This window comes from Apium graveolens, chromosome 3 (genome assembly GCF_009905375.1).
Source record: "Apium graveolens cultivar Ventura chromosome 3, ASM990537v1, whole genome shotgun sequence".
NCBI lineage: Eukaryota > Viridiplantae > Streptophyta > Magnoliopsida > Apiales > Apiaceae > Apium > Apium graveolens.
Genome location: NC_133649.1, coordinates 275,739,793 through 275,811,881, shown reverse-complemented (window position 1 = coordinate 275,811,881; position 72,089 = coordinate 275,739,793). Strand labels below are relative to the sequence as shown.

General features: G+C 34.8%; 1 protein-coding gene, 1 long non-coding RNA gene and 1 other non-coding gene across 7 annotated transcripts; all 3 read left to right on the top strand.

Moving 5' to 3' along the window:
- Positions 1-10,672: 10,672 nt before the first annotated feature.
- Positions 10,673-13,533, top strand: LOC141711072 (uncharacterized). Its single transcript, XR_012571208.1, has 4 exons — positions 10,673-10,957; positions 11,813-12,253; positions 12,952-13,012; positions 13,263-13,533. It is a non-coding gene; the product is annotated as an uncharacterized LOC141711072 (long non-coding RNA).
- Positions 13,534-28,075: 14,542 nt separating this feature from the next.
- Positions 28,076-42,828, top strand: LOC141713375 (putative callose synthase 8). Of its 5 annotated transcripts, none has more exons than XM_074516761.1 (41): positions 28,076-28,465; positions 28,826-28,926; positions 29,468-29,589; positions 29,693-29,774; positions 29,919-30,029; positions 30,302-30,421; positions 30,561-30,653; positions 30,742-30,833; positions 30,946-31,072; positions 31,487-31,621; positions 31,699-31,775; positions 31,896-32,049; positions 32,342-32,467; positions 32,537-32,654; positions 33,651-33,979; positions 35,035-35,087; positions 35,184-35,244; positions 35,735-35,816; positions 35,897-35,946; positions 36,131-36,217; positions 36,285-36,413; positions 36,511-36,605; positions 36,687-36,771; positions 36,859-37,019; positions 37,191-37,314; positions 37,389-37,483; positions 37,566-37,704; positions 37,864-38,015; positions 38,522-38,628; positions 38,737-38,859; positions 38,945-39,013; positions 39,114-39,282; positions 39,374-39,485; positions 39,595-39,714; positions 39,787-39,902; positions 40,333-40,416; positions 40,603-40,715; positions 40,800-41,029; positions 41,225-42,073; positions 42,158-42,343; positions 42,433-42,828. In XM_074516761.1, the coding sequence occupies exons 1-41, from the start codon at positions 28,210-28,212 to the stop codon at positions 42,661-42,663; spliced, it is 5,865 nt and encodes a 1,954-aa protein (XP_074372862.1). In that variant the 5' UTR covers positions 28,076-28,209; the 3' UTR covers positions 42,664-42,828. The 5 variants fall into 5 exon arrangements, with proteins under 5 accessions (XP_074372862.1, XP_074372861.1, XP_074372864.1 ...); XM_074516760.1 differs by having other exon boundaries at positions 30,739-30,833; XM_074516763.1 differs by lacking the exons at positions 28,076-28,465; positions 28,826-28,926; positions 29,468-29,589; positions 29,693-29,774; positions 29,919-30,029 and adding an exon at positions 30,036-30,039.
- A 28,554-nt stretch (positions 42,829-71,382) lies between these two features.
- Positions 71,383-71,489, top strand: LOC141716421 (small nucleolar RNA R71). The gene has a single exon (XR_012573132.1). It is a non-coding gene; the product is annotated as a small nucleolar RNA R71 (small nucleolar RNA).
- The last annotated feature ends 600 nt before the right edge of the window (positions 71,490-72,089 follow it).

Here is a 72,089-nt window from a genome sequence, read left to right as displayed (position 1 = left end):
GGTTGCCAAATCGTATGACACATCAGATTTTGAAAATTTTTTGGTGTAAAAATTTGGAATCTCAATCATTTTCCTTTCTACTATATCTATGATATATACGATGCCGGCCCTGAATGCCCCCTTTAATTTTTTTATGCCTAATCTATACTATATTATAATAAACGAAACATTAAAAGTTTGGTGGTCGGTCGGTCGGTACCTGCTCAAATTACTTAATTGTTCTAATTCTAATTATTGGGTTGATCAATTCTAATTTTAATTGATATTGAAATCAACTTCATATATTAATTTACAAATTTCAATTCTATTTTATATCTAACTCTATATCACTATAATTTATGTTAAATTCAACTTCTTCTACCAATTTAAATTTTAATCCATATCGAATTCTATATTATTCTAATTTGTTACTTCGGGCTAAATTAAATTTGAACAAACTAAATATAATTCTTAAGATTTGGTTGATACATAATGTGACTCCGGTTAAGATAAAATCATAATACTATTAATGCTCCTAAAAATGTTATACTAATGAACTTGGATAAACAAAATAATATATTTTATTTATCAAGGATAAAAAAATACATTATATAATTGATTCAGACTAACACAAAATTAAAATAAAAATACAATTCGACCAACAAAAAAACACAAATACTAATTATTCAGTCTAAAATAAAATTATATTATTGATCCGGAATTTAAAAAAAATAAACTAAAAATAATTAGTTTGATTTGGTCGGTGTATTAAGCATCAGGCTAAGATAAAATATTGCAAATCACTGATCCGAAATAAATCAAATTAATATTAGATTAGGTGTAATTCATATCATATTCATGTGAAATAAAAAATCAAAATTGATTTAAAACATATTTTTTTAAATACGCTTAGAATTATCAATAAAACTATTTCTTTTAATCAGTAATATTACTTTTTTTAAAATATATTTTATAGAGTTATAGTGAATCGATTAAGTAATCACCATGCTAAAATAATAGTTTTTAAGGTATCAACATAATGGAGACATTATATGTTTACCCTCAATAAAATAATAATTTCATTATAATAATATTTCCTCCTTACTAATGTTATCACTTTAAACAAGTTTAAATGTTCTAAAAAGTTATGAACATAAACATTTACTTATGAATTCATATCATTTAAAGTTTTAAATGAACAAAATTAAGAATTGAATTCAAGTATTTTTTTTTTAAATTATATAATATTAAAAAAAATTGTGTCGTCCATGCATCGCACGGGTTTTAAACTAGTAATAATAAAACGGGTTTTCTAATTTATGTGTGAGACATACAATATACACTAGATCACATTAGTTTGGTACATTTTAATTGTTTCATTAATCATAAATACTAATAAATCCCTTACATTTACAACAACTTGATTAATGAAAATGAACCAAACTTATAAAATTTAATACTTGTTATGTGTAATTGGGCACATATTAGATAGACCGCAATAAAATTGCAAGAATGATAATAAATGAGATGTAGATAATAATATTATGCAGAAAATTATCTATTATTGGTAATTTTTAAAATAAAAATTAAAAATATATAAACAAAATTATTTTGTGTTTTCTTTTTAAAATTTTTTCTTTTATTTCTTCATATATATAAGAAAAATTTGCTCCTATAGATTTAATTTTTTTAATTCCTCGTTAATTAAATATAAAGAGTTTGGATTTAGAGTGAACTCTTGTAACACCCCCTTCTTAAAATAGAAGGGAAATATTACTTAAAATCCAAAACCTGCAAACAGAGCACTAATATATTTCTAACAATAATTAAACAGTCTAAAATCTCAAAAAAAAAAAAATAATATTAAATCTTCAAAATATCTAAACCAAAAATATAAATGCTGAAATCTCTAATAAGAAATTAAGTCTAAATAATGATAGAAGTCTGAAATCCTAAAAACGAAATAAAGGGTAGCTCTCCATCACACAGCCCCAAAAGTCCCCCTAAGTACCTGCCAGAAGAAGAATACGGCATGAGCCAAATGCCCAGTACGGATTGGAATAAATTTATAAAACATAAAACAAGATGAACATTTGACAGTTTAATATAAAACAGCAAGTTTAAATAAAACAGGCTGAAACAACGAGGGCTAAGATATTTCATACCGAGAGCAAAACAAATAACAAATACACACATCATAGGGTACCTAATGTGTGCAACAAACCAGTTAACGAGTACGGCATATACAACGTCACTGTCGAATCAAATCACAAATCAAACTCTGGGTGCACCCACGTATCCTGAAACAAATATCACAATGGCCAAAGCTCTCCTCCTGAGCTATCAAAAGGATACGCCATGACCAATCACACTGCCATGGAAGTGTCATGCCAATGGTGCCGCAATGACATGGCTGTAGTACCCCTACAGCTGGTTAACTCGGTATACCCTATTTCACTCTAAGGGTTCAAATAAAATAATTTTCACAATTTTAAGAATCACTTGCAGCAGATATTTCAAATATTCTAAACAGATATTTAACAAACATAATTTTAAAGCTCGCAAGATTAAATATTTAAAACTTCCAGAACAGATTTAAAATAATTTTCAGAGATCAAACGAATAAGAACGGAATGAATAAAAATATGAAGGGAAAGAATCAGATATATTTAATAATAAAAGGAGTAGCACTGAAAGAAAGGGGACGAAATCCGTACCTCATCTGATGGACCATTAAATCGGATTGTTGAAATACGATTGAAAGTGAACAACTTATACTAATTCGAATTTTAACAGCAGATAAGTTAAGGATTTGAAATAATGGTCAACTGGAGAAATAAAGTAGATTTAACAAGGATTCCAAAATGATAAGATTCATCAAAAACGCACTGATAACGAATTAGTTATGAATTTTTGAAGTTCAGGTATCACAGCAGAAATTATTCAGGAACAGATTACAAAGAAGGCAAATTTAGACAATAAAGACAATCTGATCTCACTTCGACTATAACTAGACAATGAAAGAGAATTCTCAGAGGTTTCATAATTTATAAAGATCATAATTTTATGACGAATAATGAAGAAGATATGAATTTTTGAACATGAAACAACTATGCTGATAAGTATAAACAGACCAGAATATTTGTAAGGCAATTTAGGCAATTTAAAAGATTTAAATATATAATGGGTATACCATATAATGAAAGAGAATTTCATAAGCTTTCCAGATTGATATCATGAGTAATTTTCCGACATAAGATCGATTTATAACGAATTTTAGAAGGTATGAAAAACTGTTCACGTCATAAATCTGAAGGGTCACAAAGAATGGATATTTGCACATAGTTAGAGGCTGATTCCACAAAATATGTAAACATGGAAGTTGTAGGTATCGAAACAAGCTTTCCAGAAAATCAAGAATCAATGAATTCCGTGTAAAACGAATAAGTTATGGATTTTACAACAGATACGAGATGCTGATTTTATCACATACGAATTTCAGCACAAACAAATAAGAAGATGAACATGATATGATTATGAAGAAGAAAAGATCGATTCTCGTACCTTGATCAATCGAATAACACAAGAATAAACTTCTAAGATCTTCTTGTCTTCTCAAACCCTAGCCTCTAAGAGCGGCTCCAATTAAAAAGACATAGAATAGGACATAACTTGTATATATATATATTTATAGGCCCACAAGCCCACAATTAATAGAATCCTATCCCTAATCTAATTAATAATATAATTACTAATTCTATTCCAAATCAAATTGTATTAAAAATTACTATTATTACTAATTCTAATCTATTTCTAACTAATACAAATATTAAATAGATAATAATTAAAATAAAAATACGGATATTACATATATACCCCCTTAAAAAGGATTCCGTCCCCGGAATCGAACGAAACTAAAACTCGTACCTGAATCGAACAAATGCGGATATTTCTCACGAATAGATTCTTCTAATTCCCAAGTAGCCTCTCTTTCCGAATGATTTTTCCACAAAACTTTCACAAACGGAATGGTGTTCTTCCTCAAAACTCGCTCCTCTCGAGCTAAGATAGCCTCAGCTTCCTCCTCACAAGAAAGATCCTCTTTAATCTTATGTAATGGATACTGAACTACATGTAATGGATGATATTTGTAGCCCCTCAAAACCGACACATGAAACACATTATGCACATGAGATAGTTGTGGTGGCAACGCAACTCTATAAGATACTTCCCCTACTTTCTCCATAACGTCAAAAGGGCCAACATATCTCGGACTAAGCTTTCCCTTCATACCAAAACGCTTCACACCCTTACAAGGCGACACCTTTAAGAACACATGATCACCTGGCTCAAATCCCCCAAACTTCCTATGTTGGTCCGCGTAACTCTTTTGACGAGATCGAGCTTCCTTCAGACTTTCTTTAACTTTCTCTACCTTCTCATTAGTAATTCTAACTAACTCCGGCCCTTCGATGACTCTCTCACCAACCTCATCCCAACAAGATGGTGCCCTACACCTCCTACCATACAAAGCCTCAAATGGTGGCATACCAATACTCGCGGGCCAACTATTATTGTACGCAAACTCAACAAGATACAAATATTTATCCCAATCACCTGTCCACTCTAACGCGCAAGCCCTCAACATATCCTCCAATGTCTGAATCGTCCTCTCTGACTGTCCATCGGTCTGCGGATGATAAGCTGTACTGAAATTAAGCCTCGTACCCCAAGCTTGCTGGAATCCCTTCCAAAAACGCGATGTAAATCTCGTATCCCTGTCAGAAACTATCGACACCGGCACACCATGAAGTCTAACAATATCTCGCTGCAAAATCTCTGCCAACTCATGAACAGGAGTAGTCTCTTTAATAGGCAAGAAGTGAGCGGACTTAGTGAGTCTATCAACCACCACCCATATAACATCATTCTTCTTGAAAGTCCTCGGCAATTGAGTTACAAAATCCATAGTAATGTTTTCCCACTTCCAAACTGGTATATCTAGCTGTTGCAACAATCCACTAGGCCTCTGATGGTCTATCTTCACTTGTTGACATGTAAGACATTTTCCCACAAATTCTGCTATATCTCCCTTCATTCCACTCCACCAAAAGTGCTTCTTTAAATCCCTATACATCTTGGTGGAACCTGGATGAATAAAAAATGAAGAACTATGAGCCTCCTTCAAAATTTCCTCACGAATCGTCGGGTCTGCGGGCACGCACAATTTACTACCCAACCACATCACACCCTCATCATCGAAATGAAATTGTGTTTGTTTTCCACCTGCCACCTCGGATCTAATAGCTTCCAAACCTGTATCACTCTTCTGAGCTTCCTTAACCCTTGAAACAAGATTCGGTTCCACTTTCAAATTTGCAATACTACCACTTGATCCTCTAACATACAACTCAACACCCAAGCGCTCCAAATCTGAAATAAGGTGCGGCTGAGTAATGAGAGATGCAACACTCCCCAAGTTCTTCCTACTAAGAGCGTCTGCCACTACATTCGCCTTCCCCGGATGGTACTGAATATTTGCATCATAATCCTTAAGAAGTTCAAGCCACCTCCGCTGCCTCATGTTAAGCTCCTTCTGAGTAAAGATGTATTTGAGACTCTTGTGATCAGTAAAGATGTCACAAGTCTCTCCATAAAGATAGTGTCTCCAGATCTTCAAAGCAAAGACCACTGCTGCTAACTCCAAGTCATGGGTAGGATAATTCACCTCATATGGTTTAAGCTGCCTAGAAGCGTAAGAAATCACTTTCCCATGTTGCATAAGAACACACCCCAATCCTCTCTTAGAAGCATCACTATACACCTGAAAACCTCCACTCCCTGATGGCAACACAAGTATTGGAGCTGACACCAACCTCTTCTTTAACTCTTGAAAGCTCTTCTCACGATCATCATTCCACTCGAACTTAATTCCCTTCCTCATTAGCTGAGTCAATGGTAAAGCTATGGAAGAGAAACCTTCCACAAAACGCCTATAGTAGCCTGCCAAACCCAAGAAACTCCTCACCTCCGTCACATTGCTAGGTCTGGGCCAATTAGTAATAGCCTCGACTTTCGCAGGATCCAACTCAATGCCCCTACCAGATACAACATGCCCCAAGAATGCCACTTCCTCCAACCAGAATTCACACTTGGAAAATTTCGCAAACAACTTCCTCTTCCTCAAAATTTCAAGTACAGTACGTAAATGCTCCTCATGCTCCTCTCTGCTCCTAGAGTATATCAAGATATCATCGATGAAGACCACCACGAATTTATCCAGATAATCATGAAAGACCCGATTCATCAAATCCATAAATACCGCTGGTGCATTCGTCAACCCAAAGGACATCACGAGAAACTCATAATGACCATAACGAGTGCGAAATGCAGTCTTCGAAACGTCTTCCTCCCTAACTCGTAACTGATGGTAACCAGATCTCAAATCTATCTTCGAAAAGTACTTCGCCCCTTGTAACTGATCAAACAAGTCATCAATGCGTGGCAAAGGATACCTGTTTCTAACAGTCACCTTATTCAACTCCCTATAGTCAATGCACAATCTCATAGAACCATCCTTCTTCTTCACAAACAACACAGGAGCGCCCCATGGAGACACACTTGGTCTGATAAATCCCCTATTCAACAACTCCTGCAACTGCTCCTTCAATTCTTGCAAAGCAAAATGAAACGATAAAGAGCATAATGAAACGAAATTAAATGGAACACCCATCCTATCATCTACCCAAACTCACAGGTCAACCTAAGTAGGTTTTCTACAAGAAAGAACCTAAGCTCTGATACCATCTCTGTAACACCCCCTTCTTAAAATAGAAGGGAAATATTACTTAAAATCCAAAACCTGCAAACAGAGCACTAATATATTTCTAACAATAATTAAACAGTCTAAAATCTCAAAAAAAAAAAATAATATTAAATCTTCAAAATATCTAAACCAAAAATATAAATGCTGAAATCTCTAATAAGAAATTAAGTCTAAATAATGATAGAAGTCTGAAATCCTAAAAACGAAATAAAGGGTAGCTCTCCATCACACAGCCCCAAAAGTCCCCCTAAGTACCTGCCAGAAGAAGAATACGGCATGAGCCAAATGCCCAGTACGGATTGGAATAAATTTATAAAACATAAAACAAGATGAACATTTGACAGTTTAATATAAAACAGCAAGTTTAAATAAAACAGGCTGAAACAACGAGGGCTAAGATATTTCATACCGAGAGCAAAACAAATAACAAATACACACATCATAGGGTACCTAATGTGTGCAACAAACCAGTTAACGAGTACGGCATATACAACGTCACTGTCGAATCAAATCACAAATCAAACTCTGGGTGCACCCACGTATCCTGAAACAAATATCACAATGGCCAAAGCTCTCCTCCTGAGCTATCAAAAGGATACGCCATGACCAATCACACTGCCATGGAAGTGTCATGCCAATGGTGCCGCAATGACATGGCTGTAGTACCCCTACAGCTGGTTAACTCGGTATACCCTATTTCACTCTAAGGGTTCAAATAAAATAATTTTCACAATTTTAAGAATCACTTGCAGCAGATATTTCAAATATTCTAAACAGATATTTAACAAACATAATTTTAAAGCTCGCAAGATTAAATATTTAAAACTTCCAGAACAGATTTAAAATAATTTTCAGAGATCAAACGAATAAGAACGGAATGAATAAAAATATGAAGGGAAAGAATCAGATATATTTAATAATAAAAGGAGTAGCACTGAAAGAAAGGGGACGAAATCCGTACCTCATCTGATGGACCATTAAATCGGATTGTTGAAATACGATTGAAAGTGAACAACTTATACTAATTCGAATTTTAACAGCAGATAAGTTAAGGATTTGAAATAATGGTCAACTGGAGAAATAAAGTAGATTTAACAAGGATTCCAAAATGATAAGATTCATCAAAAACGCACTGATAACGAATTAGTTATGAATTTTTGAAGTTCAGGTATCACAGCAGAAATTATTCAGGAACAGATTACAAAGAAGGCAAATTTAGACAATAAAGACAATCTGATCTCACTTCGACTATAACTAGACAATGAAAGAGAATTCTCAGAGGTTTCATAATTTATAAAGATCATAATTTTATGACGAATAATGAAGAAGATATGAATTTTTGAACATGAAACAACTATGCTGATAAGTATAAACAGACCAGAATATTTGTAAGGCAATTTAGGCAATTTAAAAGATTTAAATATATAATGGGTATACCATATAATGAAAGAGAATTTCATAAGCTTTCCAGATTGATATCATGAGTAATTTTCCGACATAAGATCGATTTATAACGAATTTTAGAAGGTATGAAAAACTGTTCACGTCATAAATCTGAAGGGTCACAAAGAATGGATATTTGCACATAGTTAGAGGCTGATTCCACAAAATATGTAAACATGGAAGTTGTAGGTATCGAAACAAGCTTTCCAGAAAATCAAGAATCAATGAATTCCGTGTACAAACGAATAAGTTATGGATTTTACAACAGATACGAGATGCTGATTTTATCACATACGAATTTCAGCACAAACAAATAAGAAGATGAACATGATATGATTATGAAGAAGAAAAGATCGATTCTCGTACCTTGATCAATCGAATAACACAAGAATAAACTTCTAAGATCTTCTTGTCTTCTCAAACCCTAGCCTCTAAGAGCGGCTCCAATTAAAAAGACATAGAATAGGACATAACTTGTATATATATATATTTATAGGCCCACAAGCCCACAATTAATAGAATCCTATCCCTAATCTAATTAATAATATAATTACTAATTCTATTCCAAATCAAATTGTATTAAAAATTACTATTATTACTAATTCTAATCTATTTCTAACTAATACAAATATTAAATAGATAATAATTAAAATAAAAATACGGATATTACAACTCTGATTATATATGATTCATAGTTGTATGTTTTGTGAAAAATAGATCCCGAAACATTTTGAAAAGGCTTTAACAAGAATAAACTGAAGTAGTTTTTTAATGAGTATTAAGATTTTAAATTTAGTTTGTATATAACACGGAATTTGAGATTTAAGAATTAAATTGAGGAACACGTTTGAATAGTTTAAATGATAAATAATTTACTCCACCTTATTCTGAAATCAATAAAAACTTTCTAAGTCATTATATTTTGACGAGAAAGAAGATAAAAGTTAATCTTCCCTTGCATGTATTTAAAAATTAATGTCATACTGTGCGGTGCGCATATGATTGTGATCCCTTCTATCTTGTAGACCTATTTGGTGTGTTTAGTAATTACACTATACAAGTATACATATACGGGATACCACACCGCATACACTAATCTTTGGATCTAGTTCTCCATATCTTGAAGATAACATATCTTGTCTATCTATGTTCATCATCCTTCCACTTATGTTGCATGAGAATTTGCTTATCCGTTAGGCTAGAATTAGCATCCGCCGCGAGTCTGTAATTTTAAAATCATTTTTTTTATTGTGTGTTCATAAATATATCCTAAGCACCAAAATTCATAATTTTAATATATTTTAATTAATGGAGTTGTGTGAATGGAGAGAGGGGTCCATCATTATTATAAAATATGACAACTAAAATTATAAGTTTTCACATTTATCACGTGCCCATTAACACACTACAGAAAAATCGAATTTAAAAATATGATCAATTTTTGTAAATGCATGTAGATCTTAGCTGGATGTGTCTAGTGTTTTTTTAAATCCAATATTCTTAATTCCTGCTAGTGAAGAATTCCATAAAATTACTTTTCTACCCAAAAAATTTAAAATCTTCTACTTAACTTTTTTATAAAATAAGGGTATATATATGTAAATGAAGCATCTAAAATGGGTTAACGGATCAGGTTATGGATTATCCATGAGTAATAATCAAATTCATGGATAAAAATTAAATCTATACATAACAGATTATAACAAATTTTTCAATTTTTAAAACTGATCCACAATTCAAGCACATGATTTTTGCAGATTGACTCTATTCTCACCTTCTTGGTTTCATTCACCATTGATGGATGCCAAAGCACCTAAAATGGGTTAACAGGTCGGGTTGTGGACTATCCATGGGTTAACCTAACAACTTGCAAATTCAAGAATCTCAAAATTTATGCCGCTTTCTTTGTTCTCTTTGCTCTGAATATATTTTGACGGATCATTCATAACCATCCCGTGAATTTTTCCAATAATTGTGTCATCTAATTTTTTAAAACGAAATATGGTAAGCTCTTACATCTTTTTTTTTTTGAAATTTGAATTACATTATTTATTGATTGTGCTCTTATTCTCTTTTCAATGATATTTGTTATTAAATTCCGGTAAGGAATGAATCTCGGTGATGCTATCAATATTGATTTGTCCATGAGAATTTTGCAGTTCTAATTTGATTTCTTTTCTCTTCTGAGTTATATGTCTTTCATAGATGGGTGAAGTTTATCAAGAAATTGAATGTACCACTTAATACTAGATGAGTTGTTTTATATTGAATCTTGCAGGCAGAAGAATTTAGAAATCCAGTTTTGTCAATGTCAAGTCATCTTCATATGAGTCAATTTATGTACCTGCTTTTTGCTAATATGTGAATTTTCTACAGGTATTTAGTTTTGTTATACGGAGACTATTGGCATTATCCTTGGGCATATTAACGGTTTCCTGAGTTCTAATTTGGTTCATTTTCTTTTTGTACGGTTCCTTTTGTTTTTGCAGGTTTGTATATATACATGTGTATCTCTATTTGTGTTATATATGTGTGTATCAATTGTTCTGAAATCTTATATGCTATTTATATCACCATAAGTGATTTGTAGATATATTTCCTAAAACTTTACTCTACTGAATTATATAATACTTAAATTTATTTTAGTTTGTGCAGGAGATGGTTATGTCGATAGATTTTAAAACACGTTTACAGAAATCGTCAATCGAGGTATATTCATTTGAATTATTAAAATGAGATAAACGTTTATGTGTAATTATATATGTCTGTACAACCTGTTTTTAGATTAATAATGCATAAATTTTAGATCAATATATTACTTTAACTTAATAATTTGTTTTAGTTTGGGCAGATGCTAATGATGTTTTTATGAATCTTCAAGCAATGATAAATTTTATTTGTTATCATAGGTCACATCGGTCGTAAAAGGCTTTTAATGAGTCTATTATCTTATTACTTTTATGTGCATATCAGTTATTTGATAAAATATTTTAACAAATTTTCAAAAACATGACAGCAATAATTGTGTCTAGTCATGACAATATTTGTGTTTATTTTATTTTATTTGCATCATATTAATTTGTTAAGTCGTGTTTTATTACTATACCTATGTGGTATTTTGAATGAGTTATTTTATCAGAATATAGAACTCTTGTTGTCTTTTAGACCATATTTTAATGATATGAAATAATATGATTCTTTTTAATTATATTTTCTTAATCTGTATTGTCATGGATTAATATGAGAAGTGGAAGAGACTGCTCGCAGGACAAGGTTAACTCAGATTTTACATTGATTCTTAGTTTCTCAAATAATATGTTTATGTTAATTCACGACATTTAAATTTATTGAATTGAAGTTTTTATACAATTTAGTGGATATATTTGAGGCAAGTTTTATGTTGCTTTGTCAACTGATTTATGATTAGGTTCAGTTGTTACTTTTGACATGTTAGTTTAGAGAATAAAATATAATACTTGTGCAGGCTAAAATCTGGGGCCTTTTGAGGCAAGTTTCATGAATTGTTTTATAATATACCTAACATCCCGATATATTTTTTTCTAGGGAGAGACAAAACTTGAAGCGATTAAGCAGAAATTATGATGGGATATCAGTGTTTCTATGTTGATTCTCCATATACAAAGGGTATTGTTGATGGGTAGAGGAACCCTTGGCTTTGCTGCAGTTCACATTGTTGTTGCTACAGTCATAGGTCAACTACATGTGGTGAAGCTATTGATCGACTAGTTGAGAAGGCTACATGTAGTTTTGCTACAACACACAAGTGACCAGTTATTCCATTAATTGAGTGCCACTCAAACACCATAGGAAATGAATGACATTGGACTTCTTTGATTTGGTCATTGAAATTTGAAAGAGATGGAAATATATGTTCGGGCAATTTGTAATTGCTATTTGTATCTGAGAAAGGAAAAAGCTACAATTTATCACGCAAGACTTGGGTCAGAAAGACTGGACTGTATGTTTGCATTTCACAGACCAATGGTAATTATGCCAAAGCAAATTTCTCAATATATTTTATTAACATTGTTGCCTTTAGGCCTAGTATTTGAATTTAAAAGGTTGTTATTATTTAAGGCCTAGGTTGTCATGAGTTTTCGCTCAATCATATGACTATTTATGAAATTGAAACCAACATGTGATTTACTTGCATACATTGTGTTTTGTTGGAGCGATAATTCGTCGCTTACTTGGATGTTCTAGCAGGCCTTAAGATTATGTCTGATATGTCTCTATGCATTTTATGTGTTATTTTCCTGTTGTTACTACTGTTCTTGCTGAGGCGGGTTAGCCGTCGAACTATTTCAATAAGTTATTGGACGTTGAGGAAATGTTGTTGGAAATGCAGTTCCTACAAGTAAAAAATGATTAGGCGGGCCTTAAGTTAATGTCTTCTATGTCTTTTGTTTATTTTTATGGTTGGGTTTTTTATCCCGTTTATCTAGGCTGGTTATCTAATTTGTGAGGTCCTTTTGCTACATATGCATAAAAAAATTGTTTATCATGTCCTTGCAGTGGTTTTATATAAAACTATTTGATGCTTATAATATATTTTACTTATCATCAAAAAAACTTTTTAAGTTTAAAAAAAGTACATGCATAGTTAAACAGATGTTATCTTTAATTGAGTTTTCAAAACTTAAGGATTATTCTCAAATTACATCATATATGTATCAATGCAGGAAATTCAGTTCTGGATGTTCAGTCAAAATGTTCTTGACCATCATAGGCCTTGGTCTACAGGTACCTGCCAAATATATTTTTATTTTTTTATTTTAAAAATTTATTAGTTGGACGTTCTTTGAATAATTCTAAATATAGATATGCTACAAGGCCTATGACATTTCAAAATATAAAGTTTAATGGCACTAAACATTTTAAAGAGTTGTATCATAATCTGATTTTATAAATTTAGTCTAGGTTTTGGTCAGTGATCTGGAAGGACTCTTGCATTGGATTCTTCTTAATAAATCATTATCTTCTTTTATTGTAGTGGATTTTTGTAATGATGGATGGACTGCAATTGAAAGTGATGGTCAGGAAGTAGGGATCCGTCGTAATTGCAGAAATTTACTCTAGGCAACAGGTATTTTGGCTAGAGATTGTATTGAGTAGTTCAAAATCCTTTTACTTGAGTTTAATGTCTAATGTCTCTTAAGATTGACTCATGATATTTTAGTTGTTTATGCTGAACCGAGCCATTAGGAGTATGTTTTTTATAGGCATCAATGTGGCAACACATATGGGAAAAGATCATATATTGGAAGGATTAAGTTGGTTTCTATCGAATAGTATGAGTTTTTCAGATGTTTATAAGCAAAAAACTCAGATGAATGTCTAAACAAAACCTTAATGTTCTTTCTCCGCATATGCCAGTTTTGTTGTCGTCTCCGCTTCCCTGACACGAGTTTGAGAATGTCTTGGTGCTTTCAACAACTAAGCCTTGCATGCATCTTTATCAGATGTATGTATTTCAGTTTTACCTAATTAATTGATGGTGTAGTATGTATGATCGAAAAATGGTTGATTCCCATGTAAAAGGGAATAAATGATTGTGAGCCAAACTACTAGCCCAACTAGAGCTTGGTGATGATTACAAACTAGCCTAACAGTGTCATATAGGTTTTTGTTTTTTTTTTTCTATTTGAGTATGTATGTGTCATGTATTTCAGGCCCTGGGTTGTTTCTGTTGTAAAACTCACTAACAAATATAGCAACATAGAAGCAAGTGTATAAAGAATTTAGCAAGTTTAGGCCAAGACCACAGTTAACAAAATAAAACATGCAGGTAAACAAAATCAGTAACTGAAATAACGAAGAGAGAAAGAAAGATGTACCCGAAACCATAGCTTTTAACAGTGACTGAAATAAAGGTTCACAGATACAAAATGCCAAGAAAAATGATCACAGCTGAGTCACCAGGCCTTGCTCGAAGTCCTGGCTGCTTTTGAAGAGAATATTGCCCCTACCTGCTGCGTTTGGGATGCGCACAATATCTCCACCAGGATAAAACAGCTCGGAGTTTATGTTAACAGCAGCAACAAAAGCTCCACTTCGACCAGCACCTCAGTCAGCCGGAAAATAACAGCACTTCAGGACTTTTGGGAGAGAAATGCAGAGAGGTTGAAGAGAAGAGAAGAGAATGTAGTGTGTATAATACATTCACTTTAACCTCTATTTATAGGAGAGGAGAAAATGAAACTGTCCACACACTTAATGTCTGAATTAAACTGCTTCATTAATAAAAAAAATCAAAACTGATCAGATTTTGAATTTAAATTACTTGTAACAGCTTTTCACATTAACACCCATTAAAACCCACATTATTATCAGAACTTAAGTTAATTTCTGATCTGATATCAGAACTTAAGTTAAGTAGGACTTAAGTTAAGTTCTGAGATATCATATCAGAACTTAAGTTCTGATTTTATTCATCAGATACAGATCAGATTATATTATTTGTCCAGGTTCAAGGTATTTAGACTAAGCCTAACAATTTATAATAATCCAATCACTGATAAATAAATTCGAATTAAAATTAATTCTTAAATAAATAAAATCCTCGCCCAGGTCGCCTCGCGTACACGAGATGCCGAGATATTCGCCCAAATCGCCCTTCGACCCGGTCCGATCCGGTCCGGTCCTGTGCGGTGCGTGGCGGGGCGGCGGCGCGTGTGTGTGTGCGCGCGTGAAGCACATAACAACACAATGGACCATCACACACCTTAGTAGTTGTATACTACTCATGTGGGTAATACCATATAAAGCACACAACCCCCTTTATTTATTTCAATGTGGGACAAACATTCTCAAATTTTTCCAAGCTTTTCCAAGATACTTTCAACTCTCATTTCATATGGATTTCATTAAGAAAATTCTTAAAACCATACATGAAAATTTAAGTTCAAATATCATTGAACAATTTCCAATCATTAGATTTTAGGATTAACATCAAGAACATAATTAAATTAAGCTCTAAAATCCTAATTTTCTAACAATCCCCCACAAATCCATACAGAAATGCGATCAATTTCCCATCATGACTTGTTTTTCAGAGTCGGTACCCTTCCTGGTTTGAACCCTCCTAATTCCTCTACTTCAATGGCTATCGGACTCAGATGGAATGTTTCACCTTGAATCTTAATCCGTTTAGTATAACCATATTCCATAGACGACGACAAGTCAAAGGTTATAGTGCCAATCTACGGCTTTGAGACATTAATGGTCATGTCTCGATCCTGTTCGTCGAATGCTTCAAGGATTAACCCTATCCTCTAATTGCGACCACACAATTACATTCGCTTAGCTGGGCATCTCCAGAGATATATTGCCTCTATCTCGTCAAATGACTTGATCCCATTCAGAGTTTTAACACTCTTGTTTTTCTGGCAGTGTCAGTACCTTCTAGGTTTACAGGGGATAGACTCAGATACTATAGTATCAACTATGTAGCAAAGGTACTTCCAATTCATCCTTACAGCTTGTTATTACCCATTGAATATACTTCGAGGGATCTCCTCTCATGTGTATCGGGTTCCCACTGTTGATGAATTATGATGGGTTGACAGTCCCATCCCCAACCTTGACTTAAGGACCACTGCAGGTTCCAGTCCTTTAGTAAGAGGATCAGCTATATTATTCTGAGTTCCTATGAACTCTATAGCTATGATCCTATCAGTCACTAAACCCCTTATAGACTTGAGTCTAACTTGGATATGTCTCTTAGTTTTAGCATTATGCTTTTTACTGCTAATCTTGTCGATAGTTGTTCGACTATCACAGTGAATAGCAATAGCAGGAAGCGGTCTGCTTACTACAGGTATTGCAGACATAAGTCCGTGTAACCATTCAGCCTCCGTCCCTGTGGCGTCAAGTGCACACAACTCAGCCTCAAAAGTAGACCGAGTAACAATAGTCTGTCTGCTTGACTTCCAGGATATTGCTCCACCAGCCAAGGTGAACACGTATCCAGTCACTCCATTGGAACCAGACTTCTTAGCTATCCAACTTGCATCACTGTACCCTTCAAGCACACCAGGAAATCTCCTGTAATGTAAACTAAGGTACATTGTGCCTTTTAGATATCTAAGTATTCTATCAAGAGCATCCCAATGAGTTCTGTTTGGACAGCTTGTATATCTAGCCAATTTAGACACAGAATATGAAATATCTGGTCTAGTACAGTTAGCAAGATACTGCAAGCTCCCAATAATCTGAGAATATCTTAACTGAGACACAGGCACTCCTGAAGTATTCTTGACAAGGGCAACTTTCGAATCATAAGGTGTACTAGCGATTCTACACTGTGAATAACCATATTTCTCAAGTATAGATTTCTCTATATAGTGAGATTGAGTCAAGGTTATTCCTTCAGTGGAATGAATCAGTTTGATTCCAAGAATCACACTTGCCTCACCCATATCCTTCATTTCAAAACGCCTCTTCAAGAATTCTTTAGTCTCGTTAATAATCTCAATATGGGTTCCAAACAATAAAATGTCATCCACATATAGGCACAAAATAACACACTCATTACCTTTAACTTTAGTGTAGACACACTTATCACTTTCATTAATCTTATAACTGAAAGGCAATATAGTTTCATCAAACTTTTTATGCCAATCTCTGGGAGCTAGTTTCAAGCCATAGATGGACTTGATCAACTTACATACTTTCCTTTCATTGCCTGATGTAATAAATCCATCAGGCTGATCCATATAAATCTCTTCTTCAAGTTCACCATGAAGAAAAACCGTCTTTACATCCATCTGATGGATGATAAGACCATGGACTGAAGCCAATGCTATAAGCATTCGGATTGTTACCATTCTTGCAATCGAAGAGTATGTATCAAAATAATCAATTCCTTCCTTTTGCTTAAAACCTTTAGCTACCAATCTAGCTTTGTACTTATCTATTGAGCCGTCAGGGTTCAACTTTCTTTTAAATACCCATTTGCACCCAATAGTAGAACACCCAGGAGGGAGATCAACCAACTCCCATGTTCCATTAAAAACAATAGAGTCAATTTCACTCTTGACAGCGCCCTTCCAGTGCCTTGACTCAGAAGAATCCATAGCTTGCCGGAAAGTTAAAGGTTCGTCCTCGATATTGTAAGTGATGAAATCACCTCCAAAATCCTTGACTACCTTTGCACGCTTACTTCTCCTTGGTTCCTCTAGTTCCTTAGGACTAGAGCTACTACTAGGTTCCGCCCCCACATTTGTCATCTTTTCCACATGATCAGGAATAGAACTTGATGTGTGAGTAGGATCTTCATCAGAAATCATTTCAGGTATTCCAGTTTTTATAGGGTAGACATCCTCAAAGAATGTCGCATCACGAAATTCAACTATCGTGTTTGCCACTATACCATCTATGTCAGATTTTAACACTAAAAATCTCATAGCTGTAGTGGTTTCAAGATAGCCCAGAAAGATACAGTCAACAGTCTTTGGACCTAGTTTCTTTCTCTTGTGTTCAGGAACAAGCACCTTAACAAGGCACCCCCACACACGAAGATACTTAAGACTAGTCATCCTGCCTTTCCATAACTCCAAGGGTGTTTTATCCATGTGTTTCAGAGGGACTCTATTCAAAATATGGCAAGCCGTATTTAGAGCCTCTCCCCACATGTATTTAGGCAACCCAGAGTTAATAAGCATACTATTAATCATATCTTTAAATGTTCTGTTCTTTCGCTCAGCAACCCCATTAGACTCAGGTGTGTATGGTGGAGTAACTTCATGAACTATACCATTGTTTGCACAAAATTCATTAAAAGCATTACTCGTATACTCACCACCTCTATCAGATCTCAACCTTTTAAGTAACTTACTAGTTTGTTTTTCTACTTCAGTTTTATATATAATGAATTTACTAAGTGCTTCATCCTTATGTCTAAGTAAATAATCATAACAGTATCTACTACTATCATCTATAAAAGTAATGAAGTATCTAAACTGGTCCTTGGTCAACACACCACCAAATTCACAAATATCAGTGTGTACTAAATCTAACAAGTCTGAATCCCTAACAACGTTATGAAAAGGTTTTCTTATCTGTTTAGCAGACACACATACTTGACATTTAGAATTCTTTTCTATGGTATATTTTGGAATCAACTCTAAGTTCATCATGTTCTTAAGAGCACCAAAGTTTAAATGACCTAGTCCAGCATGCCATATATTTGAGGATTCAATACAGTTAACAGTAGGAATAACATTATTATTCAAATTTCCCAAAACGGGATCCGCATTAATAACAAATAAACCATTTGACAAGTAACCCTTGCCAAAGAATGTACCAGTGTGAATAAGAACTACTTTATTACACTTGAACGAAATTTCAAAACCACTAGAAACTAAACAGCTTCCACTTATTATATTTCTACGCATGTTGGGAACATGATGCACTCTCGTCAGAGATAGAATACGTCCTGAAGGGAACTTCAGATCCACGTTTCCAACTCCATGTACTTGAGCAACACTAGCATTCCCCATCTTCACAGTCAGGCTATGACTCTGTTGATAAGATACAAATAAACTAATATCAGCACAAATATGTACATTAGCTCCAGTATCTATCAACCATTCATTTGACAGATAGGTAGAAAATATTACAGGGTTGTAGGATACATACCGGTCAACGTCGGTTTCAGAAGCCGTAGCCTCACCAACAACCATGTTCACTACAGGCCCACTTGCGGTTCCAAGCACAACATTTGCTTGCGCTACCTCGGTTTTCTTCGCTTTCTTCGTAGGGCAGTCCTTACTCCAGTGCCCAACCTGCCCACAAGACCGACATGGTTTGTTTGCCTTGGGTTTCTTGGCCTTGTCCTTGTCACTCTTAGGTTTATTACTATTAGCTTTCTTAGCAAAATCCTTCCTCTTCTGTCCTACAGTTGCTATGTTTACCTTCGAGGTACCGTGTTCAGTTGGCATCACATGTCCCTGTTTGGACTTGTGTTGTTCTTGCACCGAGATGTCCAGCATAAGGTTGGTCCAGGTGATCTCTCCTTTCTGTCTTTTCAGGGAGAGAGAGAACTCTTCCCAAGACTTCGGGAGTTTTTCAATCACACTCATCACCTTAAACTTCTCCGGGAGATTCATTCCAGACTCCTTCAAAGCATGCACTATCATCTCGAATTCATGCACCTGCTCAGTCATAGACTTATTGTCCACCAGCTTGAACTCGAGGAACCTTGCCACAGAATACTTTTCTAGACCTTGTGAGTCAGTATTATGCGTCTGGTCCAGCTTCTCCCATAAGAGTTTTGCAGAGTAGGCATCAGAAGAATAGACATCAAACAAAGTGTTTGTTAGTGCCTCCAGAATGGCCGCCCTAGCCACTCCATCCTTCTCAGCCCACTTCGCAAAAGCCTTAACTGTGTCAGCCTTCTCTTGATCCACTTCTGGTTTCTCATATTCCACAACCGGCCACAGACCCTTTATAGTCAACCACAACTTCATCCTTTTCTGCCAGCGAAAAAAGCCAATGCCACCGTTGAATTTCTCCGGTAAACCGGTTTGTTCAACAGCTTGTGGGAAACTATAGGTGGTCCAATCAATGGCCCCAGCAGTTGCACCCGAACTGCTACCACCACCAACGATAACCTCACTTTCGTTAACCATTATGCTAAATTCTATATAACTAATATTCTCTTCAAGAATGTTGTAAAACTCACTAACAAATATAGCAACATAGAAGTAAGTGTATAAAGAATTTAGCAAGTTTAGGCCAAGACCACAGTTAACAAAATAAAACATGCAGGTAAACAAAATCAGTAACTGAAATAACGAAGAGAGAAAGAAAGATGTACCCGAAACCATAGCTTTTAACAGTGACTGAAATAAAGGTTCACAGATACAAAATGCCAAGAAAAATGATCACAGCTGAGTCACCAGGCCTTGCTCGAAGTCCTGTCTGCTTTTGAAGAGAATATTGCCCCTACCTGCTGCGTTTGGGATGCGCACAATATCTCCACCAGGATAAAACAGCTCGGAGTTTATGTTAACAGCAGCAACAAAAGCTCCACTTCGACCAGCACCTCAGTCGCCGGAAAATAACAGCACTTCAGGACTTTTGGGAGAGAAATGCAGAGAGGTTGAAGAGAAGAGAAGAGAATGTAGTGTGTATAATACATTCACTTTAACCTCTATTTATAGGAGAGGAGAAAATGAAATTGTCCACATACTTAATGTCTGAATTAAACTGCTTCATTAATAAAAAAATCAAAACTGATCAGATTTTGAATTGAAATTACTTGTAACAGCTTTTCACATTAACACCCATTAAAACCCACATTATTATCAGAACTTAAGTTAATTTCTGATCTGATATCAGAACTTAAGTTAAGTTCTGAGATATCATATCAGAACTTAAGTTCTGATTTTATTCATCAGTTACAGATCAGATTATATTATTTGTCCAGGTTCAAGGTATTTAGACTAAGCCCAACAATTTATAATAATCCAATCACTGATAAATAAATTCGAATTAAAATTAATTCTCAAATAAATAAAATCCTCGCCCAGGTCGCCTCGCGTACGCGAGACGCCGAGACATTCGCCCAAATCGCCCTTCGACCCGGTCCGGTGCGTGGCGGGGCGGTGGCGCGTGTGTGTGCGCGCGTGAAGCACATAACAACACAATGGACCATCACACACCTTAGTAGTTGTATACTACTCATGTGGGTAATACCATATAAATCACACAACCCCCTTTATTTATTTCAATGTCGGACAAACATTCTCAAATTTTTCCAAGCTTTTTCAAGCTACTTTCAACTCTCATTTCATATGGATTTCATTAAGAAAATTCTTAAAACCATACATGAAAATTTAAGTTCAAATATCATTGAACAATTTCCAATCATTAGATTTTAGGATTAACATCAAGAACATAATTAAATTAAGCTCTAAAATCCTAATTTTCTAACAGTTTCTCTAATGTTCGGTCCAAGTAGGTAGCTTCAAGATGTATTACCGTAAGCAAGATGACATGCAACTTTTATTATATATATATAAATATAAATTATCAAAGAGGTTGTTTTGATCTTTTTTCAATAATATGAATGAAAGTGTCATGAAAATTCTACCATTATATAGTATACATTGTCTTTAAAAAATGTAAAATAATTTTTTGATTTTTGAGTAAACTGGTATGAAAAATAAGCAATTTGCTTTTTTTATTAATAAAATATTAATTTTGACATCCTAAAGTAAGAATACTAGAGTAAGGTTCTGAATATATTTTAATTATCTATAAATAAATAATTTTTACATCCTAGCCAATTTTTTTAAATGATTTCTTCTGCTATATTGCTATATTATGTATTTCCACACATGAAATGAGACCTACATAATTTTTAGGATTTTCTCTCATTTTTGTGCCACTCTTTTTTTAAAGTTTGAATTATTGACCAATTTCCTGTATTTCTGGAGTCTTTGAGTACCATATCAAATCTTTTCTCCATTTCTTCTATTTTTACTTTTTCTTTGTCTCTCGAATCTTTCTTTATTTGTTTTAGTACTCATTTTTATGATGATTGTTAATTAAAAAATATGTACACTTAGAAAATATTTAATCACCTATTAAAATTTTTGAATTAAGATAAAGTATATGTTAATGATATTTTTATCTACAATTTTGAATAGCAACCAGGATATTCCAAATTTTGAATTTCATGTATTCTTTATACTAAAATTAAGTAAGCATTAATTTGTGAATTGTTAACTTTTATTTTAAAGAAAGCAGGAGTTAGTACAAAATGTTAAATTTATTTCGTGAGAATTTATTATACTTCATGTCCGTAAAAAACCTATCATGATAATATTATATTTTATATAAAATATGACGGGGTGTCGGGAGGTGATGCCGCTAATCGAGTAATGTGATTTGTTATGAGCCAAATCGAGAGAAAAAATAAATTATAAATTTGTGAAAATTAACTTTTAGTATGACTTTTGAATATAGTTTTATTCAATTTTTTATTAGACATATTAAATGTTTACTAAATTTATTGTTAAGGTGTGAGATGGTTTCGGGTGGCGACGTCGATTAAAGATATCAAATATAATTATAACGAGCCAAAATGAAGGGAAAAAATTATAAATTCGAAAAAAATATATTTTAGTATGACTTTTAACTATCATTTTTATTTATAATTTATTAAGCATATTAAATATTTACTAAGTGAAAATTGTCAATCTTGGAAATTAGATATTACCGTGATTGTTTAAATCTCATTTCTTTCATAATGGAATTATTTACATCAAATCAACTCATATTTTACTCCCCGTGTCTCTAAATACATGTTCATTTTGATTTGACCGATCAATTTGATAAAAATTTGACCGTTGTTAACACATATACCATGTAATTGAAAAAATAAAAAAATATATATAATTGGAAAGTACAATCCATTCATTTTAAAATGTAATTTTCATATTTCAAAAGAAATTAACCGATTATTTTTAATATCAAGTCAAAAATTGATTAATTTGACTCCTAAAAAATAAAAACTGGCAGATAATTAGGGACGAGAGATCAATATATAATAAATACTTAGTGGATTGTTAATGAATATATAAAATTCTCATGCAATTAGATATCTTGACCTTATAAAGTATATTTCTAATTACATTTTTTTAAAAAATATTTTTAATAATAAATCACTTAAATGGTCATGTTTCCAAATTCTTTTATATTGCAATACTTACTAAAAATAATCATTAGAACAATATATCAAATATTAAATGTAAAACGACATCTGAATTCGACGTCGAATAAGGTTGTAAGATATAATTATATATACGAAAATTGAGAGAAGAATAAATTACAAATTTGTAAAAATTAATTTTTAGTATAAATTTTGAATATAATTTTATTTAACAAAATAAATGTTTACTAAATTTCATGTTAGGGCGTACCAATCCTCTAATAAGAACAATTATCTTATATAAAATGTAAAATGCGAGATGGCGCCGGAAGAGGGTAAAAGACCTAAATAACCATTTTTAAATAACAAATTTAAAATCGCCCAAAATACCCACCAGATACTCCATTTTCAGTGGGGTATCAGCTTGATACTCCACTAACATAGGAGTATCGACCCATATACTCCTTTGTCAGTGGAGTAACATGTGAGATACTCCTTTTACAATGGAGTATCATCTAAAATTTTAAAATTTTACTTTTATTTTTTAAAAAATATTTCCAAAAAATATTTAAAAGTGATACTCGCCTGTGAAAGGAGTATCAGGACTGATAGAGGAGTATAAGCCATGATACTCTACCGACAAAGGAGTAACATCCTGATACTTCATTGAAAGTGGCGTATCATCCTGGTACTCGAGTATCAGTCAAGTATCTGGAGGGTATTTTGGACACCTTTTTCCAGAATGGGTATTTTGGGCAAAAGAACAACTAAAAAGAGGTATTTTGGTCATTTTTTCGTCGGAAAAGGCGACATCGAGTAAAGTTGTTTGATATAATTACATCGAATCAAATTGAGGAAAAGCAAAGTACAAATTCTGAAAACCCATCTTTTAGTATAAATTTTGACTATAATTTTAATTTAACATTTTATTAAACATATAAAATATTTATTAAGTTAACATTTTCAATCTTGAAGATTAGAGTTTATAATGATTTTTTTAATATTGTTTCCTTCATGTAATTAATTACAAAAATTAATACAAATCTTAATATATAATATACAGGCCAACCTTCGAGAGAGAGCCCTCTTGCATGGAGATATGTGGAGAACTCTTTGATTTTATTATAGAATCACAGTACAAATTGTAAAATTTGTGATGTAAAATTCGATGCCAATGTAGAATGATAAATATATTTTAATATTATAAAAAGTTCAAAACTTAAATTTGAAAAAAAATGCATTTGATTTTACTGTGGACAACTATGATTCCACTAGAGAATCACTGTGAACTATTTCATTAATTTTCAGTGATTTTTTAAATAAAAAAAATTGTACACCTTTGTTTTTTGATTTGATAATTAAAATTTGTAATTATTTATGATGAAAAATAAAATAAATATGTGTATTTTATACTTTTAAATAATGGTTATTTATGGACCTCTATCTAAGTGAATCCTCAGTGGATTACCACCCATAATTATTAAATGAGATACAAGATAGATACCAGATATGTACTCGTATGATCAAATTTTGATATGGACTATAACTAGGTGGTACTAAGATTACCTCACATAAATTATAACATATAGACATTTATATTTTGGCAAGTTAACTAAAATTTTCTTTTTTATGTTAATATAATATGTTTCAAAGTTGATAGTTCCGGAGTGAAAAATTTTAAAGACCGTCGGTCCAAGATGAATCGAACTAAATATAAGGTCAGAGACATTTCTTAAATTTTAAACAAAATTTTCCTATGGATGCGAGATTTTTTTCTCAAAAAGCAAACTCTCTGTTAATAATAAACTAAGATTTGAATCGGAAAAAAGATGATAATATTTTCTTCATTGTCCGTATCTCATGCTTTATGATTATTAGGCGGTTTTTTATCACTTGACAATATTAAGTCATTATAAATGTTAAAGCCAAATTACTTATATGAATTATATGGCTAAAATTTCTTTTCTTTTTGTAATGTAATTAAAAAAGATTGTTTCGATGATACCCGACCATCGTTGAAACCGTTATTATGTTATGGATTTTACTATAATTTTTCTTATTCACGTATATAAGATAGTCTATTTTTGTTGACTATATTCAAATAAATTAGACATGTATATATATATTTTTACAATTCTTTCGGTGTTTATTACTAATTGTAGCAATGTAATATAATGAATAATAAATTATTTTACCTGTTGATGGTTAGTAGTTTTGTGAGAGGCTTCAAATTTGACAATATGAAAAGTGTGATCTATATAGATTTCTTTTAAAGAAAACTATATTAACCATGTTTTGTAAATAAGATAAATCGACTCAGAACTTTTTCGCGTTTATATAGTTACTTAGTCACTAAGTACTCGATGTTAAAAACTATCTAAAATTGAGTATGTATAAATCCGTTGATTAATCTAATTTCGTAAATATGATTAAATAAAATCTATATTCAATTTTTATAACAATGTTTTATTGTATAATTTTTTGAATATAAATTAAGAAACTCAATATGAATAACATTGATGTAAGTTTTTGTAGAAATTTCAAATTTTATTGTTATATTTACTTAAATTAAAAAGATAAAAATATAACATTTGCGTAGCACGAGCATATTGTTCGGAACCAGAAAGGAAACAGGGTCTTAAGGTTATTTCGTTCGAATTTGGGGTAATGGATCCGTGATCGTGGCGAAAACATCAATTTCTATAATTTATCTGCTAATTACTATTCAAGTTATTAGTAGTATTCTTTCCACTGAATAAAATATTTTTTTAAAAAAAATTTTTTTACTTCATTTTTTATAATTACGAAAATAACTAAACTCGTATGTGTAGCACGGGCCTATTGCTAGTATAACATAAGATCTGTTTGGAAACAACATTTAACGTCTTAAAATTTTAGAGAGAAGTCCGGACAAAAAGATACAAGTACTATATTTTGCGAGATTATACTTTGCAAGGAAAAGAGAGAAAGGTTAAAGTTAAACAAGAAATAGAGATACCAATGAATCTTGGGCTTTTAGCATCTGTAGTCTCTTGGGCTGCGTTTTTTTGGTTACTGGATTAAATTCTGGTTGATACTTGCCCACTTGCGTGTTTTATTATGGTGGGACATGATGAACTCGACATACCATGTACCTGAAACTCTGCAAGTAAGACTATAATATACACCCCATTAAATTAAACTTTGTTTATTCAGACTCTATACTTGTAAACTTTCTTATTAGTAGAACAATAAATAGCTATACTTTTTCATATTTTGGCAAATCAGAGGATATATGTATTTATTTTACACATCGGACTAACATATTTTACAAATTTGGTATTTTGAAAGTAAACAAGTAATGAGACGCAAAAGAAATATATTGAATAAAAACCGTACTAAGAATTGATGCAGACATCTCGTCCCAACAATGGATTGATATAATCATAGATCACTTGTTACTTATTTAATATGATATGAATGCGGGAAGTAATACTCTATCTGCTTCTTAATTATTATAGCAAACTCTAAGAGTTGTCCTCCTCAATTAAGCTCTACGTGTTTTTAAAATAATTATTTGTACACTAAGTTATGCCGCAAGTAACGAAAGACCATCATATTTTAGAGGGAAAGTACTATATATTAATATAAAATTGGTTGAGGATATGCTTCTCAATAAAAAAGAAACTTTTGAAGATCTTAAATATATAAGGAGGTACAAGGAGAGTGTTTGAAATGATTTTTGTGTTAGTTTTGTCAACATATGACTTAGGAGGGAGGATAGAATAGAAGTAGCTCTTGGAATTGCTCTTACTTGGATCATAAAATTTTAAGCATCGGGTAATTTGTCAATCATGGGTCTGCCGTATCCTATATACCAATTTTCTTTTGAAATTGTAGCTTAGTCAAAGCAGCTACAATCTACAGCCTTTTAGTCTACACGAGTGAGCAAAATGCAATGGAGTAGTAGATTAGTAGTTTACCACCTGTCTGTCTTTTGCATCCTTAGCCAACAAGTATCTCAACTCAACATAGCCAAGTAAAACCTCTCACTTTTGTTACTTTCCAAGTGCATCCCTTTTCGCCCTTCATACATCCCTTACATATTAACAAAAATTGTATTCATAATTATCACCCATCCCGTACATATAATTGCATGCATGTTCCTGCAAATCATATGGTAGGAGTTTGGTAAAGCTTTAACATAAAGTTGATGATGACCCCATACCGTACTATACAAAGCGCACTCAACTCATGTTTACAAATCCTTCAACACTTACTTCCTTCTTTCCTAACTAGTTGTATTGCTCTGTTCTTATAGTATTTCTTAAGTCCTGTAGCTTTTTATAAAGATAAAGTTGGTTGATTGCAATTTGCATGTACAAACCTTTTTTAATACCAAAGTTTTTGACCATTTATATCTCTGCAGCACTGTTCGTTCTTTGTTTTTTTTTTAAATATTTTATGGTTGTGGTGTTAGTCTTTTAGTTTAATTATTTGATACAATACAAGTTTGGGATGGTGTCTTTACAGTCTGCACTAAATAAAGTGAGCTTTCTTGTAATTTCCTTACATTTGTCATGTTTTATTTTTGGACCTGTTAATACTGGAATATGTACTTAAAAGTAATATTGTTTTATTAAGAGATTCAAAATGCTGAGTATATTGTATTTTGATGTAACATCAAATTTTTAGCATATAGACCTGGCAAAACCCCACCAAATTGGATGTACATTATATCGGGGCCTTTCTCTACAATTCCAAGATTTTAGAGTGATCGATTATTAATATAATATCATAGTTCGGTTTAGGAAATGGTATCAGCCTCTCGTGTTCGGCTTTGTTTGGTAATTTATGTTGTTGACTTGTTCCGGTTTGTTTAATTACACGATTCTTAAGATTTTAAAGCAGCCCCACACCGATTCTTGATTATAATGTCAAGAACTATCAACATTTATTTTATATTTCATAAAAGGCATACCAGCCAATCAGATACACACATGTTGGCATAAATAAAATCAAGAAGAAAAGCCCCGGGGGAGGAGTAAAATAAACAAGAAAACAACAAAAATCCCCACACACAACACACCCACAAACTTGATCGAAAAGCTAAAGCAAAAGATTTTCATGAAAAAGAAGCACCCAGGAATAAAGCAGATCAAATCAACATGATGCATATACATTTAAGATCCCATTTGTATTACTTCAACATGTATAAATACATGCACAAAGTCCCATGCATTATTGACGACTCCTTTGCTTTCTTATTCTTAAGTACTCCTCTGCATTGCTTTACAAAATGTCATCATCTTCGGAAATTGTTGTTGCTGAGCCATTTTATGAATGTGCTAGTAGTAGTAGTAGCAGTAGCTATAATCGAGAGTATGTTAGTCGCGATACGAGGCCTTTTACGAGATCAATTACTTATGGACGTGATTACACTGCTGAGCCATTTGATAGTGAGAAGTTACCTGTCACTTTGGTTTCTGAAATTCAGAGGTTTCTTCGGGTTGCTAATTTAATCGAATTCGATAATCCCCGCGTTGCTTATATTTGTAAGTCAGCCTTAGCTATAACTTGTCAGTTTTTTACGGATTTTATTGATATTGTTGTGTTTAATTGAGTAGGATTCAGTGGTGACTTGAAGAACAGTGAGAAACTAAGGTTTTGCACATTTTCTGTGTACCGGTTTCAAGCATATTTTATTGTGTAGAAGCTTTGGTTCTCACGGGTTCTCCTGTCCTTAATTGAACGAGTCACAAAGCTTTATTGAGTGAAATTTAGGATTATGATATTACCTACAATAACATGTCATTAGTTAAAAAATGGGAGAAGGGGAAAAAACAACTGGTTTAAGTTTTGTTAAGATTCACCCAAAATTCGGCTTGAAACGAGCTGTTTAATGTATTGAGCAGGTCGCTTTCATGCTTTTGAAGTTGCGCATAACTTGGATAGGAATTCTAGTGGGAGGGGAGTAAGGCAATTCAAAACTTCACTACTTCAGCGGCTCGAACAGGTATGTTTCCATCCGTTCCCTATGAAATCATTGTGCATTGGTTGTGGCTCTCTGTTTCTTGTAGACAAGTCCAACTTATTGAAATTCTTATCATTGCAAACTTATGTTGGTAGCGGAGCTTTAGGGAATGCCCTTTCATTAATTTCAGAAACGCACGTTATTATATTTTCAGGATGTTTCAACGGCGGAGAGTTGTCATTAGAACTCAACTTTCAAGCCTTTAAAACTTAAAATGTCTTTACTGCAAAAATATTATAGAAAATTTAATGATGAACTTAACCTATATAGAGAATCTTTCAGTTACTTCTCTAGCAATATAGAGTATTTTCCTGGAGTATGTGAGCGCGTATTGTTAATTTATAAACAGTACTTTGTTTACTATTCCAGTATCTTTTCCAGTCATAATTGCCCAGCCAGAAACAGAAGTGTGACTTGCTATTTTTTTTCTTGAAGGCCTTTTGTTATTCTGTAATATTTCACAAGCATTTCTATTGGGCATTACCTTATGGTCCTCTTTTTTTTGTATTGAGTTCAATTACAGGATGAAGAAGTTACTATCAGAAAAAGGAAGGAAAAAAGTGATATACGTGAACTTAAACGTGTTTTTCATTATTACAAAGACTACATTATTAAGCATGGCGGAGATTGTAATTTGGAACATAGGTATCTGACTGTATTCTGCCAGCCTGCTGTTAACAATTAATAATTATGAATATCTATCATTGTAGGACAATTAAATTACATGATTTTGTACAATTTCTGACAGACAGAGGCTAATTAAGTATCGTGCAATTGCTTCTGTTCTTCGGGAAGTATTGGACACAGTGACGAATGCAGCTGGTTCTCAGGTTTTTCTGTGCTTGCTTCACCAATATGAATATCCATATTCTTTTTCCTAGATTTTTAAAGTGCTAAATACTTCTTCCTTCCATTGTAAATGAAGATCAGAAAGATGAAAGAACTTATCCCACAGTTTCTTCCTTTTGATATAGGCCCTAGCTGATGGTGATACTGTTAGAGCAAAGTCTGATTTCTATGTGCCATATAACATTCTTCCCCTTGATCAAGGAGGTGTTCATCAAGCAATAATGCAACTCCCTGAGGTCTGATGTTGTAAGATAACTTAATCATGTTCCCTTTAGATAACCTCCAGTACACAATAGTGATGGTAGCAGCAAATACAAAATTATTAAGTTTTTCACTGATGCAGTTGATCAATACTGCGTGGTTCAGTGGCCCATTGCACGGCTAATGAAAAATGACTGAGTAATATCTGATTGTTTCTCTGTAGCATGTGCAAAATGTTTTAGAATGAAATTGAAAAAACTGTTTGAAATGTGATTTATTTGTCAAGAAAATAATGCAAGTTTCACAGATTAAATTTTCAGTAGCTGCTGTTCGCAACGTTCGGGGTTTACCTTTCATCGAAGATTTAAAAAGACGTGTAGCCCACATTGACTTGTTTGATTGGCTCCAATTTTGTTTTGGATTTCAGGTAACACTGAACTAAATCTTGTCAATATCCATTTCTGGTGCTTCTTACAATTACGTAAGGATTCTTTAACAAATAAATTAATCGTGCTCTATCACGGTTTATACTTTATACATTTTCTTGATTTTTTGGCTATAATTAGAAAGGAAACATTTCCAATCAGAGGGAGCATCTGATTCTACTTCTCGCGAACACCCATATTCGACAAAGTAATAAGCAAGCACATGTACCCAAGGTTCTTAATTTTTGATTCAAAGTCTGTTCTGCTACATATGTAATCTAGCTTTTGAGTTTGCAATTTAAATATTTCTTTATGACAGCAGTTGGGAGATGGAGCTCTGGATGACTTGATGAAGACATTCTTTAAAAATTATACAGAGTGGTGCAAATTTTTGGAAAGAAAAAGCAATATCAGGTAAGACTTCTACCAAAGAATTATTCTCCCTCTTAAATAAAAAACCTTTAATTTTAACCATATATTTAGTTGGAAGCATTCTATGTCCTCAGTGTATTTTTATACTATGCAGGTTGCCATATTTAAAACAAGAAGCCCAGCAGTATAAGATTTTATATATAGGACTCTATCTTCTTATTTGGGGAGAAGCTGCAAACTTAAGGTTTATGCCAGAGTGTCTGTGTTACATATTTCACCATGTAAGTTGGGTTTCATTTCCTTCCCTAGGGTTAAATTTCTGCACATATGACCTGAAGTTATCATGTTATCCAATTTATTAGGGTCCAGACCAGTTGTCATGCTATCTGATTTTTCAAGGTCCGAAGTCTTACTTTAAATGTGTCTTTGCATTTGAGTAGACATGCAGGAGCTGAATTGTTTTAGCACGGATTTTACTATCTCTCAACATATGCTTAAACGATCGCGTACACTGATTATGGAAATGAAATTTATAGATTAGTCTTAGATAACCATTAGAACAAAGACTCTAATACAAGATGTTATTTTACACATTTATCAATTTTTAGTGCAAAGCTTTCATTTTTGGTAACCTTTACAATTATCCTAGTGAAAGTCAGGCCAAAATTAAATGTATATTTACTATCCTCTTGTAGATGGCATATGAACTGCATAGCATGTTGATTGACGCAGTTAGCATGACTGGCGAGAAACTCATGCCGGCTTATGGGGGAGATTCTGAGTCTTTTCTTAAAAATATAGTCTCCCCCATATACAAGGTTATTCAAGAGGTATAAGCCTAACAAAATTTTGTGTAACTCATCCTTTTTTATAATATAATTTCTAATTTATCTGTTATTAATTACAGGAAGCAATGAAAAGCAACAATGGTACAACTGATCATTCCAAATGGAGAAATTATGATGATTTGAATGAGTATTTCTGGTAATTATCTATTCTATATATTATATACCTGCTTATGTGGTTTCCTGGGCAGACCACTAAAGGCACTATATACTGAGGTAGCTTATAGGTCTTTGACAGCCTCTTATTGTGTATGCTCAGGTCTCCTGAATGTTTCCAAATGGGTTGGCCCATGCGTCAGGACCATGATTTCTTCTGTGTCAACATAAAAGAGCCCAAGCTCAAAAAAGCTCAGGCGCCAACTGAGACTACTGAAGAAGATAACTGGGAAGGAAATGCAGACGAAGAAACGGGGGTACACCGATCATTTCTGATTACAAAAGAAATATATTGAGATTGAATTACATAGAGAATTAGTGTAACTTGATTTATGTGTGCTATTGATTCGGTTAGATGGATAAGATAATTAAGTTTTGGCCACTTGGGTACACATACAGTAAAGCAGACACTGATTCATGCACAAAATGTATACATGTACACTATAAACAAATCCATATCTATACATAATTACAGGCTCATGTTAATACTTCATTTTACAAAATTGTCGGATTTAAAAGACTGTTGATTAATCCACAAGTAACTTTCAGGCTGCTTCCGATGAAGGGAGAAAACCAAAATGGTTGGGGAAGACAAATTTTGTTGAGGTTCGCTCATTTTTGCAGATTTTCAGAAGCTTTGACAGGATGTGGAGCTTTCTTATTCTGTCTCTCCAGGTGTGTGTAAGCAACATTCTGCATTCACCTGCTTCTTGTGTATTTTAATATTTGCTTTGTCTCCAACAGGCAATGATAATGATGGCATCTAATGACATGGAATCTCCGTTACAAGTATTTGACACTCATATACTTGAAGACGTCATGAGCATCTTTATTACCTCAGCAGTCCTCAAACTCATACAAGGTGAGATCTATTTTAAAAGAATTAGTTTTATAAGAAGGAGAAAAACATAGTCCCTACACAAAGGGCATTTATCATCTAATGACTAATGTACAGAGGAACACTGCTTTCTTGTTAGTGCAGAGGTAGAACTAGTATGAACTTTTTTGTAGTCATCAAGGCACCTTTCGGGATTAAACCTTTAGCAGATATATGACTGCTTTCTTGAATATAGTATGAACACTGTTTTCTTGTTAAGTTTGATGATGAAACTGATATATGACTTTCACTTGAGTGACCACTTTGATATCTAACCCATTTTAAGGTTCTACCGAACTAATTATTGAAATGATATATGAAGGATTATATCGAGAGTCGTGTAAAAATGATATAAATTGCGTAGAAAAAAAATGATATATATTAAATATCACTCCATGTTAATGTTGAATACTGATTAGACAACTACATACATGTAGAGGAGAAGCAATGAGGCCAATGAGCTTTCTGCTTCTCCATGTGTGATTTTGACGGTAATATGCCTAAATCTAAAAGCCTGAGACTGATTATGAAGATCGGTCATGTATAATGGTGTTTAAATATTTTAAATATGTGTATATGTAATATTCGCACGCGTGAGGACGAGTTGCGTGAGGGTGAATGTCAGTATTAACTCCTTGTTTCGCCATTTTATTTATGCGGTTTACGTATCTGTTACTGCAATATAAGGTGACAGTGACTACATTATTGCCTTTTTAACAAGTCTCGAGCATAGGCCTGTTAAGAAAGTTCACTGGTCATGAGACAGGTAAGAATCATGTTAAGCTGTGAGCAATATCAGACATGCTGATATTCTGTATGAAAGAACTATAGGATCTCAGAAAATAATTGTCGTCTTCGTCAGCAACCTTTAGTGTTAACGGAGTGCTATTTCCGTGTTAATCATAACCTCTAAATGAAACATGTTTTGTGCATTATAAAAGCATTTTCTAACCTGCATTTACTATTATACCATTCATGCAGCTGTCTTGGACATTTCCTTTACATGGAATGCTAGATGCACAATGCACTCCTCCCAACTAAAAAAGAAAGTGCTGAAGATGGTAGTGGCAATGATATGGACTATCATTCTTCCTATATTATATTCTAGCTCTAGCAAAAAATTTACATGTTATTCTTCGGAATATGGGAGTTGGCTTGGAGAATGGTGCTATTCCCCGTATATGGTTGCTGTGGCAATATATTTGCTAACAAATGCACTTGACTTGATACTGTTTCTTGTACCTGCAATTGGTAGATACATTGAAACTTCAAATTTCCGAATCTGCACAATCTTGTCTTGGTGGACTCAGGTAGCATTACTGCACATCAACTTTCTCTTAAGTTTATAGCTGTTGCAAATGTGCAGTAGAATATTTCACCCACTGAGTCACTGTAGGCAATAATCTTCATAAATATATTTTTTACTTTTATGCCTTCTCCAAATGTAATTATTGACTACCTTAAAATTCAATTAGATGAGGTACCCTAAAGTAAAAGTTTTTGTAGTAACTAAGAAAAAGAATAAGAAAACTGTAGGAAAAAAAAGGAAACATACCCTAAAGGTTCATGCTAGTACTACCCAGACAAATGTGACGGATGTAAATCTCATAAGATCTTTGCCTGCTGTCTCTTTTTAGAGATGACTTATTCCATTCATTCCAAAAACAAAGCCTAATCATTGCACAGTTCTGGTCCGTCTATAATTAAGACCATATAGAAACTTTAAGGACTTAAAGTCGAAGTTCAGAGATCATATCAATATCTTTGACGGATAAATTCTTTTACGTCCACTTGCCAAATTATAAAGAATCCTGAGTTTTTCCGATTGTCTCTGAATAGGTACATCCATAATTTAATTGTCTTCTCAAATCTACAAAGTCTATACCACTCTGAAACCATCATTTTGTAACATGGCAGAGACATTCCTGAATAAAACAATTCTTAGTCTATGCTCCTAAGCACTACGCATCTACCTCACTGACTTCCAAGCATGGTATTCCGATCTTCATTTGGTATTCTGACAAGTGCAGGATAAATTAGGTAGCTTTTTCATTACCTTTATTTTACTGCAGAAAGTCATGAGAACCCCATCGGTGTCAGAAGCCTCATCTTGTTTTTGCATAATTTGACAAGTCCTGAGTACTTTAGTGACCGGGTACATATTCTCAAAGGTCGTCCTCATTGGAGATATCAGTATGCATATCCGCGCGTAACATAAATACTTTAAGTCCATTTAACCAATTTCTCTTTCCAAATTTTCGATGAAGTCCTGCATGTTTCACATTCTATATGGTGTATTGCCACCTTACTAGATCGTTCAACCATGATACTGTCAAATTTTAACAAAATGTCCTCTATCTTGTAGCCCAGGTTATATGTTGGACGAGGAATGCAAGAAAGTCAGCTTTCCATTTTGAAGTATTTTTAACTGTCCCTGCCACCAAATAATTTGGTATCTCTTTCTTTAATTAAAAACGACTGACTTCTGTATCCCTTTTCCTGATGTTACTGTAGGTACACTTTGTTCTGGGTGCTGTTGTTGCTAAGCAAATTTTCATTTAGCTACAATTTCGAAGTGAGTACTTTTTAAACGCTCTTCATATATCATGACAGCCAAATATTGTGCTAATAAGGTTTATTGGGAACTGAAGATGGCTAGGTAATTAAAACTGTTGATATTTCATGGCGAATAAACCACTTTGAAAATCCTAAATATGTTATAGTAGTTATATTTTCAGCAGTTCTTACAAGTTTATTGCCCTATATTACTAAGGATGAAACTTATGGCATATGCTATCTGCTGTTCATGTAGTTGCTTCCCGAAATAAATTATGAGGGTTTTCCTAGTGTTCCTGGATCATTCTACTTACGTCTTTGCAATTATACTCCGATTCTTGAAAAGTTAGATTAGCAAAATTTAATTGTTACATAGTGCAGAATATCATGCGCCGAATAATGGCATAAAGTAATCCCGTTCGGGGAATAAGAGCTAGCACAATCTTATAAAATGTGAAGGGCATTTTTTGACAACCTCTGTCCTTCTGGTGCTCATTAAATTTATACAGATAAAGCCGCTCATAGCTCCAACAAGACAAATCATAAAAATTGGGGTAAAAGATTATGAGTGGCATGAACTTTTTCCTAGAGGTGATTTTCCAGTAATGTAAATGTAAAATAAATAAATATTTCTGGCTTCAATTTTCTGATTTAAGTTGTTCCCAAAACAGTTAAGAGTAATGCTGGTGCAATCATCGCAATTTGGACACCGATAATCATGGTTAGTGGCTAAAAGTTCTCAGATGAAGTCTCTCAATTCACATACACATGAACTGGACAACAATCTGATTCCATACAGTACTTATGCATTGGGTGACCATCCATTTAATATGGATATATACAGAAGTTTTTCGTAGAATCCTTATTTACCACCACATTAACTGAGGCACATATATTATGTTTAGGTATATTTCATGGACATACAGATATGGTATTCTGTTTTCTGTGCAATATTTGGTGGCTTTTATGGGGTTCTGCATCATATTGGAGAGGTAATATTCTCAATATCTTCAAAGTACTACCGCAGTATGTTGCTAGTCCTAACCCAAATTTATGTAGATACGAACATTAGGCATGCTGAGAAGTAAATTCCAAGCTTTGCCAGCTGCATTTAATCATTGCTTCATCCCACCACCAGTCAAGAGTAAACGTAGCAGGAAGGGATTATTTAACAATAGATTTCAGAAGGTTTTGACATTTTGATTTAATGATATATAGCCAACCTTTTCTTTTATGATTTATTTTTTTTTATCATTGATGCAAAATTAAACCAATTTTGTTTCAGGTGTCTCATACAGAAAAGAATAGTCTTGTAAAGTTTGTCCTAGTTTGGAACCAAATTATCAGTAGAATCCGAGAAGAGGACTTAATGAGCAACAAGTTAGGTTACTTTCAGTTACTTCTTAATTTTCTACATTTATAGACTGAGACGTAATGAAAATGATATTTTACTGAAAGCAGGGAGGTTGATTTAATGAAAATTCCATTCTCACCAGAGTTGCTGTCTGGAAAGATTCGCTGGCCTGTTTTTCTTCTAGCCAATAAGGTGATTTATCATGTTTGTAATGAATTCTGAAACTAGCATGTGAGATTATTATCTATATCTCACTGGGAAACTTGTTGTTTGCCGCAGGTTTCAGTAGCATTGTGCATTGCAAAAGATTTTGTGGGGAAGGATGCTAATCTTCTTAGGAAGATTAAGAAAGATGATTACATGTACATGTCTGTCATGGAGTGTTACGAATCACTCAAAAACATCCTTGAAATTCTTGTAGTGGGGGATTTGGAGAGGAGGTAGAGTAGATTGAGTTACGAAGCTACTCTAGATTTTTTTTTTTGTCAACAAAAAAGTTAAAACATAAAATACTGCTTATCTTTTGAAATTCTTTCTCATAAAAACTAGTGAAGGCTGCCTTAATGTAGTCATCTAACATTTAATATGCTATATACTGTTTTTCTTCATAGGATCATTTCTGGCATAGTAGATGAGATTGAGGAAAGCATCGGAAGATCAAGCCTTCTTGAAGACCTAAAAATGAGTATACTTCCATTTCTACACGTCAAGTTAATTGAAATGGTTGAACTTCTGGTATGCTACACTTGAGAACTCATATGTCAATTGAATTTCAAGTCCCATCCTTTGTAACATTATAATTTTTTAAGGTTGAGGGAGATGAAGATCACCATGTTAAAGTCGTGAAAGTTCTCCAAGATATTTTGGAAATTGTAACAAATGATATGATGTTAAAAGGTTCCAGGTTGGTCATTTAAACATCGGTTTCAATACAAATTATATTTTAAGTTCCTTGTTACCTTAAGTTTCATTATACATGCTTGCAGAACACTGAATGCACTTAACACAGACAGAGAAATTGAGGCAGAGTCGACTGAACTTTTCAGTAATGTTGTACCAGAATTATTTGCCTCAAAGCACTCAATACATTTCCCTTTGCCAGATAGTAATCCTCTAAACGAACAGGTATTAAATTATAATTTGGTTATTTTTCTTCATCAATCATGAAGCCCTTTTTAGGGTTACAGATCTAGCAGTTATACTTTATAATGTACTATCATGCACAAAAACCTTTATGTTTGTGCAGATGCACGTGTGACTAAAGTGATACATTTCTGTTTACAGATCAAACGCTTCCTTATGCTACTTACCATTAAAGACACAGCACTGGATATACCTTCAAATTTGGAGGCCCGGAGGCGTATTTCATTTTTTGCCACCTCTCTGTTCATGGACATACCCACTGCTCCAAAAGTGCGTAACATGTTGTCATTCAGGTTAGTCCTTTTCTCCTTTTCAGATAAGTATCAAGGTCAGATGTTTGTTATTTGTATTATGAACTAGATGTTTCTTCATGACGGTTCTGTAATATTCATGTACATCAGTATATGCATATTTGGAAGATATATAATTCAATTTTGTTGTTCCATCTTCGATAAATAATTTAGGTGACAACTTACTGGATTTTTTTGGCTAGTTATTGTTGGGAAAAGGTCAACTACAATATATAAATACTCACACGCATACTTGTCTCCACCGTGACTCCTGGGGTGATGGGATATTCATTACTCCATTAGGTTACAATGTCAGAGATTTAAAACCCATGTTAAGTCGGGATTTATTTGAACCTTTGATATAAATTTCTAAAAAAACATATGGTATGCTCTAAATTAATATTTCTGTTAACTTCGTCATGACTCATTATTTAACTAATCTGCATACTTATGTAACACAGGCATACATACTTTTCTTTCAACTTGATAAGTTATTTTTTGACTTCTAGTGTTTTGACTCCACACTACCTGGAGGAAGTTACATTTTCGACTAAAGAGCTTCATTCCAGCCAAGAGGGAGTGTCCATCAGCTTTTATATGCAGAGGATATATCCAGGTTACGATCTACTCTTTAATTTTTGTAAATAAATGAAGATTATGTTCTATATGTCTGGATTGAATTCTTATAGTTCAGTTATTTTGTTCTGCCTTGTGCAACTTACAGATGAGTGGAAGAACTTTTTGGAACGCATCGGGGCTGAGGATTCGGACGACAGAAGTGATGATATTAAGGAGGAAGATTTGAGAAATTGGGCCTCATATAGGGGACAGACTCTAAGCAGAACTGGTGAGTGGCACTAACCAATCCTTGTGGATCTCCTAAACAAAAAGTTATTCTAATTTTCTTAAATATCATTTCTACGGGTCAACAGTCAGAGGAATGATGTACTATAGGCACGCCTTAAAGTTACAAGCCTTCCTTGACATGGCAGAAGACGACGGTATGGTGCATAATTTTTATTCTGAAATGATATCTAATTTTTATTTAAATATAATCTGTTAAGTAGTTTGATATTTTTTTCGTAAAATATTGATATGCAGATATTATTCAGGGTTATGATGCTATTGAAAGGGGAAATGATACACTATCAGTGCAGCTTGATGCACTAGCAGACTTAAAATTCACTCACGTCATTTCTTGTCAACTGTTTGGATCACAAAAATCTACCGGACACACCCAGGCACAAGATATACTTGACCTGATGATAAAGTAATGTTTTGTTACAGAATACACTAAGAAATGTAGAGTTGTTAGTCCATGAATATATTGTTCTTCTAAAGAGCAATTTATTGTGTTGAAGGTATCCTTCTCTGCGCGTTGCTTATGTTGAGGATAAAGAAGAGATTATGACAAATAAGACTCAAAAGGTTTATTCATCCATCTTAGTTAAAGCTGTCAATGGTTTTGACCAGGTAATGAAATAGTCATTAGACCAGCCTTCATAAATTTTTATGTTATATATTGTACTGCAGGACCATTCTCATCATCTTATGATATTAACACATAAATATATACCCACAGGAAATATATCGCATAAAGCTTCCAGGTCCACCAAATATTGGAGAAGGGAAACCTGAAAATCAAAATCATGCTATAATTTTTACTCGTGGTGAAGCTCTCCAAGCCATTGACATGAATCAAGTATGCTCAAACTCATATTGCAGAGACTGATAATTTTCAAATTTTCAATCGGTGTTGACTAAATTTTTACAGGATAATTATATGGAAGAGGCTTTTAAGATGAGAAATGTCCTACAAGAATTTTTAGGCCACCAAGGAGCACACCGTCCAACAATACTTGGTTTGAGGGAACACATATTCACGGGAAGGTTGGTATTAATCTTTTACTTTATGCAGTAAAAACCCAATCTTGCATTTTTCTTATAAAGTAATGGCTGACTCAAATTTCAGATATTGCATCTTTACTTGTTATGAAATACAAACAGAATCTAAATCAGTAGTTGGTCAAAGATGTTTGTACTTTGTAGACTCTAGTCGGTGCACTCTCCTTCCTTGGAACTTTGGTAGGTAGATGTTATTCCCATAGTAGGTCATGTAATTTTGATCAATGATACAAAATCAAGAAATAGTTGATTAGTTCTTTTAGGTGATAAGGTACTTGTATAAAGGTTTAATATACTTTATAAGATAATGTATATGTTATCTTATTGCATTAGTTGTTTCCTTTCATTAATCTGAAAATATATTGCAGTTACTGAAAGTTTGGATTTTATCATTCTCTTGTTTTTGTAAATGCAGTGTTTCTTCGTTAGCATGGTTCATGTCTTATCAAGAAACCAGTTTTGTCACCATTGGTCAAAGAATTCTAGCAAATCCTCTCAGGTTTGATGTTTCCCTTGCGTGGTAATAAGAGTCAATGTGAAGTGTATTGGTCTCACCATCTCAGTACTTTTTCCTCTGTAATTTACCGATATGAAATACTCATTTATATGCTACTTCTTATTCTAATGCCGAATAGCTCTTCCGTCAATATGCTTGCCGATACTCAGTTATATCTGAATTAAACAGGGTTAGGTTCCACTATGGGCATCCAGATTTGTTTGACAGGGTGTTTCACTTAACCAGAGGTGGCATAAGCAAAGCATCAAAGACAATTAACTTGAGTGAAGATGTATTTGCTGGTAAGATTTATCTAGTTTATTTTCTTTTTGTCATGAAATCAGTTTTTTTTTGTTTAAAACGACTTGTAATGTTACACAATACAGGGTACAATACCACATTAAGACGGGGATATGTTACATACCATGAATATATGCAAGTTGGAAAAGGTCGTGATGTAGGCCTTAATCAGATCTCGAAGTTTGAAGCCAAAGTAGCTAATGGAAACAGTGAACAGACTATTAGCCGTGACATTTATCGTCTTGGACGTCGATTTGATTTCTTTCGTATGCTTTCCTGTTACTTCACAACCACCGGGTTTTACTTTAGCAGCCTGGTAATATTTGATACTTCTTTCGTATGAATTGAAAACTTTATTCAAAAGGGGCCGGAAATACTCTAGACTTGCTGGCACAAAGACTAGTATAAAAAGAGAATATTTAGAACAATATATCTTTTAAAAAAGTTGTAACCTAGTATAGAAAGCGCAAACATGTGTTCTTATTTACATTTTATATTTATATTGTTGCAGATATCAGTGATTGGAATCTATGTTTTCCTATATGGACAACTATACCTTGTTCTCAGTGGTTTGGAGAAGGCAATTCTTCTTGAAGCGAAAATCCAGAATATACAGTCCCTGCAAACTGCTCTAGCATCTCAATCATTTATCCAGCTTGGACTCCTAACAGGATTACCCATGGTGATGGAGATTGGACTCCAGAAAGGGTTTCTTACTGCTCTCAAGGATTTTGTACTAATGCAATTACAGCTGGCTGCTGTTTTTTTCACTTTTAACCTTGGAACAAAATCTCACTATTATGGCCGAACAATTCTTCACGGGGGTGCTAAGTACAGACCTACAGGTCGGAAGTTTGTGGTGTTCCATTCCAGTTTCACAGAGAATTATAGGTTATATTCCCGGAGTCATTTTATGAAAGGATTTGAGCTACTTCTATTATTGGTTGTTTATGACTTGTTCCGGAAATCATATCGTAGCAGCATGGCATATGTATTGATAACTTATGCTGTCTGGTTCTTGTCATTGACTTGGTTGTTTGCTCCATTCCTGTTCAATCCTTCTGGATTCGAATGGGGAAAGATAGTGGACGACTGGAAAGATTGGAACAAGTGGATCAAACAGCAGGGTGGTATGGGAATTCAACAGGATAAAAGCTGGCAGTCATGGTGGTACGATGAGCAAGCACATCTTCGTCATTCAGGGTTGTGTTCTCGGATGATTGAGATACTTCTTTCTCTTAGATTTTTCCTTTACCAGTATGGTCTGGTCTATCACCTCGACATATCTGGGCAGAACAAAAATTTTATCGTGTATCTGCTCTCGTGGGTTGTTATTATCGTGATTTTCCTGCTAATCAAGGTAGATTCACCCTATCATTATACTACTTGTTTTACCATAAAATATTTAACTAAACTTACTTGCAAAGTTTCATTGTGCCTACAGGGAGTAAAACTGGGAAGGTATTATCTCAGTGATAACCATCAGCTTGCGTTTAGGCTTTCGAAAGTGGTACTTTTCCTGGGAGTCGTAGGCACCATAATGGCTCTCTCCTTTGTTTGTAAATTATCTTTGATGGACTTAATCGTGTGCTGTTTGGCATTTTTACCAACTGGCTGGGGATTAATTCTGGTAAGGATCGATATCCCTTGTACTCAAGAAGCCAGAATACTACATTTTGTCGTGGCTTTGTACTAAAAGAATTTATTCGGTGTTTGCAGATTGGGCAAGCTGTGAGGCCAAAGATAGAGGGCACTGCACTATGGCAGTTCACTAGACTATTTGCTCAAGCTTATGATTATGGAATGGGTATTATTCTTTTTGCACCCATTGCTTGCCTTGCATGGCTCCCAATCATCTCAGCTTTCCAAACTCGATTCCTTTTCAACGAAGCATTCAGCAGGAGACTACAAATTCAACCAATTCTCGCAGGAAAGCAGCGACGCAAATGAAACCAGAGCAGATGTTACATACTTGGACAGAGTTGTATCTTACAATAGACACATAGACATAGTTCTTACTATTTCTCGTTGTATATTATGCCAACCACATTCTATATTGTAAGTAGCACTAATAATAACATGGAAAAATATATGAAATTTGAGATCAATTTACAATTATCGCTTAAACATGCTGCTTCTTGTAGGCTAATGAGAAGATTATATGAGAGGGAAAGAAAATTACAATTATGTGCACCATACATATAACAAACTGAAATTAGAGGAATTTAGGTGTGGTTTGGGTGATAGATTTTAAGTTCTAACCGGTTAACTGACGCAACACATAAGCGTAAGCGTAGGAAAAACAAGCGTTTATCCTCGAATGAACTCTTGCACAAGAAATCTTTTAATACCTTTAATCCACAAGTCAAACCAATCCACGAGAGTTTTCTTTAATTCACAAAGATAACGAGAAAACTTTTAACGGTCTTAATTTCAATAAAAGACTTATAATATGTTACATAATAAGATTGTTTATATAAAGATATAAAATTCTAAAACGTATTAAAAACAGGTCCTAATTTAAAATAAATAATAACTAAAGGTAGCGTGACCATGCAGTTTTGAGTATGAGCATGCGATGTCTTCCATCTGACCCACCAAAAAACTACTGTTGTTTATTCCACTTTTGGCATGGTCATGCAATCTAGTGTCGTGAGCATGCCATCATATATTCTTAACAGCGTGACCATGAAGTCATCAATATGATCATACCTTTGCTCTTCTCGCACTCATCACATCCTTGATATGTTCCGAAAATCCTGCTACATCAGACTCCTCCAATTCAAAAGAACTCGAACTCGAGTTCTCATCTAGAATAACAATTGCGTCGACTTACTTTTATCTTGCCATGGTGGTACCTTTAAATGCAATGACCTTATTAAAATTTTGTACCTGAACTCCTCTCTAAGATTAACATATTGTGAAAACAATACTTGAATTAATCCAACCACATCTTTGTTAACCACTGACAACTTAGAGTTTTGTTAGGTAACGAATACAACACAGAGGGGGGTGAATGTGTTTTGGTTGTTTTTAAGGCTTTTTGAATGTTTGTTACTTGGTGAACAAAGCAGATTAGAAATTCGGTAATATTATGTTAAGTGAAGTTAAAACAGTGCACACAATATTTCAAAACTCACTTAATTTTGTATTAAAATCAATCTAGTGTTTTGCTACAAATCCTGGGTTTTTTGTAAGTGAAGAACTCAGCTTCTTCCTTAAGAGAGTTACAAGAAAAACTAGATCTGTTTGATACACACTTTTAAAAGCAAAGGAGCAATATTTACTTTATAGATTAGTAAACACAGGTTTACACAGCATGTAATAGAATGTACTAAACCCTACTTTAAGTTATCTCTAAAACTTTCTATTTCTGTCTTAGTGTATCTTTACAAATCCTATGAATTTGTGACTTTCCTTTGTCAGTTAATATTGGCCTTTGATCTTGTACTCTTCAAACTGCTTTTGTAGACTTTTCAATCTAAGTGATTAGATCATTTTTTGATTGATAATCTTGAATATTTAACTTGTTTGCATTCTGTACTTGAGCTTCATATCGAGATCTCCAGTTTAATCTACAGAGAACTGACATCTCGATAAGTATAATGGCTTAACGAGATCTCTTAGTTCTCTATAAGTGTTTTAACTTGTCGAGGTCTCCAAGTTCTCTATAAGTAAATTTGGCTTGTCGAGGTCTCTAAGTTCTCGATAGGTAACTTTGACTTGTCGAGATCTCTGAGTTCTCTATAAGTGAACTTGGCTTGTCGAGGTCTCCAAATCTCTGCATGTAGAAATAAATTGTCGATATCTCTAATCTTTACATCTTCATTTGCCTTGTCGATATCTCTTAGTTCTCGATATGCAGAAATGACTTGTCGATTTCTTCAATCTTCATATCTTCATTTCACTTGTCGATATCTATGGGACTTCTCGATAGACCAATTTGGACTTCTCGATAAGTTATTCTGGAGTTCTTGAATGACTACTCTATATAACTTGATCTGTGACTTGTAGATATATCGACTTAGAATATTTTTCCCAAAATAGATTTATTCAACTCCAAGCTTCTTCACCATTTCTCTGAGGCATGATCTTCTTGATCTTCTTCCAGAGTTTATTCTTAGGCTTGAGACTGTTTACAGAAAAATACTCCAGTCTAATCTTTGACATTTTTACATACTCAAATGATACAATACAGAATACAAATTTAGATTATCATACAACTAATTCTTAGGGCTGTCAATTTGACTTAGTCTTGTTATGATACAGGCATGTCTTGCACAACAATCTCCTCCAATTTGTGAGAAGATTGCTTATCACAAATTCATGCCTGGTAACAAGACTAACCCCAAGTTAAAATAAAACAATACATATTACATAAAAGTTGACAGAATTATAATTAAAACTCTTATACATTGAATGATTACATGAGTTTGATAGATACATTCATTACATAAAATCCTCATAGCCTGACTCTTTTCTAATGAGGTTCTTAAGATTTACTAGCACTTGAAGTTTTTCTATAATTTCAGTACCTCTTAGAGCTTCCACAAGCTTGAGCCACTCATCCAATGAATAACCATTTAGGTAACCAGCTCTAAATCTTGAATATCTGCCAACTTTTATATTCAGAAAGTGTCCATCCTTTGAAAGTCTGCCCAACCCCTTTCCCTTGAGCTCATTTGATCTTTGTTCAAACCTTGCTAGTTCTTCTACATACTTTTTATCTTTTTCTTCCTTTTCAGCCTTTGCTCTTTCATTTCTTTCATCCCTTTCTCTCACCCATACACATAATACAGCCTTCCAAGCCCTTGTAATATTGTCCTTATCTCTCATCAAGCTGTTCACTCTTTTGAATTATGTGGTTGAAAGTGTATCCATTAGATTAATGCCAAGTAGAGTGAAGGTACCATCATCATAATATATCCTGATTCCTGTGTAGGATACAACCCAAAATTTGACTATTTCTTCAGCTAGCTGTTGAAAGTACTCTTCATCTGTGATGTACCAATTTAGTGGCAGAAAATCAGATTGATCATAACAATTCCAGATATTTCTTTCAGTAACTTGCAATTTCTTTGATTTTCTTCCAACATATTTATAATGAGTTTTGACTGGTGGCTTGAATGAGGGTAGGTTTATGATTTTCTTCAAGGTGGATTGGCTAGATGTGATTGGTATTTTGAGCAGGGTGTTTGCAGTTGGTTTGTACAAGAATTTAGGCATAAGGTTTAAAGATAGTTGATTACTTGAGCTTGTAGGTTTAGTGGTTTGAGCAAGTTGGACTTGGATTGACTGGACATTTTGCTTTGGTTCAGAATCATCCTCCTTCTTCTTCCTTCTTTTTTCATCACCTCTTTTATTATCACCTCCCTTCTTTTCATCTTGCTTCTTTTCTTTGCTGCCAGTTATCTTGGAGGATTGACTTGGATTTGAGCCAGAAGGTCTTTGATTATCTTTCTTCTGCTCATCATCATCCAAGTCATCCTTATGAAATTGTGTTTTGGGAAACTTGGCTTCAGGATCTCTCAAGTATCTCCCCAAAATCTTTATCATCTCTATATCTTCATTTGTCTTGTTTTTCTTAGTCTTCAATCCAGTTTCCAGAGTTTTCTTAGGGGTTTTAATTTTAATAAAATATTTATAATATGTTACATCATAAGATTATTTATATAAACATAATAAAAATAAATCCTAATTAAAAATAAGTAATAATTAAAGGTAGCGTGATCATGCAGTTTTGAGTATGAGTATGCGATGTCTTCCATTCGGCCACCAAAAAGCTACGGTTGTTTATTCCACTTTTGGCATGGCCATGCAATCCAGCGGCGTGAGCATGCCATCATATGTCCTTAACAGCGTGACCATGCAATCATCCGTGTGATCAGACCTTTGCTCTTCTCGCACTCGTCACGTCCTTGATATATTCCGAAAGTTCTTCTACATCATTAACGAGAACAATTATGGAATTTTAATATCTTGACAAAAAAAACTACGTATAAGAGTTTGATTTTGTAAAAATATCTGAAATTTCATACTCATTCTAGTTAATCGCGTTAAAATATCTCAATTTTTTTGAAACTTTAAATCAAATAAAAAAGATCTCGGAAAAATGACACATGAATATTATTTAAAATACTTAATAGAAACTCTGAGCTATAATAATATACTATTTAAAAATATAAAAAAACACCCACAAAATCTCGTAATATTTTAGAAGATATCCTAATTGATCTTTAATTAAATTAAGTATGACCTTATACTCGATCACTTAAATTTTTTAATAAAATTACAAGTGATCTACTACTCGATCAATTAAAAGTGATTTAAAAGTCAAATATTTGATGGAGTAGTTTTAAAACCTAAGTAATATGTCTTTTTCAATTAATCACAATGAATACAATTTAAGAAATTCATAAAAATTATTTAAAATAATGGAGAGAATTCCATATTTTATATTCAAATAATTTACTTATAAATTTACTTTTTAATTCAAAAAATATCATTTCAATATTTAATATTTTTACAAAATAAATATTATTGAGAGAATTTTAAATTAGAAAATAATATGAAACACTAGAGAATCTTGTAACTATGAATACATGATATTTTAGAAAATCTCTTAAGTGACATCCAAGTAAACTTTTACTAGATCCTTTAAAAAATTATTGATAAAATTAGAAGTGATCCTTTTTGTGAAAGACATGCAAGGCTAAGTCATCTTGACAACCATAAGGATAAGTTGTATGATAATCTATTTGTATTTTGTAATTGTATTTCTTGAGTCTTTAAAAATGTTAAGTAGATTATACTGGAAGATTTTTTTTCTGTGAACAACCATCAAGCTAAGGAGTAAACTCTGGAAGAAGATCTATCATGATCATGTCTCAGAGAGAAGTATAGAAACTTGTAGTTAAATAATGATGTTCTAGGAAAAATATTTTAAGTCAGATATCGACAAGTCATAGATCAAGGAATATCGAGAAGTATGTCGAGAAGTCTAAAATGACTTGTAGAGAAGTCTCAAGAGATATCGACAAGTTAATATGCATGTAGAGAACTGAAGATATCAACAAGTCAAAAAGTGCATGCAGAGAACTAGAGATATCGATAAGTCAAAAAGTGCATGTAGAGAACTAGAGATATCGATAAGTCAAATCCTCATGTAGAAAATTGGAGATATCAACAAGTCAAAAATATTATGTAGAGAACTGGAGATATCGACAAGTCATTGTACTTGTAGAGAACTGGAGACCTCACAAGTCAAAATTCATGTAGAGAACTTGAGATATCGATAAGTTATTTTACTTATCGATATATGACATATCTACACAACAAAATAGATCTCGACAAATAACTTCATAATTCAGAATATAGACAACTTGAAGATTCAAGATTACCATTTAACAAACAATTCTATCACTGAATTGGAAAGCCTACAAATGCAGCTTGAAGAATACAAGATCATGGGCCAAGGTGAAGTGGACAAATGAGGGACACAAACCTAGTAGATTCTATACAGATATGCTAACACTAGAAGTGGAAATAGAAAAAGTAGCTTTAGAAAGTGTGTTAGCCTATTTTAGTGCAAGTTATGTAAACCGCGCATGTTGATCTATAAAGCATGTCACGGGTCTTTTGTTAAGTTATAACAAACAGATCTAAAAAATCTTGTAATTCTCTTAAGAGAAGAAGCTGAGTTCTTATTTTCAAGAATACGAATTTGTAGCGAGAGAAATTCGATTTAATATAAATTAAGTGAGTTTTTGATAATTTGCTTGTGTGTTTGCATTTAACATTTTATCACTAAAAATTCATTCAAATGTTTTTTCCATAAGCCAAAAGTAATTCAAATTCAAGAAAACACATTCACCCCCTCCTTTGTGTTGCATTTCATAACTAACAAGTGGTATCAGAGTAAAATCTAAAAAAATAGATTAAATCTTGGAAGTATGAGTGCAAAGAAGATTAGCGGTATCAAGATTCTTGTCTTTGACAAAGTAAACTACACTCTATGGAAAAAGAAGATGATGTTGTTCATCAAGATGGCCAATCCAATGTATATTGAAATTATCAAGCATGGACCCTTTATTCCTATAAGAAGGGTTCATGAATCAACCGAAGGAGACATGGTCATTCCTGCACACTTTGGTCCTAAAGATTCATCTACCTATACTGAACCAGATAAAGAAAAGGTTGCACTTGACAGTGGCTTATAACTCATACTCATTGAGTCCCTGGATAATGTGATGTACAACAACATTATCAACTATGAGTCAGCTAAGCAAATCTTGGAAAAGATTGAGATCTTATATGAAGGAACTGAAGAGGTGAGATCTAACCAGAGAAGGATTTTGGTTTTTCAATATGAGGTTTCATGGCTAAATCGAAGGAACGCATTACTGAGGTCTTTGAAAGATTCAACAAACTGATAAATGATTTGCAGCTTCATGACAAGTACTATGAAGCTGAAGAAGTTAACCTGAAACTCTTGCTCACTCTTCCTGACCACTTGGAACAAAAAATATCCGCAATAAGAGAAGGAAGAGATCTAAGGATAATAACTTTGGAGGTTTTATATGGCATTCTCAAAACCTATGAGATGTAAATGATGCAAAGAAAGTCATTGAAATTGATTCAAGGGCATATTGTAGATGTATCAAGTGCCTTGATAACAAATGACAATAAAATGACTGAAGATATAGTTGAACCCCAGACTCAAGTTGTTCAAGCTGTTGAGCAGAAAAATAAGGAACCTCAAAAACAAGTCATTTTGGATTTGGAAGAGGGTGAGTACTATACTCTTGATGATTTGGATGAAATGGACCTGTATATGGCTTATCTAGATTTTTTTTTTGAAATATCAGAGTTAAGAAGCCTACATATTTCAAAGGTAAAGGCCAAACATCCTACAACAACTGGAAATGAATGACTCAGACAAATGCAACTGGAAAAGGTGGCTACAAGTCAGGATCTGTGGACAGATCAAATATTAGATGCTGCAATTATGATGAACTTGGTCACTTTGCCACAGAATGTAGGAAGCCAAAGAAGGTGAAGAAGGTTAAGGCTTATTTGGAGCTTGAAGCAAAGTATGAAGCATTTCTGAGAAAATAACAGAGAGAAGCCTATATTGTAGAAGGTAAAAGTTAGGATGACACGGATGATGAAGATGATTATTAAGAATATGAAAACTATGCTCTCATGGCATTGGAGCAAGAAGAGTCATCTGCATCTAAGTCTGAGGTACCTATCCTAACCATCATTGATTTAAATGCTACATAATATGAGGAAACTGTTGGGAAGATAAGTGTAAAAATGTTCCACATTTATACAAGCATGGTGACAGCTACCGAGGAAGTGAGTAGGTTGTCAAAAATAAATGAAAAACTTGAGATGGAAAAACAAGAGGTAGAACTGCAGCTTGTTGGTGTAGAAGTAGTTAGACAATAAAATGAATACCTCAAGAACAAGCTGAAGTGTGCAGAGGAAATAGAAGTTATATTGAGAGATAAAGTTAAGAAGAATGAACTGAAGCTTAAATCATTCAAAAATGCATCTCAACTGGTTGGCCAGTATCATGAGAAGAACAAGCCATGTGCTAACATAACTATTGGTTTGGACTATGAGGTTATTGGTTCTCATAAGAAAAATAATGTGGACAAGGGAAAGGAAAGTGTGAACCAAGATGTTCCTATGGTGCTCAAAAAGGTGAATGCACCCTTGTGCAAAGCTTGTGAAGTAAACTTCAGTGAGGTGAAGCTTGTCATCAACCAGGAAATTGTAGATGAAGACAAGGAAAATAAGGATGCAAAATCCACTCTCAACACTGAATGTGAGAAGAAGCCTACAATTAGTCCAACTGTCAAGACACCAGCAAATGAGATCAAGAATGATAACACTGAAAAGAAAAAAAACAGAAATGGGAAGATATGTGTCAACAAAAGTAATAATTTTGCCTATATTGCGAATGATCCAAGAAAGTAGTGTCAAAGATGTAGCTCAACCAATTATCTAACTCACCTTTATAAAAAAGTCTATTAGTGAGCCAAAGTATGGAGCCTGCAAATACAATGAGGCACATACAGATGACCCCTATTCTTTCTTTGATAAGCTTGACTGCATTCCATGTAACATGAAAGTTATGAGCAGTTGCCATAAGTTGAGAAAGAATCTAAAAGAAGTTAACTTAAGATATGTGATCAAAGAAGAAAATGCTAATCAAACTAAGAATGATGTTTCTTTTGAATATTCAAACTCTACTTCTGCTCACTCTGTCAAAAAAAAGAAAGTGCCCAATACTGCTTGGGTAGCTAAATACACTTAAAACTCATTGTGTACAGGGCAAAAAGAATAAAGTCATATGAATTATTGACATCAGATGTTCTACACATATGACAGGTGATAAAGCCCTGCTATCACAGTTTGACGAGATGGATGGCCCTTTGGAGACAATAACAAGGGATTTGCAATGGGATATGGCAAGTTGATTTATGGAAATATTGTCATTGAAGATGTATCACTGGTTGCAGGTCTTGAAGTGAATCTTCTCAGTGTCATTCAATTTATAGACAAGGGTTTTAAAGTTATATTTGACAAAGAAGATTGCTCAATCACTAGCAAGAAAAATGGTGAAGTGGCTCTGAAATGAGTAAGGAAAGGAAACATATTTGATGTGCAGACATGAACTCAACAAACAAGGATAAAATATGTTGCTTCTACACCAAGGAATTTAGTGAACAAAACAAACTCTGGCATAAGAAGCTCACTCACGTGAACTACAAAACAATCAATACTCTAGTGAAAAGAGAATTGGTGAGAGATATGCCAGCTTTGGAATTTGCTCAAAAAAAAGTTTTCCAAGCTTGTCAAAAAGGCAAAATAGAGACGTTCAGTCACAAGAGCAAAGCTGTGAATTCCATTAATGCTCTATAGCTTATCCATATTGATTTATTTGGACTTGTAAATATCATGTCCATATCCGAAAAAAAGTATGCTTTAGAGATGGTGGATGACTACTCAAGGTACACTTGGATTGAATTTATGCATTCAAAAGATGAAACTCTACACATCATCATTGAACACATAAAGAAAATTAAGAAGCAAGCTGAAGATCAAAATTTTGTCAAAATATTGAGGAGTGACAATGGTACATAATTCAGAAATACCATTTTAAGTGAATTTTTCAAAGACAAAGGCATTGTTCAAGAGTTCTCAGCTGCAAGAACACCTCAACAAATTGGTGTGGTTGAAAGAAAAAATAGAACTCTAGTTGAAGCTGTAAGGACAATGTTGCAAGATGCCAAGCTGCCAACCAGATTTTGGGAAGAAGCTGTTAACACAACATGTTATACTCAGAACATATATTTACTAAACAAAAATATTGGCAAGTCACCCTACTCAATTTTGTCAAATAGAAAGCCTATTGTTAAGCATCTTCATGTGTTTGGAAACAAGTGTTTTGTGTTAAAGACAACTTTGAATATGTTGGAAAATTTGACTCCAAAATATTTGAGGCTATTTTTCTTGGATATTCATCGGAAATGACTGCCTACAAATTCTATCTGCTAAAGCAGAAGAAAATCATGGAAAGCACAGATGTGACATTTGATGATGACAAGTATTCAGTCTTGAAATGCCTTGATAAAACTGAAGTTGAAGCTTTAAAGTTTGAAAATCTCAATATTGACAGTAATTCTAAATATGAAGTTGAAGTCAGCGCAAAAAATAGAATAGAGGAAGAATCAAGTGAACCAGTAAATTCTGACGATGAGAATTCATCTCAAGAAAGAAGCACACCTGAATTTGATGGAACAAATGCAGGGGGAGAAGGATATGACAGTTCTGCAAGTCATGACAACAATGTAGAAAATAAGGACAATTCTAGCCACCAACATCATACCAAAAAATGGGATAAGAGTCACACTAGAGACACTATAATTGGTGATCTTAATGTGGGAATGAGGACTAGAAGTGCCACTGCAAATGAATGCCTGCATGCATGCATTCTGTCTCAAATTGAGCCTAAGAAAACTGAAAAAGCTCTATCAGACCCTGATTGGATAACTGCTATGCAAAAAGAGTTAAATCAGTTTGAAAGAAATAAAGTTCGAGAATTGGTTCATGCATCAAGAAACAAAAGCATTATTGGAACAAAATGGATGTACAAGAACAAAATGAATGAAAATGGAATTGTGACAAGAAATAAAACAAGAATGGTTTCCAAAGGCTACTCATAATAAGAAGAATTGATTATGATGAAACTTTTGCTCCAGTTGTAATGCTTGAAGCAATAAGATTTTTCCTTGTATTTGTTATACACTTAAATTTGATATACACTTAAATTTTAAAGTGTATCAAATGAATGTGAAAAGTGCATTGCTTAATGGTGAATTAGAAGAAAAAGTCTATGTGCAACAACCACCTGGCTTTGAAGATCTGGAATTTCCAAATTTTGTTTACAAACTTTTAAAGGCTCTTTACGGACTAAAGCAAGCACCAAGAGCATGGCATGATACTCTATCAGAATTTCTACTCAAATATGGGTTCACTAGAGACACAATTGACGAGACTCTATTCTACAACAAACAGGGTAATGACATCATCCTAGTTCAAATCTATGTGGATGATATCATCTTTGGTTCTACTAATGAAAAGTTTTGTCAAAGATATTCAAAACTCATGCAAAGTGAATATGAGATGAGCATCATGGGAGAACTAAGTTACTTTCTTGACCTTCAAGTCAGCCAAAGAAGTGATGGAATCTTTATCAATCAAACCAAGTATATCAAAGATCTTTTAAAGAAATTTGGAATGGTGGACTGCTCACATGCATCAACCCCTATGTCTACAGCTACCAAATTGGATGAAGATAAAAAAGGAAAAAATGTAGACATCTCAAGCTATAGGGGAATGACTAGATATTTGCTTTACTTAACTGCAAGTAGACCATACATCATGTTTGCCACATGTCTGTGTGCCAAATTTTAAGCAAATCCTTAAGAATCACACTTAATGGTTGTCAAGAGGATTTTCAGATATTTGAAGGGAACACCAAACCTGGGATTGTGGTATCCTAAGGGAACTGGTTTTAAAACTATTGGATACACAGATGCAGATTTTGTTGGATGCAGGGTAGACATAATAAGTACAAGTGGAAGTTGTCAATTACTTGGTCAAAGACTTGTATCATGGTATAGTAAGAAATAACAATATGTGCAACTTCCACAACTGAAGCTGAATATATAGTTGCTGAAAGTTGTTATGCTCAAGTGCTTTGGATTAGGGGATTATGGCCTAGTGTTATAAAAGATTCCAATCTTGTGTGACAGTATTAGTGCAATATCTATTGTTTCTAATCCAGTTAATCATTATAGAACTAAGCACATTGATGTAAGGTACCATTTTATTAGAGAACATAGTGCAAATGGTACTATTGAGCTTGTTTTTGTTCCAACAGAAAAACAGTTAGCAAACATTTTCACTAAACCTTTGGATGAAGCAACGTTCACTAGACTTGTAAGTGAAATTGGTATGTTAAACTCTTCATCTTAAAGGAAAGAACTCAGCTAACATGTTACAGCAAATTAATTCCTAATAATTTAAAATTAATTTTTTTTAATTAGGAATTAACTGGAATATGATCTATAAATATTTCAGAATTCTCTGTATATTTATTTTTAAAATAAAATCTCAACTTGTAATTTTTCTGATTCTAAGAAAAAATTTCCAAATGTTAGTTCACATCATTAATATATGAAATTAATATAAGACAGATTTGAAAAAGATCAAAAGTATGTAAATAATTGAATTCTTGATAAGTCTAAAATGACTCCTCGATAAGTCATTTTTTGACTTCTCGATAAAGTTCTCGACAAATCTTTTTCATGAATTCTCGATGGACTTCTCGATAAGTCTTTTTATTATTTCTCGACACGTATTGTAGAGATCTTGATATACTTATCGATATGGAGTTCTCTACAGTTCAAATTTTAGACTTCTCGATAACTCAGAACTGAAACAATTTAACTCAATAAATTATTTCAGTAAAATACTTTTAATATAAAATCAATTCTAGTTTTATGTTGATTTCTTCAATATTAATTAGAATAATTTAGTCCAAAAGGATAAACTGGGTATTTGTACAACATCTCGATAAGTCACAGTCTAGTTCTTGATAAGAGTCAGGAAAATGACATCTTGACATGAGTTCTCTATAGGTCATATGACTTCTATACAAGCAATTTTTAACCGTTCATTCTTCTCTTGTCGGTAAGTCACATCTTTATCCTATAAATACCCAGACATCTCGACATAACCCCTCTTTACACTTTTGAAATCTCAATTGACCTAGTTTCTGCGATTTTTCACCATTCTCAACTGTTTCAAGCTTTTTCTTTCTCGAAACACTTACCCACTAAAACCCAAACTCTTCAACAGATGTTAACAACATGAGAGCTATTATTTTCTAGGATGGAACCAACTACCTGGCTTTGGTTGATCCAATTCAAGCACCAGACAACTTTAAGTGCTTTGTAAAGTTTATTGTTGATTCCTACCTTTCAGGAGCCTTAACTGCAAACCCAGTGTTTTACTTGGATGTTCTAAATGATTTCTGGAACGCTATAGTCATTAACACCATTGTTTATGACAATCAAGCAGTTTCCATGATGGTTAACTACACAATAAGGGTTGTGGCTGTCGGATTCAGTGCAAATAACATCAACAAGGCTCCGGGTATTCCTACAGATAGTTTGGTTGAAGCTCCTAAAACTCAGGAATTGGCTGAATTCATGGATTTCATAAACTACAGTGAAAAGATTGACATGGCCAGGCTAAACAAGAAGAACCCGAGGAGGGAATGGTCATTTATTTTTGACTCCATCATCACGGAATTCATATGTAAAAAAATGGCTATGACAACATTTTAAGTGTAGTGCAGAAGCTAGTGTACTCTATGGCCTAAACAAGCACCTGAATGTTGGAAGCCTAATACTGGAGGAGCTAAGCACAAAGCTCACTATGTGTTTGGTAAGTAGGGGTAATGAGATTTTCTTTCATAGATTCATTATGTCAACTTTAAATCATAAAATAGTTGACATACATTTGTTAAATGATATATATAGAAAATGGGCATTTGTAAACAAGTGTCCAATATTCTATTTTAATTACTTAATACAAAGAATCAGGTTAAGTTTAGGCTAAGTATCACTTACTTTATGCTGGAGAAATTTAGAACCTATCTTTACCCTATGCCTGACATGAGAAGCACTGTAATTCCTAGTTCAGCTATGGCACCTGGTCCTGCAGTAGCACAAATGCAGGAACACCCACATGAGCCTACCACAGTTGTAGCCATTTCTTCACAATCATTAGCTGGTAGTCAACCAACTGTTTTATTCTCTCAAAAGGATGGAGTTAGTAAAAAGAAGAGGAAACAACCAAGCCTAGTTGTAGTTAGTGAGAGTGGTGATGATCAGACGGAAATAGTGCCACCCTTGGTCAAGAAACCAAAGAAGCAAAAGAAAACTGAGCTGGCCACTCAAGTGACTACATATGAATACTCTAAAAAAGATGCAGTTGTACAAATGGGAGCTAAACAGACTCTAGTGGCATCTTCTCAGCAAGTTGTTACTATTGAATCAAGCATTCTCCCTAATGCATCGTATAATGAGTCTGCACCCCTTCTTGAGCACTCTTAAGAGAGTGAAAGAAGTAATTTGGATGGCACATACATAGAGAGAACATCTATTGAAACTCCCTCATCTATTCAGGGGGATTCTCTAACACTCATGCCTGAGCTCACAAAACTCATTTATCAAATTTCTTCTGATTTTAATGAAGGACTTCAATCATCTTCTCAAGTCCTGCCAAAATCAAGTGACATAGTTCATGAAACTTGTTATTCCCTAACAATACAACAAGAATTACATAAGGGGGGGGGTTGAATGTAATTATGGCTTCTTTTTGAGATTTATAAAAATGTTTTAACTCAATATATATATATATATATAAGTGTTTTGATTTGCAAAGTGCGGAATAAGGAATTAAGTAAATCAAACACAAAGTAATAAAAACACAAGTCTTTAAAACTTTCTGGTGGATTTAAATGTATCCACCAGATATATATATATATATTGATTTGAGAACTCTGTGAAGCTCAAATTGGCTCACAGCTGCTTTACGAGTGAACAAACAAACTACAGAAAAATTCTTAACGGTTACAGCCTTTTCTATTTCTCTTCTAAATGTGTTTGCTTGGTTAAGTTTGTTCTACTAGCTACACTTGGTTTATATATCACCAAGTTTATATGGTAATAAGACAGGATAATAAAACAAAATCTATCAAGTCTAACTCCATGCTGCTTCATTACTCTATTCCAGCATCTTTGAATATCTTCATAATAGCATTGAAATGGTAATGCTTCCTTGTTCTCAATTTCCTTCTAAACAGGCTGCCACATTCCTTTTGCAAACACCCAATGCATATGACTGTGTTGTCACTGTCAACAGATATTTGAATTGATCATTCGTCGGGTACATGCTTGTTATCCGTCGGGTAGCTTTGTTGATCATCCGTCGGGTAGCTTTGTTGATCATCCGCCGGGTAGCTATTTGACACTTGACTCCATTTAATTTATGCAAAATTACAAGACATCTTTTATTTACAATTAATCAACCTATTATGCATATCTACTAGTAGTCAACATGACTCATATGCTACTACAGAATCTGCACAAAGTTGTTTGCAAAAATGTGCTACAATACTTATTATTAAATAAGCTACTCACTCGATGAATGTCAAATCATCATCCGTTGAGACTATATTAGATCATCCGTCGGGACTCAATTTGATCATACGTCGAGTGCTACAAAATTCACTAAGTAAAATCTACTAAGGTGTTTTGTATAAATTATCATCAAGTTCACAACATATTCCTAACAAAAATATGATCACTATGTAGGCATAATCTTTAGATAGTGAGAGGCTACATGTTGAGGCAGACCTTGATGACACCATCACAAACACGGGGGTTTTATCTGTTTTTACTGAAGACCCTGTGCAAGTTTTTAATGCACCATCATGTGCTTAACAGTCTTCACAGACTTGTAAGTTTGAGGATAGTACTCTTGAAGGGGAGATACTCAAATCCTCTCCAACTCAATTGGAGGTTTCTCAAGAAGAAACAACTCCCCTTAAAACCCTAGCTGAAATTGCCTTGACAATTGAAGCTAGGAGTTCAATTGCTAATGATCCAGCTATTGGGGAGGCAAATACTCAAGCACATTCAAGTGTTAGTTCCCTACAATAGGAACAAGGGTTTGATGCCATGGTACATGATGGTCACCTGGTCAACTCCCCTCCAATCCCGATGGAGGCTCACTTACCTAGTGAACAACACACTATCATAACCAAAACTACAACTGTGAGTTCAACTGTGACTCCAGTCACATGAATCACCCTACCTTCAATTTCATCCACCTCAACCCAAACCACAACTGACCATAACCAACCTTCAAGTTCTACACAGCCTTCACACCTCTTATCACAATGTCTGCAAGATACTCAAACTCCAACTCAAACTGTAGATGAAATACTGGTAGATCAAATTGAAGGGTTTGCTAATATTGCTCAACAACTGCTCACATCCAACATGACAAACCAAGACTACTAATCCATCCTTCTCACCTAAAGGGAGGAAGTTAAAAAATAACAAGATAAAATTATGGATGAAGCTGACAGGGATGACAATGTGGATGCCTGGCTCTCCAAAACTATTTCTATTGACATGGAGGAGGCACTTACCAGGTTTAGGGAGGAGTACATCACAATTCTTGGAAGATATGCTAAAGTGCTTACTCCATAGGAAGTTTATGATGTCATCACAGAAGTCTACATAGCTCAACTCAAAGCTTTCAGTTTTATTGGCAAGGCTATAGAAAAGATTCTGGATGTTCATCAAGGTACAGTGAAGGAGATAGTGAAATGGAGAATTGATGAACTGATGCCTACACTAAATGACATGAGTACCAAATACATTAAGTTCTCAGGCAAACTTCAAACTCTCTCTCTCTCTCTCACTCCTGTTAAAGACAACATCAAGAGGTTAAGGGACTCTTTCATTGCCCTTCATAATATGGTCTAACAACAAATATCAAACAACAATGACAATAAGGTCAAGTTGGATCAATTATACAAGTCTAGGTATGCCCCTTCTGCATTGGTCATGAAGGTGATCAGAAATGCAGTGCACGGTACTCTTGGTCCCTCTCTTTCATCAAGCTCACGTAATACTCCTACTTCTGCAAATCTTCAAGTTCAATCTCTCCAACATCAAGTGACTGAGCTACAAGCTTCAAATGCTTCTCTCACTGCTCAAGTTTCTCAACTCACTTCTCTAGTCCAAAAAAAGTCAACAACGGGATATCAAGTCCCTAATAGACTCCCAAAAGTATTTTCAGAAGCAGACCAATGGGTTTCTAAGAGCTATTATGGGTGTTTTGAAAGTTCCACTTCAGGAAACACCCCAAATGGTAAGGGCCCAGATCCCTCAACACTCAACCTTGCCTGCTACCAAACTGAAGATGGCAAGATGGCAGCTGAAGGCCCTTGCCTTGACAATGAGTTTACTGAATTTCTAGATGCCCTGCGAGTCTCCCTCAATTTCAATTATTTTTCATATAAGAAGGTTAGGTACAATAACATAAATTTCCTGAGGGTGCTAGTGACCAGACAGAACTTCAGAGAAAAGAGAGTGATTTTGAATGTAAATGACTCAGGTGTTGACAGGTGCATGCAGGTGTCCCTATCTTTTCTGCAATCAACAAGGGCACTTGAACTGGATGTATTCATCAACAAAGTCAGGGTGATGAGTCCATAGGATACTTTTTACTTTATGAGCTTAAAAATGGTCAAATAGGTGCTTTGATTGAAGCTCATCTACAGCCAAGCAAAGGAGTGACATATATCTGCCCCAACACTAGAAGATGCAAATACTTCCAACTGCCAAAGCACTGTGTCATGGGCAACAAAAAGCTGATGATGGTTATTGAAACTGCGTTAAAGATCAAGAAGAACAAAACCAATGAGAATGTGATGATGATAAAGATCATTGCTAGATATCTGAAAAATGCAGATACTATGCTACCAAAAACTCAAAAAATTTAAAAAAAATGATGACTTGGATGATGATGAGCAAAAGAAAGATTAGCATAGATCTTTTGGTTTAAATCAAAGTCAATCAAGCAAAGGTAGTATGAGTAATAAGGATGATAAATTTAACAAAGATGACATGAAGAAGGGAAAGGATGAGAAGAAGGGGAAGGATGACAGTAAGAAGAAGAAGAAGAAGGATGGAGAAGATGGAAGAGATACAAAGAACACACCTTTAACCCAAATATCCAAATATTTGCCAATTCTAACTCAAAAACCTAGCCAAACAATATCTCCAAATATCCAACCTCAAAGACCAAGTACCTGTATGAATCTACTATAAATTCTCTACTCAAAATTCCTATCAAAGTAAAGCAAACTTCCTTAAAGAAACTCTACAAACCACCTTCATTCAAAACTCCAACCAAAACTCATTTTAAGTCTGCAGGAAGAAAATGTTTTTGGCTTCCCTAAAATCGACGGTTAGATCCATTTTGTTTTTTTTAAAGGATTAAAACATAGAGCCTTAGTTTTCCATTTTTTAGATTGAGTCTATAAAAAATGCTAAGTAGATTAGACTGAAGAATTTTTCTGTAAACATCCATCAAGCTAAGAAATAAACTCTGGAAGAAGATCAAATCTTGATCATGCCTCAGAGTGAAGTGTATCAGCTTGGATTTGAATAATAATGTTCTAGGAAAAATGTTCTAATTCAGATATCGATAAGTATAGATCAAAAAATATCGAGAAGTATATAGAAGTCCAAAATGACTTATAGAGAAGTCCCAAGAGATATCGATAAGTTAATATGCATGTAGAGATCTCAAATGTCGACAAGTCAAAAAGAACATGTAGATAACTGGAGATATTGAGTCATTTCTTCATGTAGAGATCTAGAGATATCGATAAATTAAATCTTCAAGTAGAGAACTAGAGATATCAAAAAGTTAAAAGCCTATGTAGAGAACTGGAGATATCGACAATTCATTCTACTTGTAGAGAACTGGAGACCTCGACAAGTCATTAACGCATGTAGAGAACTCAAGATATCGATAAGTCATTTTACTTATCGATATATGACAGCTCTACAGAACAAAAGAGATCTCGACAAACTACTTTATAATTCCATAATGCAAATAACTTGAAGATTCAAGACTCTAACCAAAACTGAATGAGGGTTCTAAGTTGGAAAGCACAATGCAAAAACTGTGTTTAATGAAAGATTGGCTTAGCAATGGAAGATGTTAGGAGCAATTGATGATATCAAGCAGAAACTATCAGAAGTTCACTTCAGAACTTATATCAACAGATGATGATGACATCAACGGATGATGATATCAATGAATAATGATATCGATGGATGATGATGTCAACGGATAATGTAATCAGTATTTGTCAGATCAGTCGATCTTCGATAAGGAAAGGGATACAGGAACTCAAGGCGGTGAAGGACTTTATCTCAGAAGCATTGTATAGGTTTCCTTGTTGTTAATAGAATAGGATTCCTTATACATTGTGTAGTTGTGCTCTATATAAAGCACATATTAGGTTCATGCTATATGCATTGTGATATTATTATATCTTTCGCATAACCTAGCAGTTCTCAATGATACTTGTTCATTCTTTTGAGAGATCGATTAAGGGCCTAACAATTGGTATCAGAGCTTGCTGTTAACGTATAAATAGTTTAAGATCTAAAAATCAATCAACAATTTCAGACAAAAAAGAATAAACACAGAATCCGAAGCCACCACCCCCAGCCACATCACAGATAAGCAGCAACATGAGTAGGTATGAAGCAATCAAGGTGCCTATCCTGAAGATACATGAATATCCAATCTGGAAAGTGAGGATGGCCATATGTTTGGAAGCCACGTATCTTAAATATCTAAACATGATCTATGATGGTCCTCATAGACCAATGAAGGTAGTTATTTTGCTTGCAAGAGAACCAGAGAAGATGATAGACAAAGACATGAAGGACTATTCTCCTGAAGATATCTCATTTATCATGAAGGATGCTAAGGTCAGACACATCCTACACAACAGTCTTGATAGTTTTATGTCCAATAGAGTCATTGGATGTAAGAAAGCAAAAGAAACATGAGATGTTTTAGAAGTAAAGTGTCAAGGTACAACCGCTATCAAGAAGAACATGAGGACAATAATTACTCAAGAATATGAGCACTTTGACTCAAGATACAATGAGTCCTTAACTGAGATCTATGACAGATTTCAGAAGCTGCTGAATGACTTATCCCTTGTTAACAAAGAATATGTTTTGGAGGACTCAAACTTGAAGTTCCCATTTGCTCTCCCTGAAAAGTGGGACTTTAAAGTCACATCAATAAGGGATAACTATCAACTTGATAACTGTTAGTCGCTAAACACGCGCTAATAATTCACGCAAGTATACGCGATCGCAAGTAATATAGAATTATTTCTAGTTCGTTCCCACCGAGACTGGTTTAGGTTAACTTTATGATTTATGCACTTATGCAACAATGATATGTCTATTATTCAATGCTAAGATGGATAACATTTTGGGTTTTGATTATACTACGATTAACTATTGAAAAATTATACTAGAGAACATTAACTAAGATATTAAAGAGATTTGAATAATATATGACACAAATATGGGATTCTAACTTCATTAAATACTTCATTCAATAGCCCTTTCCTTCTTAACCTTAGTATGTAATGGTGATGACACTAATCAGATAACACAAAACTGCTAAATGCCAACTTTCGTTGCACGAATAACATACTATCAGACATCCACAAAAGAGATAGAAGCTGAATAGACACCAATTATATTGAGACCCTATATGTCTATAAAATTTGACTACATAACAGTTTAATGCACAAGTTATCTATCGTGATTACATAGGGCAAGTAAGATGGTTAAAATTACCTACGAATCATGCATAACAATAACACATGAACCTATGCTAGCATGGCAAGTTCTAAATCCTTAAATTCACTTTCGCTTCATTAAAGATTAACACGCTATCTTATAAGTTCGCGACGCTCACAAGACGAATAAGCACAACAAAAACTAGGTTACCATACAATCACCACACACTAAGGCATCGAAATAAATTAACTATGGAAATCCATAAATAAATCCGCTAGAACCCCACGATAACGATTAGCCCATAATCAGATTCATTATCAACATGGGTTCCAATGAAAGCATGGTATACTAAACGTAGTCTTTATAAACCAAATAATAAACAAAGTACGTAATCCAGAGTATTAGGTTCAACAAAATAAGAAACGAGCATCCAAGATTATAACTTAGAACAAAGATTCACAAGAATAAATTAGATCATCTTCGCCTTCGTTGAATTATGGTATAGGTCTTCTTGTCGTCTTCTCCTTAAGCTCCGTTATAAAAAACGTCTTTTTGTTGTCTTTAAATAGCCACCAAATTGATCCAAAATCCCAGAAAAACAGTCTTCTAATTGAAACAGGAATCTGGAATCCTGACTTGGCGCGTCCGCGCGCTTCACTAGCGTGGGCGTGCTAATATTCTGCTTCTCTGGCGCTGCTGGGTGCTAGCACAGCGCGGGCGCGCCGGACTTCTGGAAAACTGAAATTGCCTTCTTTTTTTGCTACAATGAGTTGATCTTCACGAGCCTTTATTCCTTGGACACCATCCTAACACCATATTAGCTTCAAATCAATGATAATTCACCTGAATTCGAGATTAATGCCTGAAATGCAAAAACACTAGAAAACACATTAAAACCCCAATAACTTGAGTACGAATACACCAATTTAGAGTTTTATGGAGCGTTATAAAGTGTCATAAATGCCACTCAACATACCCCCAAACTTGAATCGATACTTGTCCTCAAGCATAAACAAACTCAAAGAACAAGAAACAAAAATGTATGAATGCAAACTATATGAATGCAACGATCCCCATAGAATAACTAAACCAATCAACAAGCATCATCTCAACAAATGCAGTTATTCGCATAAAGATCAATCAAACCCCACAAATCAACCTACAAACCAGAGACGTGTGTGTGTGCAAATGCTTAAAGATATACCATTGCAACTAGATCTATAATCATGACTCACTACTCATCAAAGCAATCGCAAGGTTATAAATAAAAAAAGCTAGACTCAAAATAACTTATAACACTTCAATTCTCATATTGGAATTTTATACGGATTCGCGCTTTTATTCATAACACATAAATAACACAAATATACTTATTTGACCGTGCAATGAGTGAGGTCCATAAAAGACTTATACAATAGTACCCATGTAGCGAGCGTTAGGTTAGCAGATCCCAGACTATAAAAGCCTTAGGTCACTAGGCACAAAGTCCCCTAAGAACTTAATAACTCGAGTACTAAAGAGCCCACTCGTGATCAATTATATATTACACTTATTTTTTCTTATTCTTTTTTTTCTTTTTCTTTTCACAAATTTTTGAACGAGTGTGTTTCGCTCCATCTCGTTCAACCCTAGACTACTCATATAAAATCAGCTGGCTACTAGCCATTTGACACCTAGCCACAACAACTAGTAATGAAATCCAATTTTCTCCAATTTTTAAATATCCATGCTATTTATTATTAAGAGAATATCCTAAATTCTAAATATAAACAAGCGATTAAACCTCGACAAACAAATAAACCATGACCATGATCTAGCCCTCAAGCAACCTATAAGACTTAGTGAAATACAATTATCTCTAGCATGTAAATCAACTCGACAAGACTTAACATCACTAAATACGACATCACTACACTAGCATCAATATCACAAATTAGTCGGACAAATCATCTAAGGGATCATGTTATTATGTAAATGCATGAAACTATATGAACAAACTATCATAAAAAAACTACAAAAATAAAAAAAAAACTATTACATGGCAAACATGCAACTATATGCGCTAAACTATCATGATTGTGCAACTATATATGACTCACACAAAACATATTCCTTAAACTACTACCCCCAAACTTAAAATTTTCACTGTCCTCAATGAAGGTAATAGCAAGGAATCAGGCATACCTAATCTGAATTAGGATCCTCACCCGTTGAACCTCCCCAATGGGTGGAGTTTCAGGCGTGTCTGGAGGTGGATACACGGAGTCCTCACCAAATACTGACCATTGGATATCAACACATGTGGCTCTGAAAGTAGTCCCTAATGTCTGGGTGAGATCACGTGCAAACCGACTATGGATGTCATGCATCGCATTCATCCTTCTCACTAGATGCCTATACTGCGCTATGCTCATACCAACTCTAACATCTGCTCTTGCTTCCTCCTACTCCTACTGCGATGGTCAAGCCTCTTCACCCAACTGAGATCTCCAGGATGTTCTGCTCGTCTGAGCTGCCCCAGCAGCTGGCCTCCCACCAGGCAGATGGTCAAAAGAATACCCAAGTCCCTTCAAAATAGGCTTGCCTCTATCCCACTCTTGCATCGTCAAGAAAGTGTTGCTGTCAATCGGAGCACTTAAAATCTGGAGCTGCTCGTATGTTGGCCAATGAACACCAATTGCCACACACAGCTTCGTCACAATGAACGTATAGAGTATAGAACCCGTAGTACTCCTTCACAAAAATCTCAGAATCCCTTGGTGAATAACCATACCAAGGTCCACATAATCCCCCTGCAGAATACCCCACAACAAGCGTGCACGCTTCACAGTGACATCATGTACATGAGAAGATGGCATGATGTTAGCACAAATAAACGAATTCCATGCATGTGCAAACCTGTTCATGCACGAAGTAGGGAATGTGGAATAATCAGTCGTGCCCCTCTTGAACTTCCAGTGGGTCTCAGGCACACACAGAGTAGCAACTATCAAATCCAAATCAAACTCCTCCGGAGTCTTCTCGTTCCAAATATCCTGATCGGGCTTCCTCGCGGGCTTCACCGTCATCCCCTAACGACAGTGAAACCATTCTTCTCCACCTTCATATTAGCATAAAACTCACGAACCACACTCATGGGCACAACATCGGGTGCCTCGCAAAAAGCAACCCAGCCCATCTCCAACATCATCTCCAACAACTTACCATCTTTCCCTGATGGCTGAAAACCACGCTCCTTTGGTATAGGCTTCGAGAGAAGACTCGTATACTCCGCTTCAGCCTCGGGAGTTGAAAACCTTGGCCTCACACCACCTACACTTGAAAAATCAGTGGTGGTGCTGCTTACTTGAGTTCGCTGTCTTTTGGGTGCCATTGGGATTGAATAAGAGAGAATAAAAGATAAGTGTTTAAGAATTTGAGAAATGATGGAGAAGTTTGTGTATAAGTGTGTGTGTATATATAGGAGGTTGGAAGAGAATTAGATATAGAAGTGGGAATTGATTATGGGAATAGTGGGAATAATGGGTTTGATTTGGAGGGGGAAAAATTGGGATGTGGAAGAGTAAAATTCGGGTAAAAATTATTTTTTTGAATAAGTCCCCGATTTTCTCTTTTTCCAGCTTTTATATTTTTTTGAATAAGTCCAAGATTTTCTCTGTTTCTGAAAAAGTGGCGTGGCCGCCCCGCTTCCTCAGGCGCGTTGTGCTTCTGCCTTTTAAGCGCGGCCGCCCCGCTAGGGAGCGCGGTCGCACTCTGTTTCTGAAAAAGTGGCGTGGTCGCCTCACTTCCTCAGCGCGGGCGCGACGTGCTACTGTAGATGGCCCTGAAATTTTTTATTTTTTTGATTTTTTGTGCTTTTCTCCTTTCTTTCTTCTTCCTCTATCTACTAATGTACAACAAACTTGGGTTACCTCCCAATAAGCGTTTGCTTTACGTCGTTAGCTTGACGTAAAAATGTGAGATCAAACGGACAATAAAATAGCACTAACCACCTCACGGGGTGCCGTGTCACCATAGTAATGCTTTAACCTCTGACCATTTACCTTGAATGCTTGGCCCGAATCATTCTCAAAAATCTCCACCGCTCCATGCGGAAACACAGTTTTGATTATGAAAGGCCCTGACCATCTCGACTTCAATTTTCCAGGAAAAAGACGGAGACGAGAGTTAAATAATAGAACTTGTTGTCCCGGCACAAATGATTTGAGCACTAGACCCCTATCGTGCCACCTCTTGACTTTCTCCTTATACATTTTGTTGTTTTCATATGCTTGAAGTCGAAACTCATCGAGTTCATTTAATTGAAGCATCCTCTTCTTTCCAGCTGCATCCAAATCAAGATTTCAACTTCTTCAGAGCCCAATACGCTTTATGCTCGAGCTCCACCAGCAAATGACACCCCTTACCATAAACCAACTGAAACAGCGACATTCCCAGTGGAGTCTTGTATGCTGTTCTATACGCCCAAACAGCTTCATCAAGCTTCAAAGACCAATCTTTTCTTGATGGACACACAACTTTCTCTAAGATATGCTTGATCTCTCTGTTAGACACATCTTCTTGACCATTAGTCTGAGGATGATAAGCTGTCGTAATTTGATGATTCACATTATACGATTGAAAAAATACGACCCCTCATCACTGATTATGACTCCCGGATTCCCAAATCTTGTGAATATTTGCTTATGAAGAAAATTAAGCACCAACTTCGCATCATTTATCGGCAGAGCCTTGACTTCCACCCATTTCAACACATAATCGACCGCCAACAAGATATATTGATTATTGTAAGATGAGACAAATGGCCCCATAAAGTCTATTCCCCACGCATCAAAGACTTCAACCTCCAGAAGCACATTAAGAGGCATCTCATCCCTTTTGGACATATTACCCACACGCTGACATCGATCACATTTCAAAACGAACTGATGAGTATCTTTAAACAAAGTCGGCCAAAAGAAACCTGCTTGAAGAATACGAGCTGTTATCTTTTCTCCACCATAATGTCCTCCATAAGCCGTTGAGTGAAAATCTCACAAGATCCCCCCCCCCCCGTTTCGTTGTAAGGAATACGTCTCCTGATGATTTGGTCAGCTCCTTGTCGAAAAAAAAACAGCTCATCCCACATATACCACTTCACTTCATGCAGAAACTTCTTCCTTTAAGCGTAAGTCAAATCTGGAGGCATAACGTTACTCACAAGATAGTTCACAATGTCAGCGAACCAAGGTTCTTCAGCTTGGGCTCCAAATAATTGCTCATCGGGAAAAGATTCGTTAATCAAAGATTTATCTTATGAAGTTGCAATTGGATCCTCTAAACGCGAGAGATGATCGGCGACTTGATTTTCAGTCCCTTTTTTATCTTTGATCTCTAATTCAAACTCCTGAAGTAAAAGAACCCATCAAATCAATCTAGGCTTCGATTCCTTCTTCGAGACGAGATAGCGAATGGTAGCATGATCAGTGAAAACTGTCACCTTCGTCCCAAGTAGATAAGATCGAAATATCTCAAAACCATAGACAATAGCCAAAAGTTCCTTCTCAGTAGTGGTGTAGTTTAGTTGAGCACCATTAAGAGTCTTACTATCATAGTAGACTACATGAAATATGTTGTTCTTTCGTTGGCCAAGAACTGCTCCAACTGCATAATCACTTGCATCACACATCATTTCAAACGGTCCAGACCAATCAGGTGTAGTTATGATAGGTGTCATAATCAAACTCCTCTTTAGTGTCTCAAAAGTAGCAAGGCACTCGTCATCAAACTTGAAAGGAACATCTTTCTCTATCAAATTATACAACGGCTTTGAAATCTTAGAGAAGTCTTGATGAAATGCCTATAGAAACCGCATGACCAAAAAAACTGAGAATTCCCTTAACATAAATTGGTGGAGGAAGATTTTTGATAACCCCCACCTTGGCTTTGTCCACCTCAAGACCCTTACTAGAAACCTTGAGACCAAGAATGATGCCTTGACACACCATAAAATGATATTTCTCCCAATTAAGAACCAGATTGGTCTCAACACATCTCTTGAGAACGTCGCCTAGATTCTGCAAGCACTCATCAAATGAATCGCCAAACACAGAGAAATCGTCCATGAACACCTTCACATTCTGACCAATCATGTCAGAGAAGGTAGCCATCATGCATATCTGAAATGTGGTCGGTGCTCCACATAAACAAAAAAAAACCCTTCTAAAGGCGAAAGTACCAAATGGACAAGTAAAAGTAGTCTTCTCCTGATCTTCTGGAGCAATGCAAATTTGATTATAGCCCGAATAGTCATCCAGAAGATAGTAGTACTCATGCCCAGCCAATCTGTCAAGCATCTGATCAATAAATGACAGCAAGAAGTGATCTTTTCTCGTGGCCTTGTTCAGCTTCCTGTAATCCATGCAAACTCTCCACCCCGTGATTGTTCGAGTAGGAATGAGCTCATTATTCTCATTTACAACGTCTGTGATACCTCCTTTCTTTGGTACATACCGGACTCACCCAAGAACTATCAGAAATGGGATAGATGATCCCTGCATCCAGCCACTTAAGAATTTCCTTGTTCACGACTTCCTTCATGATAGGATTTAGCCTTTTTTGTTGCTCAACAATAGGCTTGCTACCTTCCTCTAGCAGAATTTTATGCATACTATAAGAAGGGCTGATTCCCTTGATATCTGCTATCATCCACCCAATTGCCGATTTGAATTCTCTCAGAATTCTCAAGAGTTTTTCCTCATCACTACCTGGAAGGTCAGATGCAATAATAACAGGCAAAGTAGATGCATCACCTAAAAAGCATACCTTAAGTGTTCAGGTAAAGGTTTAAGCTCAAGTGTAGGAGATTCCTCAATAGATGGCTTGAGGCGCTTAGGATATTTGTTCAGCTCCTCTATTCCAAGAGATTCAAAGGCATATCCACCTTCCTCTTCCAGGGAGAAGCATTCAGAAATTATAACTGCTCATTCCCTTCATCATCTTCGCTATCGGAATTCCCTAACAATGCCTTTTCTAAGGCATCAGACCTTAGCAATTGATCAAGTTCTGAAGTAACCACATAATCAACCAATTCCACCTTTAAGCACTCCTCATTTTCCGTAGGGAACTTCATCAGATTGAACACATTAAAAGTTACATCCCGATCCAACACTCGCATGGTGAGCTCACCTTTCTGCACATCAATCAAGGTTCGGCCAGTCGCCAAGAAAGGTCTTCCCAATATTATGGGAATCTTCTTATCTTCCTCAAAATCAAGAATTATAAAATCAGCAAGAAAGATGAGTTTATCCACCTTGACCAAAACATCCTCAACAATGTAATAGAACGATCGGCCAACTACAAAGTCATATAAGTAGGCTTTGGATCCGGTAAGTCCAACTTCTTGAAGATTGACAAAGGCATCAGATTGATGCTAGCTCCCAAGTCACATAAGCATTTGTCAAATGACACATTTCCAATGGTGCATGAAATAGTGAAGCTTCCAGGATCTTTAAGCTTCGGAGGCAACTTCTGTTGCAGCACAACACTGCATTCCTCCGTGAAAGCAACGATCTCTACTTCATCAAGCTTCACATTCCTAGAGAGAATACCTTTTATAAACTTCGCATAACTAGGCATTTGTTCAAGAGCTTCAGCGAAAGGTATGTTGATGTGAAGTTTCTTGAACACCTCCAAAAACTTCTCAAACTGTTTATCCAGCTTTTTCTTCTGCATCCTCTTAGGAAAAAGAGGTGGATGATAGATCTGTTTCTCCCCTGTATTACCCTCAGGAGGAGTGTGCTCAACATTAGTCTTCCTTGGTTCCACTTCTGCTTCCTTCTGCACTTCTTCTTTTTTAGCCTCAACTTTAGATTCTGGAGTCTTAGCTTTTTCGGGATTTGCAACCTTACCAGACCTCAATGTAATAGCCTTAACATGCTCTTTAGCTTTCTTCTTGCCTGGCGCTTCAGTATCGCTTGGAAGCGTGCTAGGTTGACGATTCAGTAATGCATTAGCAATCTGCCCAGTCTGATTCTCCAAGGTCTTGATAGAAACAGCTTGGCTCTTACACATAAGCCTCAACTCCTCCAATTCAGATTTTTCATTAGCTTGCGATAACTGCCGAAGTTGAAGTTGTTGCCTAGGGGCATATTGCGGTTGCTGAAAACCATGAGGGTTATACTGCTTTGCTGTCTATGGCTGATAAGGTTGTTGCACCGCATTCTGATTGTTGCTCAAGCTGAAGTTAGGATGATTGCGGTTATTGGGATGATAAGTGGCTGGAGCTTGCTGCTGTGATCTCTGAAAGTTGCTCACAAATTATGCTAATTCGCTAGAAATAGCACACTGCTCAGTTTCATGTGCCCCCGCACAAAGTTCACAAACACTAGTGATTTGATTAACTCCATAATTAGCCAAAGAGTCCACTTTCATCGTCTAAGCTTAAAGTTGAGCAGCTATAGCAGTAGCTGTATCTACTTCAAGAATTTCTGCTACCTTGCCTTGTAACATTCTTTCCGTAGGATTCTGGTATTCATTAGCTGCCATGAGCTCAATCAACTTATAAGCTGCATTATAGCTTTTGGCCCATAAGGCTCCACCAGACGCTACATCGAGCATAGGTCTAGACTGTGCGCCCAAACCATTATAGAAATAGTTTATAATTATCCAATCAGGCATGCCATGGTGTGGGCACTTCCTTAGCATCTCCTTATATCGAGCCCAAGCCTCATACAGAGATTCTCCAGTTTGCTATGCAAACTGAGTAAGAGCATTCCTGATTGCAGCAGTCTTCGCCATAGAAAAAATTTGTGTGAGAAAATTTTGAGCAAGATCCTCCCATTTGGTGATAGACCCTGGTGGTAGAGAATATAACCAGTATTTTACTTTATCCCTCAGAGAGAATGGGAAGAGTCGCAGCTTGATAGCATCTTCAGTTACCCAATTGAACTTGAAAGTGTCACAGATCTCAATGAAATCCCTGATGTGCATATTGGGGTCTTCTGTAGGAGAACCCCCAAACTGAAATAAGTTTTGTATTATCTGAATTGTGCTCGACTTGATCTCAAAAGTGTTAGCCGAGATGGCTGGTCTGATGATGCTCGACTGAATATCATTGATCTTAGGCTGAGAATAGTCCATCAGAGCCTTAGGAATTTCCGCTTGATCTCCCATCACTACTAAAGCTGGTTCCTCGACTTTCTACTCTTCTTCTACTTTCTCTTTGTCCTCAAAAACTTCCCTTCGAATCACTACAGCTTCCTCCTCGGCTTAATCTAGAGTTCTTTTACGAGCCCGCGAATGCGTATGCATACACGCTTGCTAGAGTACCTGAAACACGATAAGGAAAAGAGTAGGTAAGTAACAATGTCCGAGTCAATGAAC

Coding starts and splice junctions, on each gene's coding strand:
- LOC141713375 (XM_074516760.1), top strand. CDS start 28,210: ATGTCATCATCTTCGGAAATTGTTGTTGCTGAGCCATTTTATGAATGT. Junction 32,468..32,536: donor TTCTTATTCTGTCTCTCCAG/GTGTGTGTAAGC, acceptor TGTCTCCAACAG/GCAATGATAATGATGGCATC. Junction 38,860..38,944: donor ACAGACTCTAAGCAGAACTG/GTGAGTGGCACT, acceptor ACGGGTCAACAG/TCAGAGGAATGATGTACTAT.